General features: G+C 42.1%; 1 pseudogene; it reads right to left on the bottom strand.

Annotated features, from left to right (window-relative positions):
• Nucleotides 1-28,197: 28,197 nt before the first annotated feature.
• Nucleotides 28,198-28,577, bottom strand: LOC150013511 (ras-related protein R-Ras2 pseudogene; annotated as a pseudogene).
• Nucleotides 28,578-67,555: the final 38,978 nt, after the last annotated feature.

Below are 67,555 nucleotides of genomic sequence, written 5' to 3'. Positions count from 1 at the left end.
TAGTTTGTAGGACAGTCATAACAACTAACCATTGTAATAGCAACTATAATTCTCATGTATTGAATACCTACCATATGTCACATATACATCAGTGTTTTTCAATAATCTTTTTAAAATTAGTGCTCCCCTAAGGAGACTTTTCAGACATGTTTTTCTTAATATTCCATCTATGAAATTTTAATACACAGACATACTATGCATTTGTTTAGCTACTATATGTATGTAGGTACTGTCTGTACTTTATATATTAAAAGAGTGATATTTTGTCACCCTCTTTCCCAAGAACTAATTTTCACACCCTTGGAGGCAATATTACCGCACTGCAAAATGCATTATATGTGATATATAAGTATATTACTATAGATATTAATCATATAAATACATTAATTACATAATATATAAACTAATTAATTTTATATATATATATATATATTTCTTTCATTCCCCAAGTAAATTCTAAATTGTTAGCTCAATTCCTGAACCTATTACACAACTATCAACACCAGCAAAAGAAACCTTGATTCAAAGGTAACAGCAAACACTCCAGCTGAGGAAAGGCTACATTTTCCGCCTAGAGCCCAGCCCCCAGATCAAACCTGGACAGACCCCAGTTGGGTGAAGTCCTGTGGCCTCTTTCAATGCACACTAGGTTCTTTGTGACCTCCTCCCCCAGGACCTTGAATGGATGCTGAACATTCCTCGTGAGAAACCTGAGGAGGATGTTAAAAAGACAGCCACAGTTTGCCTACTACCTACTGCCAAGTTTCTTGAGGGTCCAGCTGTTGTAGAATTAAAAAAAAAATACATACACTGGGCTCTCTGAGGTCACAAATGCTATCTTCATTGTCTGACATGTCAGAGGGCTAAAAAATGTGGAAATGAGGGGAGGTCATGGCAGCACTGGTGAGAGAAAGGAGAGAGAGAGAAGAGAGGAGGGAAGACGAGGGTGGCGTGGGAGGAAGGAAAGAAAAGGGGAGGGAGTTAAAGTGCAATGGAAAGGGCAAGGACCTTGCAATCAGACAACTGGCTTGGTCACTTTGTGACCTTGGGAAAGTTACTAAAACACTCTGGGTCAATAATAATACTTGTTTTTCAAGGTCTCTGTTTGTATAACATCTGGCACATGAAAGATGCTCGATTGGGTAAGCATTAGTATTATCACATACACATACTGGAAATAGGAGGGATTCTAATCAAATAAATTCGCCAGTTTTTCTTAACTTAGGAAAAGCTTGTGCATACCAATACATACAGGCACCACCACAAAGCATTCTGGGACCTCAGGAGCAAAGGCTGATGGGAGAGGACCCTTTCGGAGTTTCTAGGAGGTCCAATAAATAGCCCCCTTTTCCCTCATTTAGGTTTGAACCAATTGAGAAATAAAGACAAAGATGTCAGCAGATAATCAATGCGTAGCTTCCAACTTGGAGCAAGTGGAGTTCTTAACACGGATCCCAGAATCTGACCAACTTTCCAGCCTCAGGCAACACCAGGACAGGGCAGGCTTCCCCTCTTGGAGAAAGATGCTCCCTGTGGGTAGCTCCTAAGGAAAGGAACAGAAGCAGGAATTAGGCCGTGTGTGACTTCTTTCTCCTGCTAAATACACCAGCCAGGTGAGTCAGTCCACCTCCCTGGGGGAGAAATGTGTGCGGGAGTAGAAGAAGGTAGGGTTTGGGGATGAGCTTCCAACCTCCATCTGGCCCAACGACAGTAATGGGAGGACACCAGAATGGGGAGAATTTAATGAGACTGTAGAACTGGGGCTTGGGTGGAAGGAAGGGGTAATGCAGTGTGCTGCAAGATGTTTAAAAGTTACCTCTCTGGAAAAAAAATGGTATTAGTTTATACATTTGACTGATATAAAGTGTGTGTAGCACACGATTTATAAATACTAATAAAATATACAATATTCTTTATTTTAAATTTCATATAGCCACCTGTTTCTGACTGAATTTTTTCATTGAGTTTTGCTAAACTTATATCCATAGGCAACCTATGTTTGCAATTCAACCATGATTTGACAAGTGGAGTAATTTCCACCATCCACATAACAATAGATGAAAATAACTCATGGGCGTACACAATAGTAAAATGTGGTAAGATTATTAAGAAGTGATGAGTTTTGAGTATTTATGATCTTTGCTTTTAATGTAAATCAAGTTTATGTAATTTAAATTTAGTAATGGCTGTGTTTCATGGTCTAACTTATAAAAAGCCTGAAAATGCATCAGTTGTCACACCACTGAGAGATAGTTCTCAGTCCTAATTATGCTTTTCACAGGCGTGGCAAATTGCAGTTCAGTCCCCACCTGCTGAGATACTTTGGTGCCACATGTGGCGTGAGGCTTCAAGGATCTCCAGGCAGGAAGAACAGCATCCACCAGGGGGCAGTGTGGCCACAGATGTACAGAGCCAGACCTCTGGGTACTAGATGATTAAGGGCCACATTTGGGGGCAGAGTCTCAGACTCGGGGCCTCTCTCTGGGTGTTGACCAGGGGAGTAATCAGGAAACCAAAACAGAAGTCTTGAGGTGCTATTGGTCTGGGGACAGGCCTCGGCTCCTCGCACTCATCTGGCTGCAGGAAAAGGGCAGTAAGATCCATTTTGGACCCCACTCTCTGGTGGGGCGAAGAGTCATTCTACACAGAGGAAGAACTTGGGTCCAGGAGCTAGAGTAGGACAGAACCTTACTTGAAATGGGACTCAGGCCTATAGAGGGCGAAGGAAGGGAGACCAACACTAGAAGCAAAGCAGGATTTTCTAGTCAGTTAAACAGTTTAAGCTCGGAGGGCACAAGCAGGATTAAAAAATTCAGTTTCCTAACTTTTCTCTTTCCTGCACATAAGAGCTGTCGAGGTTTTAAGCAGAAGCAGGTTACCTAGCACAACACACCCATCAACAGAGGTTCTGATATTTTAAGTACTTTATATTTAATTTATCCTAATTTCATTTTGTGTGCTTACAGGTCACTTTCTGGAAGGCTCACTTAAGGCTCAAATGCCTCTTCAGGAGTTTGAAAGTGTAATGTCTTGGTGACTTTCTTTTTCCCTATTTCGGGTAAATCCAGCTACCTTAACAGAGTAAAAGTATAACTGGTACCTGGAAAAATGACATTTTCTTACTAATTTAGTTAAAATTATATAAACTGTCCAAATCATTTATACAAAGTAAGTTTTTGTTTCTCTGCACTCACCTGTTAGGAGATTCAATTTGCTTCCTTGTTTTGTTTATGAAGGTCTAGCTTTGTACTGAAACTTGAAAGCCCAAGATTTTAAAAGATTTGTGCTTATCTTTTTGCTTGCTTCAGGCATAAATTACTCCCAGGATAAAAGTCGCTATAATTAATGTATTGGCCTTAAATTAATAGAAGATCAACAAATTTAGTTTGAGACAATGTGTGGCAATAAATACACTGCAATTAATTAATATGTCTCTTAAGTCTCAAGCTATAGGTTCTTCTGCAATCTTTTTTTTTTTACATTTTATTAAAGATAACTTTGTTTTACTTAATGTATCGCAAACATATCTTTATCATTTTTTAAGACTTCATAATATTCCGTTGGGTGGATATTCCACTGTTCATTTCCACAATCCTCTATTGTTGGGTAATTGTTTCCAATATTTTCCTAAAATTCAATCTACTGCAATAAAAACATGAATACATACATCTTTGGAGACTTGCTTGATTGTTTCTTTAAGAAAAATTTATAGATGCAGAATTGCTGGTTGAAAGAATTTCTCTACATTCCCCCCAACCCCCCACCCCCGCAGTGCTTTTTCCAATGTTTTGCTTTACTTCTAAAGTAAAGGTATGAACTTGCTTTTGGATGTGATTTAAATTTAAACTCCCCCCAAGTGAGGATTCCTGCAGAAATATTGAAATGATTTCTTACTATGTGGGTAAGGTTCAGAATTCAGTAAACAGTGCCTCTCATTACAGAGGACCAGGGGGAGATGCATGGCTAGCTGTGACAGCTATTCAGTCAAAGAGCAGGTTAAACTGGAAGGTGTCATATGTACTCAATGACTCACCCCTCTGGCTTGATGAGTCACTTTAGTTTGAACTTAAAATGCCACCTTCTTTTATATGATTGATGAAAAACCCTGAGCATGTAAGGAGAATGCCTTGAAAAATGTGTTAATTCTTCCTTTGATGGCTGTGCTCAGACTATAAGGTTACAAGAAAGTCTAGTCTCCATGGGAGAATGTGAGTAGTTGTTATCGCCACAGGGTAAGATTCCATGGCTTCCTTTGAAAGCTCTCAGGAATTCAATGTGGGAATGAATGAATGGGAAAGGAAGGGAGTAAAGATGAAACAAGATCATCCATGAATTGCTAATTATGAAGCTAGGTGATGGGTACATGGTAATTCATTTTACTGATCTCCCTAATTTTGGATGTATGTGAAAATTCATGTCCATCATAAAAATTTAGACAGTCTCTCAGGGCAATATTGGCTAATTCATGTCCATGTGCTCCCAGGTGGCTCTTCGGGGCTCCAACTACAGCCCTTGAAGAAAGCATGAATGAATAAAGATTTCATGATAAATTATTGTAATGGGGTGTTTTTAAAGTAATAACAAGTCCTTTGAGAGATTTCAAATGATATTCTATGCAAGTGTGTGCCACCATTCACTTTTATTTCATGCAGTAAATGAATCATATAGGAATATTTTGCAAGGGAAATTATTGTAACCCTTTGTCAATGACACTGGCGAATTCTGCCTTATGCCCTTTGTCAAGGAGACCATTCTTTTAAGACATTGTAGTCTTTAAGAAAAAATTAGTAATCAAGAAATTCTACCTTCTGTATAATCTGGTTTATAAAAGGTACTGAATATACCTATGTTGTATTGACTTGGGATGAGATAACACTGATATTTTTTCTTTTTAAAGTTCTTTAGAAAGTCAGGGATGCCTGAGGACCTAATAAACAGTAGGCCATCACTTTGCACAGCTCTAGGAAATCAGGTGTCTAAAATTTTAATTGTAGAATTAATCTCACATCCTGGTGGAATTAATTTTGGATATAAAGAATGCTTACATAATTATATAGATATTTGGTCTGTTAGATGCCTCCTCACAGTAGGCTAAGGACTAGGTGATGAAAATACAAAGTCAAATCACTTAACTAGCTTCAGCTGTGATCTTTTGACATCCAGAGAAGAGAAGAAATTTCTATTTATGAGTCAGCAACCACTGGCAAGCAGATGGTTTATTTTTTGTGTTCCCACACCCTGGCAATGAAACTAGAAAACTATAACCCTTAATGGACATAAATTAGATCTTGATTATAGAAGGTCTCGTTTCATAAAATAATAAAGATTTTATCCATTCAAGGGATTCCTTATTTTACACATAAGAAAAACAAGGATGGACCAGGCTTATAAACTCAAGGTTAGATTGAAATCGTGGTTCTGATTTGACTACATAAAGTGGCAAAACCTAAAATTCATTCTGGTGGCTTCCTTCCTAAAATAAGAGAATATTTTATATTCTCAGTTTAAAAAAATCATTATATTCTGTCTGCCATCAACAACTGCTTGTTTCTCATTAGTACTGAAGTACACAATATCATATCCATTTAGGGTTTGTCTAGAATAGAGTTGTAACACAGTGGTGAGCAGAAGCCAGCTTGTATTAGCCCAGGAAAGCCTATATACACCTGTCTTTCCAACTCCACATTCTGTAATATCATCTGGGCAGTTGAAATTAGACATGGTGGGAGTATTGACACCATAGAAATTGGCAAACCTTCCTATCAGGACTTTTTATTTTTAATTCAAAGAACCAGTTTGCCAGTATACCACTTGTTATACTATGGATGCTTAATAGTCAAGGCTTTAATACAATTCTTAGAGTTCCAGCCCATTTGCAAGTAACCATGAAGGCTCATTACATTCTGCTAAGGCATTAATCTATATCCTCAATATGATTCTGCATGGTTTGGCCCTTGCCCACTTTCTTTTTTTTTAAATTAAATATGGTTACTGTCCTCTCTGGGCTCACAGTTTAGGGTGGGGGACATATTAACCACTCCACAAGTAACCATAGCTCTGGACACAGAATGTTCTGAGAAATCAGCCAGAGGCAGAAAATTCTACGCCCACTTCTTAGGCTTTGTCATGGGTCACCGTTTAACTTGCTCACTGTTCCTCAGACCCACAGACAAGCTTTCATTCCTTTAAAAACTCCTTGTTTCTTCCCAACACTTAGCCTTTTTACAGCTTTCTCTGTGCCCCAACCCACCTGCTCCAGTTAACACTTCCATGTCCTTCCACTCATAGCTGAGTTTCCACCTCCATAGGGGAACAGTCCCTGACCCTCAAGTCTAGGTGAGGTGCCAGGGTTAAAAGATTTCTTTGCACTCTAAACCTCAGCTGTGTAATACGGACGGACGGCAGTTTGTAACTCTGTTCTGGTCTGTGATTGTTTGGGTTCAGGGCGGCCTCCTTCACTGGACAGTGACCTCCGTGGGAGATGGAGTTGTGTCTGTTTTCCTTCCATGTGCTTTTCCTACTAACTAGTAGGAAAAAACATGTACTTACAAAATAGTTCAAAGGTTTAGAAAAATGTAGACAATAATATAATAAACACCAGTGTACTTATCCACCAGCTTTAACACATCTCAATATTTTGCCAGAATTGCTTCACATTTTTTCAAAGAACAAAGCCACTGGTATTCAGATGAAAACCTCTTTGAGTTCCTCTCAGTCCCGCAGCCTTCCCTTTCCTTTTGGAGAAAACTGTTCTCATGAAGGTGGTGTGTATCCCTCCTCTATGAGAACAAGCCATAGTTTGCATGGGAAGGTCCATCCACATGCATACTTAGAAAAGATGTTACGCATCTTCACCAACATTATTTGTTGGCTGAAAATGAGCAAAAGACCCATACCAATGAGAATTTATGAATAGCATACTCCTTAGAAAGAGAATTGATGCCCTGTTTGGTTCAGGATTTCCCAATATGTAAATGTAGTCAGTCGTTTTATACTGTCTTTTAAAAATGTTTTTATCATCTTGGAAAAGTTGCCTAAATTCTACCATTAGCTTGATGTGTAGACACTATACGTTGCGTTAACATGACAAAGAGGTAGTGCTGAGTGGTGGTGAAGAGCCTGGCCGTCTGGGGTGAGGTCTTTATTAACTGAAGATCTAGAGCATGTGATCCCTGAGCAGCATGATGCTCATCACTGAGGAACCTGCTAGAAATGTACAATCTGGGCTTCCACTGCAGACGCACTGAATCACAAATGCAAGGGTGGGGCCCAGCAAGCTGTTTTAACAAGCCCTCCAGGTTTGAGAACAGCTGATCTAGGGCAAGGAATTTGAGCCTTTTAAACCTCAGTTTACTTCTCTGTAAAATAGAAATGATAATTTTATTTACAACAAAGTATCTTTTAAAAAAATCCTCACCCGAGGACATGTTAATTAATTTAGAGAGAGGGGAATGGAGGGAGAGAGAGAAGGAGAGAAACATCAATGTGAGAGAGAAAAATAGATAGGTTGCCTCTCACGTGGCCCCTGACCGGGTCGAACCTACAACCTAGTCACACACCCCAGCTGGGAATAGAACCCACAAACTTTTGGTTTACACAGGGTGATGCTCCAACCAACTGAGCTACACTAGCCAGGGCACAACACCAGATCTTCATGAGGATTAAATATAGGTTAACATTTATTGAACATTTCTTCCAGTTCTAGGCACTGTTCTTAGCACTTCTCGTGATTTTTCTCATTTAATCCTTAAATTAATTTTATCACAAATAAAAAGAGATTAGAAAAGTACCTGACACATGGCAAGCACAGAATAATTGTTAGTATTCTATTGTTATTACCTTTTTTAATTGTAAAGATTAAATGAGATGATATAAGTACTTAGCATGACATCTAATACATAGCATATGCTTACCGAGTATTAACTATTTGCATATAAAAGTATTTGTCTAATGAATAAACATTATTTATATGGGTCATTATGAGAAGTGAGATCTAGTCCAAAGAGATAACTGACAGGGAATGTCCCCGTGGAAACATTATAGAAAAAATTTTATAGATCACATTTCAACATTCTTTTTCTGATTTGTCATAAGTCGAGGAAGGCAAAGGGAGTTCTTTGAACTAATTGGGAAGGCCAAGAAGGTAATTAACTAGTCTCTAATTAAGCTGGTAATAGCTGCCCTCTATTGGAGAGATCAAAAGCCAGAGAAACACTGCCTGCCAGGACTTTTGAAGACAGGTTGCTTCCAATGATGACAGCCTTGAAGCTTTTGACCCTACAAAGTAGCTCAGAGAGAGAGTTGGCCCTGTCTGTTAGGGTCCAAGACAGAGAAGGAAAAGGGCTAGGTGGATGGATAACAGTCAAAGGTTTGTCAGGAAACGCGTTCACTTGTATTGGGCATTTGTATTTGTTTTATTTTATTATTTTTAAAAAATTTGAGTGTACATTTATTAAAGCTAGGGACAGTGAAACAAAGGAAGGGTTTAGGGTAGAAGAAGCAACAGAAAGGAGCCTAGATGGTGCTGTGCTTTGACTCTCTAGAAATGTTATAGGAAAGGAGTGAGCCAAGGCAGGGCTGCTGTCAGCTCCCTGGAAAGTCAGAGGAAAGGGGCCCTTGGTGACAGGCTCAGGGGGTAAGGCTGGGATGAGCTGCTGCTGCCCACTACCCTCCTGGTTGCAAGTGTTGTGGGGACCCCTTAGAATTTGGGAGAAAAGGTAACATGCCTGGGGGGGAAAGGCATGGGTATGCTCCATAGAAAGTTGCTGTTTTAAAATCTTACTCTGGATTGCATCTTCTAAAATAAAAAGTCAGTGCTAATTGCTTTGCAGTTTTATATAAAGGATTCCTACCTATTGGAAAAGGACTGATGTATGGGCAAGTGTATTCTACCTTGTTTGCTACGAATTGGAAACCAAACAGTTCAAGACTTTCCTATTTTCACTGTCTTCCTCAGCTAAACTGACTGCTCTATCTTTGTGTACCCAAATGAGATTGACTTCTCCTCTTATGGCGCCTGGTACACTGGAAGCACTTGTCTTTTTCTTGGTCTGGACCAGTACTCTCCAATAGTGTGAGCTACGTTTGTGCTGTTAATTTTTCTTAAATAGACACTTACAAAAAGTAAAAAGGACCAGGTAGAATTCACTTTAATGACATATTTTATTGAAACCAGTATATCCTGAATATTATCACTTTGATATATAATTCATATATAAGTATTAATAAGATATTTTACTGTTTTTTTTTGGTGGGGGGAGATACTAATTCTTTGAAATCCAGTATGCAGCTTATAACACATCACAACTTGGATTAGATACATTTTGAGTGCTCAATAGCCATATATGGCTAGGGGCTCCTGTATTGGACAGTATGAGGCTAGAGGATGAGCAACTTGAAGGCATGTAATCTATCTTTGTACCCACTGTACTTTGTGCAATGCCTGAAACATAAATGTTGTTTCATTAGGTAACTATGGTGCGCAGAATCGTAAGATCATCTCCAATGATCCTGGCCTTTGTATAATCCCTCCCCCTGTGAGTGTGGGTGGAACATATGAAGATGATGAGAGGTCAGTCTATGGATTATGATATGTTATATGGCAAAAAGGAGATTATCGTGGGTGGGCCTGCTCTAATCAGGTGATTCCTTTACGAGTAGCGAGTTTTCTCCAACTGGTAGCAAAGGAAGAAATCAGAGAAAATCATTCCTTCTGGGCTGGAAGAAAGCCCAAAGATGGGCAGTTGAAGGTGAAAAATAAAATTGTTTTCTCTTTGCCCCTTAGGAGTCCAGCTTGCTCAATGAGATCATTTAATTAGAAACACTGAAATGCTCTCAGTCCACAACTAGGTCTCAGCCTTCAAGCCATGGCAATGCAACATTGTTCTGGTGGATGCAGCCTCCTATTCTGTGCAAAGCTATCTTCAGCCTCTCTCCCGTCCTTGATCCTTGAACTTGACAATGATCCCTTACTCTCAGATGATCTTGCCTCAGTCTTTGCAGAATCCATAAGATGTGAGGAAACTCTCTTCATTTCTTCTGCATCACCAAATGTACCTTAGAACAAAAAGTATTTTTAATTAACACATATATTGTAACTATGTAAAGGATGGCTCCTCTATTTGATAGTAGTATATGCTCTTAGGCAGGTGCACTAGTTCCTCCATAATTTTATTTTCAGTCTTGGTTTATCTCATTCTCATTTAATGTAAAAATAAACTTTTAGTTCAGTTTGAAATTTGGAAACCTTTTCTGTTTATATTAAAATTAATAAGAGGATCTAAAGTCAAAATGTAATTTATATGTATTGCACTCTGCAAAATATGTCAACAAGATTACCATTTGTATGGTATTTCATAATATTTGAAATAGGGCATTTTATGCCTCTGCCATTACCCTCAGAGAGCTCTTCTAGTCTCATTTCTCTTATTTTGTCTAATTACAATTTCATTTTAAAAGCAGTTGAGAGAACATATACCCTGAGCATTTAAAAAAGTTACATTTAATGTAGCTGATGAGTTTTTAATTCCAATATAACTAACAAAAATAATTGAAAAACTGAATTACCAATGGAAGCATACTTCTCTATAAAAGTAATCTACATTAAAAGAATTCTAAGTTCATTATAGAAAATTTGAAAATCACAGGAAACTATAAAGAATAAAATAAAATAAAATAATAGCCTTAAGCACACCACTTCTCCCATACTCAATCTTGAGATCTTTCAGTCTTTAATATTTTGCAAAAATGGTATAATAATGCAGACATGTTTTAAAATCCTGCTGTTTTCCCACTGACTATTGTATTAAGGCTATCTTTTTTTCCTGTGCTATTTAATACTCTCCAACAATCTAGTTTTAATGACTGAATTGGATTTCATCAAGTTATAATATAATTTATTATAACATTGTAATTCATATTGTATATAACACCCTAATATAAAATCTGCTACTATTATAATTTATTTAACAATATTCAGCCTGTTTATTTTAAGAAATAAAAAAATCAAATATATACTTGGCTTCTGGCATATATGCATATATTTACTTTTGGTATTTTCATCCCACCATCAATAACCTTAACTTAAATTTTTGCCAAATTGTAGACTTTATAGTCTGTAAACAATTGCAGGCCTGTTTTCAATTTAACAGAAATAAAAAGGCCACCAAACTTTTAGGTTTCTGAAATTGCAGCCTTTGCTTAGGGTCTCCCTTTCCCCTCTTTCCTTTACTTCCTAATCTCTTGTTACCCAGCTTTTCCCCGCTATTCTTTTTACTCCTTCCTCTCCTTTCAACATGGAGTTCGTTTTCACTGCAGTTTTTTTTTCTAAATGCTCATTGTAGAAAAAAAATCAGGTATTATACATAAGGCTCATGGGCTTATGCGTGTCTATACGTAGTTTACATATACCTGCATATCCAGGGTGGAAAATTCTAGCTGAGAGATCGCTGTACACCATGTTCATTGCACTGATGATCAGAATATCAGTTTTTAAATTTACCCAATGAGCAATGGCGTGGTCATGTGGTCTGAAATGTTCTCCTGTGACTAATACATTCTCTTAATGAAGATAGGCCTTCAAGGAAAACCAAACCAGAAGCTAAAGTTTGCTTAGTAAGGATGAAGTCAGAGCAAGAGTGTTTGGTAGCAACAGGCTAAGGCAGCCTTATGTTGCTTTCTTATACTTAAGGTCAGATGTGAGGTTACGATTAGGCTGAAGGAGAGAAATTGTGACTGAGAAATTCATCAAGCAAATGAGTGCCATCTGGCAGCGCCTCCTGTGTGACAGCCGGCTTGCTGTGTTCAATACCCCTGTCTAACTGTGCACGGTGCATCATTCCGTTAGAAACTTCGGCACTAGTTACTTGATTCTTCCTCCACTCTCTCCCCTTCCTCCTGGTCAGCTGTCCCTGACTCCTGCTTTCTTGGTCCTCCTCCTCTGTCTGTTATTTCTCTGTATTCTTTCCATGGTGACTCTTAGTTCTTGCACCTCTGGTGTAACATGTTTACACAAATTCCATCATTAATGTGGCTCCTTAGCCAGCATTCCTCTCTTTCCTGATGGCGTGGTTGGACAACATGTCCTGCTGTCCTTGTGCTTGTGGGTGGGTTCAGCTAAGTGATGAGTTCTGGCCTTTGACTTATGAGCAGGAGCAATGTCTGTCACTTCTGGAGTAGCGTATTTAATTGCCAGTGGGTGGGCAGTTGCTCAATGGTCAAAATCCCAGAGTGAGAGACACTGAACAGAATTCCTAGTCAACTCCAGACATAAACTGGATAAGAAACCTTTGATGTATTGAGTCACTGATATTTGGGGGTTGTTTGTGTTGCCATGTAATCTGGCCTTCTTTAAAAAAAAAAAAAAAATTCTTCTCTTTATCTCCTGATGGGTTATCCAAGATTATGGCTTTAACTTTATCCTCTAATCCAGCGGTTTTCAACTGTTTACACCTCATGGCACACAGAAACTGATGAATAAAATTCTGCAGCATGCCAAAAAAGAAAAATAGGTGTAATTTGGATTCATTCAAACCAGATGGCTATTGTGTTTGGCTGTTGTCAATTTTTTATTTGACAATCTAAAAGAAAAGAGGTCAGTGCCCCTGACTAAACAATCAGGCGTTGCATGTTTTAAAAATGCTTGCAACACATTAGTGTGCCTCTTGTGGCAGACTAGTTGAAAATGGCTGCTCTAATCAAAGGACTTCCAAATACTGAAGTAAACTTAATTGATCTCCTGAGCTCAGGTCTCAGTTTTCTACTTACATCGTGACACTTCCAGTATTTACAAGACCCTCCACCTGAGTATTCTGCATGAATCTCAAATTCACCATGCCCCCAAATAAACGTATCATCTTATTCCCCTCAGTTGCACATTGCTCCTTCTCCTCTGTTACAAATTTCATTTAACAACACTCTCTTTCCCGATTCACTCAGCATTTGAACCTTGGAAATGTGCATATTTCCTCCTCATGGGTTAAGGGGGTGCAGCCTTCTCAGTGGAAGGTTCCAATTGCAGAGAGACCCAGTTAAAACACAAAACCTAGGAACCAGAGACACAATACGGTTGTATCCATTCACGTTCCCAGAAATTGTTTCTCTTAAATTCTTCCAAGTATAAAAATGAGGTTCTCGCTTTCATTTTTCAGACTAGGAGGATTGACTTTCTCCTCCACTGGTTTGCTGAAAGCAAAAGTGGTCATCTTCTCCATCAGCCACTTCGTCGGCAGCCGTCCGTCTCGAGAGACGATGGTGTAGCTTCTTAAGAGTCTATCTGCACCGCCGAGAATGGTTGTGCAGTCCAACTCGGGAGTGACACGGTATCTGTCTCCTCCCGTGTTGAATCGACTTCTTGCGATGACGCTGGAGTGTCCTCTCCAGTGAAGCCGAAGCTACAGAGCCTGGGCAGGGTGATATGGAGGGTCTGCTGTTGCCCATGCAGCAGACCCCCCCTCTCTTCACAGCTGAAGGGTCCAAGGGAAAGACGGAGTCAATACAGCTTGGCTTCAGGTGCGCCGCAGGAGTTGCCGGTGTTGACTACAACGTCAAACCGCCTTAGGGACTCCGGCTCCGGATTTTCTGTCGGGGTTTACTCCCTTAGCCTTTCCCCTGAAGAGGTATGCCGCAAGGCAGCGGAGGTTTTTTTGGAGTCAGAGTTTTCCTTCTCTGATGTGCCCTGACTGGAAGATCGAACCAACGACACTTAGCTCGCAGGCCGACGCTCAATCCACTGAGCCAAACCAGCCAGGACTCCATCAGCCACTTAAAAAGATGAGATTTATCCTTTTTATTCCTTATTTTTCTTTCCTTTTTTACATTAAAAGAATGCTTATAACAACAGGACAACAGTGTGTTTTGAGCATACTGGCTGCTGCAGGCTCCTTAAACTGGTGGATTTTCTGAGCCTTACCTTCTTGTCTGCATTACATAGACTCCGAGGAGCTGGCACGTGGCCCCTGAATGCAGCCAAGAAAGGGAAATCAAGGCTGATGTTCGGGTGGTGAGGTAATATCAGATCTATGGTCCTTGAACCCAATATCCCACCCCAGCTTCAGTATTTGTGTCTGCAGTTTTGTGGCAATTGCGGATCTGGAAGGCTGCCACTCCAGATGTCACCACGGCACTTATTTATTCATCCAAGCTAGCCCACGATCCAATTGTTTCTTCCATCGTCAGCAGAAAAGGACAGTGTGATGAAATCAGTCTTTGGCTACATTGCAGGAGTCAGAAATGTATTTGGAATTGGCTGCTGTAGTTACATTTTAGGTTATAATCACAAGAGGAGAATAGGGAATTGAGAATACAGTACTCTCCAAAGAACACAGGGTCCCAGGAACGACCTCTGCTGGTCTTTGTAAGGCAGTTCCTCATGCAGGCTTTCTTTTTCTGTCTTCTTCCTTCCCTCCTTCCTTCCTTCCTTCCTTCCTTCCTTCCTTCCTTCCTTCCTTTCTCTCTTTCTTTTAGAAGGGGCTGAGTGGATACACTATACCAAACACTTACAGAGGCAAGCCAGTATTTTGTGGGAGCCTATGTATGAAGTCAAAGCTATAGAACCAAGCATTTGGAGAGTAAAATCAAGATCAAGCTGCTAGTGTTGCTGTTGAGAAGAGGATACCATTCTTATCCCTGATTCTTTGTGACTAGTTTTCTCTCTCCTGTCTGCAGTTTTAAAAGATTTTATTTATTTATTTCTGGAGAGAAGGGAAGGGAGGGAGAAAAGAAAGGAGAGAAACATCAATGTGAGGTTGCATCTTCTGCGCTCCCAGCTGGGGATCTGGCCTGCAACCCAGGCATGTACCCTGACTGGGAATCGAACCAGTGACTCTTTGGTTTGCAGGCCGGCACTCAATCCACTGAGCTACACCAGCCAGGGTTCTCCTGTCTGCAGTTTTAAACTTGAATGGCAATATTTCTGAGAAGTAATGTGAAGAAGGGAGTGGAGTTGGATTGGACTTGCTGTTTATTATGTGATTTTTCACTCAGTTTCCCCGTTTGATGGCAGTGACTCACTCCATTTGTGGCTGTGGCTGTTGTTCCCAAGTCCAGGACACTTCTGATATTCCCCTGGGGTAGGGATCGTGGCTGTCTGATCACAAAGAGCAGGTGAAGGGATCTGGGAGATTGCTCACTCCTAAAAAGACTTATAATCAGTTGTCCTGTTTTCAAACCCACTCAGCATTTTGCCTGTCGGGGCACCTGGCATGCATTCCTGAGACTTTCTGTGGGTTCTGAGGTATGAACTGGTTTGCTTCTGGTTGACTCCTCCCATACCCCCTTTCTTTCCTATCCTTGGGTTTCCATTTCCAAAATATTGTGGCTGTCATTTCCTTTTCTTTTGTCTTTGTTTCTGTAGGTGCATGTTTTATCTTTTTTTTTTTTTAATGTTTATTGTCATTTTAGAGGGAAAGGCAAATTTGTGTTTATAGTTTTTGATTTCTGGAAGCCCACGTATTCTTTCTCTCAGTTTTTATTATGTTTCTCAGAGCACTGCTGAATCTGTCTTGAACCCAGTAAGTACTCAATACAAATCAAAACAGTTCTATATAGCTGTCATATCAGCATGCATTTAAACAAAAACCACAATTGGTGAATTTTTGCACAGCCATTTTAATACTGAAGATGGAGGAAAATATGCAACATTTTCAGCATATTTTGCTTTATTATTTCAAGAAAGGTAAAAATACAAGTGAAATGCAAAAACAGATTCATAGAGTATATAGAGAAGGTGCTGTGACTGATAGAACATGTCAAAAGTGGTTTGTGGAGTTTCTTGGCACTATTGACATTTTGGCCAAATAATTCTTTGCTGTGGAGCTCTCTGATGCATTGGAAGATGTTTAGCAGCACCCCTGGCCTTAACCCACTAGAAGCCAATAGTGGGATACAGCCGACATACTCAAAATACCCAATCAATAAAGTTATTGGTGAAAATGAAAAGTGTGTCTTTTATTTTATGGGAAAAAAAGCACAACAGACTTTTTGGCCAACCCAATAGTGATATGATAAAGTGGCTTCCCTGACCCAAGTGGAAGAAGAGCAGGGATTAAAATTACCCTGCAGGAAGATTTCTGAAAACAGTAGATAATGCAGCCTTTATTCACATTTCTTGTCCTGCATTCACTCAAAATTGAGAGAATACCCCCCTCAGATTTCAGTGCTGGCACATGGATTAAATGATTGGAAATCTTACAGCCTCTGCTGGTGAATTTGCATTTCTTCACATGACACATGGTGGTTCCATCACTAGTGTAAACTGACCTTTTGCTATAATCCGGAGTGACAGAGAGGAGTGACTGTCTTTTTGTAGTGAGAAAACAGCTGTGCCATCCTTGCACTTGCCAGGAGAGAGAGGAATGTTGTCAGGGGTTTCTCTTTGTCACTGGCAGGAACTGTGAGATGCCAGGCAACACAAATTATTACAGAGGTACAGACTCTTCGGTCAGTTTCCAAGAACTGGCTTAGCTTTACCCACAAAGACTCTGATGGAGGGTCCGAAATTCTTCTTCTGACAAGTCACAGCACAGCCTTCACACAGAGTATTTCATGATGCCAACAGATGGTTTCCAGAGAGGAACTGGGAATTAAGTTGAGCTCTGGTTGCGGATGGTTCATTTTCATGCCTAGCTACCCCCAAAAGGGGGTGAGCCAGGAGCCAGATCTGTAAGTGCAGGACATGGTGGAGTTGGTGCATGGGGCCCTTCAGGGCTGCTCCCAACTGGACTGCTTCCACAGCACGGGGTGGGGAAGGGGGGCACTTTCTCTGTGCCTCCCTGGCTTGTATTTTGGAAGCTCTCTCTTCCTCACACCCATGGTTCCCTTCCCCAAGTCCTCAGATCCATTCGTACTGTAGTCTGGAAGGAGCCCAACTCACACAGATTACGAGTGCTGGAATTGGTTTTTTACTAACCTCCACCTTTTTTCTCTCTGCGTTTGATCATTCTGATAATGACAGTTTATCTTCTCTCCCATTGCCATCTGAAAACAAAAAGAAACTCTTAAAAGAGTTGTGAGTTATATTTGCATTTTCTGATGTCCTGCTATGGGAAATAAAATTCTTATTTAAAAATATTTTCCCACTTCCCTTTCCCTCTTCCTCCCTCCTCATCCAGTCAACGCAGAATGGAAACATTCATGCTGAGAATTGTTTATCCCCTCAGAAGGCTGTTGTGACTTAAGGTGGCAACATCCTTGAGAGCTGGCACATCATAATGTTGATGTTCTCATTCAAGACCTTCCTCATTGTCATCATAATTGGTGCCCCCATTTGCTAGACTCTGTCTATTTATATGCATTTTATTTTAAGTGTTATTTCTGGGGATAATATGCACAAGGTTTGGGGCCTTCTGGAATGAAAAGTGTTATGTAAACTGAAATGCTTAGCCCCTGGCAAAAGGTAATCTCCATTTTGCACACACCACCTGGTTATAGCAGCTCACATTTGCTCAGTGTTTTGTAGTTCAGAAAGCATTTTCATGTATATTGTTTCATGTAATCCCCCTGATAACACAGTGAGAAAACACGTCAGGGATGCTCTGGCTCCAGGAATCATTCCACCCCGCCATGCCACCAAGCATGTGTGCTTCTGTACCTGGTGTGCTGCTAACTTTTCACAGCTGCTCTTGTGCAGCTCAGGAGAAACCAGTCCCAGGTGGTTCAATCTCAGAGAAGAGTCAGAATTATAGAGGCACAAATAAGTCCCAAATAATTAGAGGACTTTTTTTAGGTTTTTGAATCTCTTTAGAAGGAAAACTGGGAAGGTAATTAATCACAGGATCTCTTTGGCAGACAGGGTGTGGGAGAGGGGAAATCTGTGGATACTGAAAAATTAATAAAATTGATGCTATCACACTATATAAACATTTTAGTTAAGGATACATATAATTAAAGCAGTAGCTTAGGATGCGATTAACTAAACCCTGGCTGGTTTGGCTCAGTGCATTGAGCGTCGGCCTGCGAGCTAAGTGTCGCTGGTTCGATCTTCCAGTCAGGGCACATCAGAGAAGGAAAACTCTGACTCCAAAAAACCTCCGCTGCCTTGCGGCATACCTCTTCAGGGGAAAGGCTAAGGGAGTAAACCCTGACAGAAAATCCGGAGCCGGAGTCCCTAAGGCGGTTTGATGTTGTAGTCAACACCAGCAACTCCTGCGGCGCACCTGAAGCCAAGCTGTATTGACTCCGTCTTTCCCTTGGACCCTTCAGCTGCGAAGAGAGGGGGGGTCTGCTGCATGGGCAACAGCAGACCCTCCATATCACCCTGCCCAGGCTCTGTAGCTTCAGCTTCACTGGAGAGGACACTCCAGCGTCATCGCAAGATGTCGATTCAACACGGGAGGAGACAGATACCGTGTCACTCCCGAGTCGGACTGCACAGCCATTCTCGGCGGTGCAGATAGACTCTTAAGAAGCTACACCATCGTCTCTCCTCTCGAGATGGACGGCTGCCGACGAGGATGCGATTTCTTTTGAGTGGTAGCCATGCATTGTCAAGCCAGTGACAAAGAATAAAAAAAGAAAGAAAAAAAAAAACGATGATTACTGGGACATATGCAACCTTTGAACTGAGATTTTATAAGAAAGTATTTCAAGGCAGTAAACAGTTTCTCTAGAAGAGAAGACCAAACGCTACCATAAGAATTGTGGGTGTGATTTGATTTCTTCAGAGGTCTGGCCTAGAAGTCTAGTTCTTGAAAGAATGCCTTAAATGAAAAACTGTTAATTACCCCGGCTGCTGATTGCCACATAGTACTGTGGAATGAAACACAGGCTTTTGAGGAGAGCACAGGCCTTTGACAAGCTGGAGCTGGGCTTGACTCCTAGCTCGCCCGTGGACCAGTTGTACAACCTGGGAAAACCTTGATTTTTGCGAGCCTCCGTTTTCCAATGTGAATATCCATGAATTAAAAATGCCTCCCTTGCAAAACAGTTGTCAGGATTAAGTGGGATAAAATGTGCAGGTCTGCAGGTGGGGACCGTCCTTCCTGGGACTTGATGTTATTCCCTTTCTCCACAGAACCCAGGGTTAGAGACTCAGCTCAGCTCCTTTTTCTGTCCCCCTGGAACCCAAAGTTACAAAGGCTCTCAGAAAGGCTTTCATTTGGCTGCAGTTAGTATTTATTCATCACAACCTTGCTTCCCACTCACATCCGGATTGATAAATTGGCTCTACTGGACGAGTTTTAGAAAGGACTGTTTAAAAAGCACTGTTTTGGCCGATCAGGTGACAGCCGATAACGTGGTCCAGAATCTGCCTTGTGGGAAGGATTGTAAATAGGAATCAACTTTTCATTTCTCATGCAACAAAGGAAAAAGGATGGTGGCTTTATCTATTACACATTGTAAATCACTGAAATGTCTGTTACCTAAGAGTTCTGGGGTCATATATAAGAAATGTGGGGAACATGAATGCACTTCCCAGAATCTAAAGTGAGAATCACACTTGCCCTGCATTTTAAAAAAATTTCTATTCCACTCACCACGGGATCTCCTGTGAGAAGGGGCCAATCTCTAGAGGTATCCAACTGCCCATCTCCTGAGCACAAGGCATCTCACAGAAATAGACTCAGAAAAATGAATTAAAACAGACTTGAGTGTCAGCTGGTATGATGGTGAAACACTTCTTGTTGGAAAACAGAACTCTGAACACATCAGCTCAGGCAAAATAGGAAATTGATTGGCTCACATGACTTGGAAATTCCGGGATGCCACTGGATATCAGCCCCAAGGGAAAAGAGGTATTTTGATTACTCTGGCGGAAAAGTCCTAGGGGAAGATTCTGCTTAGCTGTGCATTGCCGGACTGGCAAAGGAAAATTGCACTATTGCATGTCCTATTCTATTATTTCCTATAAAAATCACTTGGTCACTGATATTACTTCCTTTTTGTTTTCTGCTTTTCCTTTCTCTCTTTTGTAGTCTGGGTGTTTATCCTTCTGTTTCTACTTCACTAATCATGGCTCTGCTTCTGTCACATGCCTATCTTTGAACTGTTCACCATGATCAGAGAGATGAGTATATTGATTGGTCAGCCTGGGTCACATGACCACTCTGGCATTGGGAGGAGGCAGGCATCATTATTCATAGATCCATCAGGACCACATGAACTGGGGAGGATACAGGGTAGACAGACAACATATGTCTCCTACACCCATCCCTGTGTTTTACCTTCTCTGTTGAGAAATGTAATTGCTGTGACTAAGCGGATTCCTTCTGGCTCCAATTCATTCCCTTTCCTCTTCTGCCAGCTGGTCAGAATCTTTTCATAGTTCTTTCTTAATAAAAGGCAACAGTTAAACCCCTAAAGATTCCTGAGAAGTTACAATATTTCATAGCCTTTACAAATTTAGCAATGAGAAAAACAATTCCCTATTCCATTAAGTTTTCCCAGGAAGAATTCCTAAGTCTTTTGCCATCTTCATAGATCTGATGGACAGTATTTCCTTTTATATTTCTTGCCTTTTTCCAGTTCAGGATTCCAAATGGAGCTGATGTGATATAGTGTAGTGTATTGGTAAGACAATATGAATTTCTGTGTCAATTGACTTGTGTTCAGATCCCACTTCAACCACTAGACCAGCAGTGGTTAGGGAAATGAAAATGAAATTACAATTTTTTTCATTTGTCATAGAGGCAAAATTTTAAAATATTGATGTAACATATCCCTGTTCTTTTTTCCTGCCTTGCATCAGTTTTTTTTTTCAGTTCCTGTGCAATAGCAGCACATGTTTTACATCAAGCCTTATCTGAGTCCACGTCTATTCCTGGACTGCTCGGTTAACATGAGCCAATAGATTCCCTTTTTAGTTTAAACCACTTTGGGTCAGCTATCAATTACTTGAAACTGAATTGCAACTCACATCATTGATAATTTCCCTTTCGTGTGTGGGTATGGGGAAGGTGTCAGCAAGGCACCTGGCAGCAGGCTAATTATATTGAACCCCTTTCTGCAACACCAGTTGCAGCAGTGGGAACTGTAGCCTTTTCCAGGAAGCCTCCTGTATCGAGTCTTTTGTAGAGATGGTGGAAAGCTACCACATGGAAGGCTGTCTGATGAATGGTACTTAATATAGGGCAAGAGTAGATCTGAGCAGCACAAGAAATGTACGGTATCAGATGCTTGTGTGTGTTGCTGCACATTCTTTTTTTTTTTTTTTTTAAGTACATTTTATTGATTATGTTGTTATGGTAGTCCAATTTTTTTTCCTTTGCTCCCCTCCACCGAGTATCCCCCTTCCCTCCAGCATTCCCACCTGCCTTAGTTCATGTCCATGGGTCATGCATTTAAACTTTTTGGCTTCACCCTTTCCTATATTATTCTTAATTTCTTCCTGTCTATTTTATACCTAGCAATTATGCTTCTTAATCCCTGCACCATTTCCCCATTTCTCTCTCCTTCCCCCTCCCAGCTGATAACCTTCCAAATGATTCCTGTGCCTAGATTCTGTTCCTATTCTGGTTTGCTTAGTTGGATTTTGTTTTTATTTTTCAGATTCAGTTGTTGATAGTCGTGAGTTTGTTGTCATTTTAATGTTCACAATTTTGATCTTCTTTTTCTTAAATAAGTCTCTTTGACATTTCATACAATAAAGGCTTGGTGATGATGAACTCCTTTAGCTTTACCTTGTCTGGGAAGCACTTTATCTGCCCTTCCATTCTAAATGATAGCTTTGCTAGATAGAGTAATCTAGGTTGTAGGTCTTTGCTTTTCATCACTTTTAATATTTCTTGTCAATTCCTTCTAGCCTAGAAAGTTTTTTTTTTTTTTTTGAGAAATCAGCTGACGGTCTTATGAGCACTCCCTTGTAGGTAACTAACTGCTTTTCTCTTGCTGCTTTTAAGATTCTCTTTTTGTATTTAACCCTTGGCATTTTAATTATGATGTGTTTTTGAGTGGGTCTCTTTGCATCCATCTTGTTTGTGACTCTCTGTGCTTCCTGGACTTGTATATCTAGTTCCTTCACCAAGTGAGGGAAGTTTTCTTTGATTATTTTTTGAAATAGATTTCCAATTTCTTGCTCTTTCTCTCCTCCCAGCACCCCTATGATGTGAATGTCAGTATACTTGAAATTGTCCCTGAGGCTCCTTTTAGTATCCTCATTTTTTGGATTTTTTTTTCTTGCTGTTCTGATTGGCTGTTTTTCAGTTCCTTATATTCAAAATTGCTGATTTGATTCTCAGCTCCATCAACTCTACTGTTGATTTTCTGTAAATTATTTTTATTTCAACTAGTATATCCTTTGTTTCTGATTGGATCTTTTTTATGCTGTTGAGGTCTTCACTAAGTTCCTTGAGCATCCTTATAACCAGTGTTTTGAACTCTGCATCTGATAGATTGCTTTTTTCCATTTTATTTAGTTCTTTTCATGGAATTTTGTACTCTTTCATTTGTCTCCTCATTTTGGTAGCCTCCTTGTCTTTGTTTTTACATATTAGGTGGAGCTACTATGTCCACCAGGCTTGACAGAGTGGCTTAATGTAGTAGGTATCCTATAGGGTCCAATGGCACAGCCTTCCCTATTACCCAAACTGGGTACTCAAGATGCATCCACTGTATGGGTTGTGCACATCCTCCTTTCGTAGTTGAGCCCTGATTGCTATTGGCATGTCCAAGGTCAGCAACCATCTGTGTTCTGGCTGGGTTCATACAACATTAGCTACAAAGCCATCTGCAGATGGCTACTACTTGTGCTGAGTTTGGAGGTGCCCAAGAGAGGTCAAACTGTGAACCAAGGCAGGCTGCTGCTAGGGCCAGGCCTAGGGCAACTTAGCAAGAGGTATGAGGCTCACTGAAGCTAGATGTTGTGTGTTTGAGAGAATTTAGGAAAATCTGAAGTATGGGCCAAAAGAAGCCATTCATATGGAAAAGCCACTGGAAACAGCTTAGGTGGGCCCAAATGTTGGGTAGGGCCTCAGGGAATCACCAGGGAAATAGTGTGAGCCAGGTTTATGGAGTCTCAGATATAGCACTTACCTGCTGGCTCTGTGGTTCTTGGCTCTGAGAGGGAGAGAGCTCAGAAAAGGAGGAATGGCCTCTGCCTGTACTACTGTCTGAGAGAAAGCTGCTCCCTCAACCCCTCAGGCTCTTGCCCTGATGCCATACATTCATTTACTCCCCGTATGTCTCTGATGCCTTTCAATCTGCTGCCCCAGCATTGAACCTCAGTGGGAGTGAGTCTGAATAAGTCTATGTGGGGGCCCTTTAAGAGGAACTACCTGGGATTCCAGCATCTTCTGTCTTACACAGCCTCCATCCCTGCTGGTTTTTATAGCCAGAAGTTAGGGGGGCTTATCTTTCTGGCACTGGCACCCTGGACTGTGGTCCTGGTATGGGGCTGGGACTCTTTTCTCCTTAGATATCCCTTCTGATATTTATCTACCACACATGGGTGTGGAACCAGCCAGTTCTGCATCTCCTTCCCTCTTACCGGTTAAATCCATAGTTGTAAAGACTTCCATTCAGTTCGATTTCTGATGAGTTTGAATGATGCTTGTCCTATAGTTTAGTTGTAGTTTTGGTGTGGTTGTGTGAGCAGATGAGCTGTGTTTACCTGTGCCATGATCTTGACCAGAAGTTTTGATATTGTGCTCTTGTATTGCTATTCTCTTGTGCCCTTCTTTTCCTCTTTCTTAAATGAACTTCTTGTAGCCAGGCACTTGTTTCAGGCTCTATTTTCTTAAATTATGTTTTATTGATTATGCTATTCAAGCTCTATTTGTATGTGTGTGCATGTGTGTGTGTGTGGAAAAGGTCAATTTTAATTCTATCACCTGAAGCAATACAAGAGTATGCTTGGGACTATTGTACATGTTCAATATAGTGACAACTGTTCAATACCACTTAGTATCTCAAAATCAGGGACATACTTTTGAATTGTTTAAACATAATCCACAGAATTAAAAACAAAATCAGAAGCCATCCACAGTTATAATAATTATCGATTTTAAGTCTTACATGTATTACTTGGTGTAACAGTCAGTATCTAGTGGGGATGTTGAAAGTGATTTCAGATCCTCATCCTGTTGTATTCTCTTGGGAAGTTTTCTTGAGTAGCTATGTGATTGGCCAAAGATGGGTACAACAAGGACTAGAATAGCAAGTAGAGTTCTATCACAGTTTCTGTAGTTTTCACTTTTTAATTTGTCAGTTAAAAGTGAACGATAGCAAACAACAAGTGTTGGTGAGGATGTGAAGAAAAAAGAACCCTAGTGCACTGTTGGTGGGAATGCAGACTGGCACAGTGGAAAACAGTAAGGAATTACCTTAAAATATTAAAAATGGAACTGTCTTATGATCCAGTGATTCCACTTATGGGAATATTTATAAGGAAACTTGAGACACTAATCTGAATGAATATATGCACCCCTATGTTCATTGCAACATTATTTACAATAACAAAGATATGGAAGCAGACCATGTGTCTATCAGTAGATGAATGGATTAAAAAGCTGCAGTACATTTATACAATGTAATTCTACTCAGCCATAAAAAAGAAGGAAATCTCACCCTTTGCAACAACATGGATGGACCTAGAGAGCATTATGCTAAGTGAAATAAGCCAGTCAGAGAAAGACAAGTACCATATGATTTCACTCATATGTGGAATCTAATGAACAAAATGAACAAACAAGCAAAATAGAAACAGACTCATAGATAGAGAACAGACTGACAGCAGTCAGAGTGGAGGGGTGTTGTGGGGCTGGGTAAAAAGGGTGAAGGGATTAAGCAGAAAAAAAGGAAGAAAGAAGAGAGAAAAGAAAGGAAAGAAATGAGGGAGGAAAAGGAGGGAAGAAAGAAAGAAAGCAAGGAAGGAAGAAAAAAAGGAAGAAAGGAGGGAAGGAAGGAAGGAAGGAAGGAAGAAAGAAAGAAAGGAAGGAAGGAAGGAAGGAAGGAAGGAAGAAAGAAAGAAAGAAAGAAAGAAAGAAAGAAAGAAAGAAAGAAAGAAAGAAAGAAAGAAAGAAAGAAAGAAAGAAAGAAAGAAAGAAAGAAAGGGGAAAAACCTCATAGACCCAGATAACAGTAAGATGATTACAAGCGGGAAAGGAGGATGCAGGGAGGTAGAAACAGTGGTAGAAGGAGACTTGGCTTGGGATGGTGAACACACAATACAATATACAGATGATGTATTATAAAACTGTACACCTGAAACCTATATAATTTTATTAACCAATGTCGTCCTGATAAATTCAATAAAAATGTAAAAAAGTAAACAGTGAGAATTCAATACTTATTTTTACATATATAGAAGTTATATTGTGAACACATAGTTGCTTATAAACATATAAAAATACTTGTTAACCAGTTTGATAAGAAAATAATATATAAAAGTATATGGCAGGACTTCTGGCCAAGATGGAGGCATAGACAGACATGCTGCATCTCCCTCCACAACTAAGAAGGAATACAACTACTTCAAAACCAGAAACAACCAGAAGTTCCAGAAAATCAAACTACATGGAAGCCCAGCAAACAAACATATAAAGAAGAAATACTCATCCAGACAGGTAGGAGGGCCGGAGCCCAGGGCAGAGAGGACGCCGCGTGGTAGTGGCAGTGGCAGGCCAGCAGAAAGCACAGTCACATGTTTTAAAAAGTTGGGAGGGACACCTGGGAGCGCTCCCAGCTCCTCACCAGACATTGCAGTTCACAGTCCCAGCACCGGGGAAATCAAGCCTCATTGCTTCTGACTGTGCAGACCAGTGGGGGTTGAGGTGGAGGCAGAAACTGCTGGTCTCTCAGCAGAGTCCACTTGTTTAAAGGGCCCCCATGGTCGTAGAATGTCTGCAGACCCACACTCTCTGGGAATGACGGCCAGGGAAGCAGCTAGAGGGGAAGCAGTCCAGTGCGGAAGTGGGAGAGGTGCCTAGAAAAGGGGCGAGTGCTGAGCAGGCGGCATTGTTTCCTCTCAGACCCCTCCCCCACATACAGCGCCACAATGTGGTGAAACAGGTCGCCCTAAGGCTCCACCCCTTACAATATAACAGGAGTGACAGCTCTACCTGGGACGGAGGCAAACAAACACAGGAGACTGTCAGAATGAGGAAACAGAAGTATGGCCCAAAAGGGGGAATGGATCAAGGTTCTAGTGGGATAACTAAGTGACAAGGAGATAGCCAACCTCACAGATGAGGAGATTGACAACCTAACAGACACAGAATTCAAAACACTGGTGATAAAGATGCTCACAGGTTTGACAGATGTGCTTGAGTATAGCAAATTCATAAGAGAAGAAGTGAAGGCTATGCTAAGTGAAACAAAGGAAAATCCACACAAAACCAATGGTGAAGGGAAGGAAACCGGGGTTCAAATTAATGATTTGGAACATGAGGAAATAAAAAATCAGTCAACCAGTGCAGCATGAGAAAGCAAGAATAGAAAAAAATGAGGAAAACTTCCCAAATTTTGTGAAGGAGATGGACATACATGTCCGGGAAGCACAGAGGGTCCCGGGTGAGATGGACCCAGAGGGGACCACACCAGGACACATCATGATTGAGATGCCAAAGGTGAAAGATAAAGCGAGAGTCCTGGGGGCAGCAAGAGAGAGGCGGAGAGTTGCCTACAGGGGGGTGCCTTTAGGACTATCAGCTGATTCCTCAGAGGACACTTTGCAGGCAGGAAGGGACTGGCAAGCAGTATTCAATAGGATATAAGGCAACCTGCAACCAGGATTACTCTATCCAGCCAGGCTATCATTTGGAATGGAAGGGCAGATGAAGTGCTTCCCAGACAAGGTAAAGCTAAAGGAGCTCATCATCACCAGGCCATTATTATATGAAATGTCAAAGGGACTGACTTAAGAAAAAGAAAATCAAAACTATGAACACTAAAATGACAACAAACTCATAACTATCAACAACTGAATCTGAAAAATAAAAACAAAATCCAACTAAGCAAACCAGAATAGGAACAGAATCATAGGTATGGGGATCATTCAGAGGGTTGTCAGCTGAGAGAGGGGAGGGAGGGAAATGAGGAAATGTTGCAGGGATTAAGAAGCATAACTGGTTGATACAAAATAGACAGGGGGAAGTTAAGAATAATATAGGAAAGGGTGAAGCCAAAGAACTTATATGCACGACCCATGGACATGAACTAAGGACGGCGGGATTGCTGGAGGTCAAGGGGTACTGGGCAGAGGGAATCAAAGGGAAAAGAAATTGGGACAACTGTAACAACATAATCAATAAAATATACTTAAAAAACAAACAGATCTAGACATACAAAAAAAATCAAATGCACACAAAAGTTTGATACGTTATTTAAAAATTTTATTTAGGTAAACATAAATGCAACAATCAATTATATATATGATGGGATCCTCTTCCATGGTTTCATAAATCTCCATAAAGGATTGAGATAATAATAAAAAAAAGTATATGGCAAAAAAAATAATTATCTCTGACCCTGGAAAAATCAATTCCTTATTTTATATTACAAACAAAAACAGTTTTAGGTTTTTTGAATCCCTTATCCAGAAATACTTAGAAAGGAAGACAGACATAAATTCTTATTTTTACTCTCAAGATGGTTGTTAAAGGAGTTAAATTAGAAAACCAAGAACACTGAAATTTCTAAGTCCAGAATGAGTGCAAATATTTGGCCACCTAGTATATTATTATCTTTAAGAGTAGGAGTAATAAGGAAGGCTTTTAAAGCAGTTTTTAATTTTTAAATACAATAGGCATTATTCTGGCCACTGGAAAACAAAAGCTGTAGCATCAGTAAAGGTCTGAGATGTCTCACTTTTGAGAATTCAAGGCAGCATATTGAAGGTAACTGAAGGAGACAGCAAAGGTTTTAGAGATAGGCAAAAATTCCCTTAAAAAAAAAAAAAAATCTCCCTGTGTTTCTCTTTAGAAGTTAAAAGTTATTTCAAAACCTGACTTCAGCTTTGCAAACAGCTTGGGTTCCAAATCTGATTAATCCCTATTAAAACGTAAGCCCTTAAAAAAGAATGGGTCTGTGTATACATATATATGTTTTTTAAAAATCAGATAATCTTTGAAGCAGCCTTAGTGTTTCCTTTAAATCTGTCTTGAAATGACCATAGGATTAGATTAGTTTCATGGGAAGGATTAGCCAGCTTTTTGGTATGACGGTGCTCATTTGTCTAAGACTAGAAAAGTACCAGCCTGCTGTAAACTGTAAGGAGAGAAGATGAGGGCTTTTCCTGGCAGTTGGTAACTAAAACCCAAGGGATTCTTAGAAAATGACACAATGGCAGCCTTTCTTGTCTTTTTCTTTCCGCATTGGTTCTGGTGAAAGGGGACATTCTTGCTCTTGAAATTTCCTTATAACCCTAGACAAGCTCATGGAAAGATTGATCTACATTTGTCCTAATATTACCTGATACCTCCCTGTAACTCATCTTCAGTTGTTATGCTAACTGCTGTCCTTCTTCCCATGTTACCTGTCTTTGATGGCCCAGACTTGCTTTGTTACCAGTTAAAATCGTTGGAAACTCATCATGATCCTTTACTCTGAGGATCTGTCTTTGAAACTCATAGATTTCTTCAAACTGCCTCTGTGTTGGAAAAGACCAACAGGAAACCCTCGCCGGTTCTCACATACTGTTCTCTCATAGCTTCCAAGTCTTCTTGTCCTGCTGTACCTAGAATACCCAGCTGGGCTGCCCTGTCATCTACCTTGCACCGCTTTGTGTAGTCTTCCACGGTAGGATCATAATCCGTTACAAAATAGGACTAGATGAACTGGATGGTGTGTACTGACTTGTCCACGGGGGCCACCAGCAGCTGGTTCTTCTGGCCAGAGCCACCCCACCAGGCAGCTGTGGCCATCAGGACACCATGCCCAGACCCAGCGTGCGGACCAGCTGCCCACCTTAGGCCCAGCTTTGGGGATGTGTGTGGCCGGTCGCCTGTGCACAGGCAGCCGGGCGGGGCTCATGGGGGCCTGGAGCTGCCGGGAAGGCCGGTATGTGCTGCAGCGTGGCACCCCAGCTGGCTGAGTCCCACTGCAGGTGTGGAGAAGGGGGGTGACCACAGGGGGCAGGGGCAGCAACCACTCACATGTCTCTGCAGCACCTTACAAGCTCTATTTTTGAAGGAGAATCCAAAATCACCATAATTCGCAGGGGCGGATTTAATGGCGGGCGCACTGTGCAGGAGCCCTGGGCCCCGACTTCTGAAGGGCCCTGCGAAACCCCAAGTTTGCACATTTTTCTGATGACACCAAGTTTGGTTTCATATGTGCAATTTTTTGTTTATTTAAAAATGTGGTTAACATGTATTTTTATTTTCCCTGTCTCTCTCTTTTTTTTTAAAGGGCCCAATATTTTTTTCTGTGCCCAGGGCCTCAACTGACCTTAATCTGTCCCTGATAATTCTAATGAGATTCCAAAATTTAATCTAAATTTCCTTAACTCTTACCTCCATAAATAGGTACAATGGATCTCAGCGTGGGTAGTGACCAAAAGTTTTTGGCTTTTGCCCCAAACTGTATGAGTCTACAAACACTGATCTCAAGTTTTGTTTCTCTGGCTTACATGGTCAATCTCCACCACTGAAAAACTCCTCAGTGGTCCTGTCTTACTCCTGTCACTGATGCCAGGGCCTGAGGTGATAACACTGATGTCTGTGCTCTCCAAGTGATACCCAAGATGTCAACCCTGATTCTCTGCACTCCCTTGAGTCTTCTCTGTGTTGGATCCATACAGCACTGAAGAGGAGAGACCTCTCCCAGTCTGGGTTATACTCAATTCCCCAGGTCCAATGCACTGGGAGCAATATCCTCATGTTTCTTTTCTATTTTGCCTGCAGCCCAGAGAGATTGGACCTAGTTCATGGACTGGGAGTGATACACAAGGCAGATCCCAAACACATCATCTCCATCTCTCAGACACTTTCCAAACCGTCTCTGTTACCTTCCTTCCAAATAGCCCCATAATTTAGAAAGCCCCTTCCTTGTAGTTATTTATTTATGGCTCATTCCTTTGTCTGACTCATCAGGAAGGTCTGAAACTCAGCAGTGGATATATCTTAGACTGAAATGGAGTCTGAGTACTGATTCAGCCTCAAGGTGCTGAGCAGAGCCAAGGAGAAAGCCTTCTACCTAGAGAGCCACGCTAGCAGCTAACCGCAGAGCCCAGACTACCCAGTGTGGACAAGTGGTCCATGGATCTTCTGGAGGAGTTTGTATTCCTGATGGCCAAGGAGCTCAGTTCACAGCCCAAGGTGCCACCTGTCTGTGTTGAAAAGGGGGAGCAGGAAGGTTGAGCTCCTCCTGGTGGCCTTCTCACATATTTGGGATTTCTTCCTGTTTGTAATTGATGAGTCCTTTTAATGGTAACTGCTCTAATGCTGTGACTGCTCATAGAGTCACATTAATATTTTGAAATACTAGATATAAAAAAGTTCAATTAGATTTGAAAAACATTTGCATTATCCCCAAAATTTAAACATTAAGTTGGCCAATAAAAGAAAAGGATGAGATCACTTTCAGGAAAGGGCACGTGGGTAAGTGACCACGGTCCACAGTTCACGGTTGGCCTCCCTTATAGGCGGTGGCCCGTCCCACTCCTCCCCACACCCCACACCCCTCTCCCCTGCCCCCAGGAATTCATCTGGAAAGTTGGGCCTCCAGGCGCAGCTAACCCCTCCCCTGGGGAGATGGAAACCCCAAGGGACCCACCCTGTGCGCTGGAGCCGGGTCCCCATCTACCGTAAGTTACTGTCCTCCGGGATCCTCAACCCCCTTTATTGATTTGATCCCCTGATAGGCAGGCCTCCAGAGATCTCTGCCTCTAACCGCTTTTTGTAGCGGAGAAAACTGAGGCCCACTGACAGGAAGGACTTGCCCAAGGTCGTCAGTTTGGACCACTGCTCTTCAAAGCAGGATGAAAATCTTCTGAGGCAGAGCCTGGACAGTAAAGCAGACTTCAAATGCTGCTCATGTTTTTCCTGACAGATTTAAACCCTGACCTTCAGGCATCACAACTCCAGGAAATTTGCTGACTTTCAACCATGGAACCAGGATGACTAAACCAGGGTGATGAACACTGGACCATCTCTTGTCTTACCGAATGGACTGTGTTAGTCTGCACTAGAGAACTTATTAATTCCCTCCCTTGATCTCTTTATCTGTTCCCCTCTCCCTCCTTATAAAAACCTCTGCCTCCACTGAGATGGAGATGGGCCTTGTGGCATGAGTCCGCCATCTTCCTTTACATAAGAAGGGAAGAAAGAAAGAAAGAAAGAAAGAAAAGAATGAGCTCCTATAGTTTCAAAATATAACAGCTAGTATGAATTTTGGAATAGTTGTAAAACGATGGTTTAAATATGGGTGTATGACCTTCTCATGCAAAGGTACTCATTGGTGATGAATGTCCAAAACTTGAAGAGATTATAATTAAAACTTTTTGATTAGGATTGAATACAGCCATTTCAAGCATCAAGCTTGATTTTTTAAAAGTTACACTTTCAGAAGCAAACTCATTTTCTCATTTAAAAATTGACTTTATTTGGGTTTTTCATGCCAACCTAATATCTAGTATCTTTTTCAATTTTTAATTTTTCTTATATTTACATGATGTAAAAAAATGATTTATCTTCACTCTGTCACATATATACTCCAGAACCCCTTCAACCTACCTACAATGTGCTATAAGAATATCACCTTTTTCTGTATCAGTCATGATGCACAGTGGTAATCCCCTGCATCTGAGTACGTGGTGTAATAATCAGCTTAGGTAAGGGCTCCTTCCAGCACTATCTTGAGTTGGATGAGGAAGCTTAGGGGGGAATTTTTCTGGGAGGGAATTACTTCAAAGGACACGTTTTTAAATTTGCCTCCTCTATCAAGAACATCTCCATTGTGTACACTGTGTCAAGGATGTTTCCTAAAAGATTTGATCCTCAACTATTGATCTCATTCCCCAGATCCTTACAAGAATCCCATTTGGGGGGCAATGTGTGTGGCGGCTACCTCATTCCTCAGAATTTGCGCTCCAGTGGGGAGACAGAACAATTTGGGCCCTGCACTCCCAGGTATTTGATATGATCAAGCCACGTTTTCTTATTTGGTCATTTGGTCACTTCAAAACAAAACAAAACAAAACAAAACCATTTTAATCTAGATAAGGCAGATGCTTCTCCCCAGAGCACACTTGGGAGAAAATGTGCACGTGATCCTAGTCAGGCCCCTCTGAGTACACTGGCATCCAGGAAACTGCCCAGAGAGAGCTATGGAGGTATCATTTATGCTCATTTTGCCTGCTTTCGCTGACTGGCTTTTGATCAGGGTTCCTATAGGTGGCTAGCAAGAGGTAATTACAATCCCAACTAATACATGGTGTCAGTTGTTACTCATTAACAAATTATGTTCCTGACAAACTGCTCTAGTGTGGTACCCTAAGTACTGTAATTAAAATCTTAGAAAGTTGCATGTGGGCCTAATTGAGTTCCTTAATGTATTACTCAGACTAAACATTCCATTATTTGCGTCTTGATGGTTATGAAGGGGCAAACTGCTGCTGCCACCCAGGCAGCAGAGGGGCAGTCTCTGGGTTAACGGGGGAGCTTGCCAGCTCTGGGGGCCTGCCCACTTCCCCAGCAGTGCCCCACAAACATTCCAATGACCGTGCTCTCCACCAGAAATGTTCACGCAGAAAGGGATGGAGGGTAATTTGATTTGTGTTTATAATTTATGTGTCCTTGGAGTTCCAAATGTTGGGAATATTATGATGACTCCCTAGTGTACCGATGGAGAAAAGGAGAGATGCATCCTGAGGCTGTCATGGCTTCATTCCCCAGAGGCTCTCCTCTCTAGCACTGAGCACCACAGGGCAGAAAGGGAGCGGGAGCTGGGGATAATGTCTATTTTTTATCTAAAATCATGTGTGATGCAGACAAGTCCAAGTGTATTTGGCAAATCTAGAATCATATGGGCGGCCAATATCTATACTAAAAGCCATTGAGTTAGACTATATCTAGTCATTCCTTCATGTGTTTGACAGCCTCTTAATGAGTACGTAGTATGAGTAAGGCCCAGAGCTTGACCTTAAAAAGAAAAACATGCAAAATAAGCACAATCACAATAGTGGCAAACACATATTATATGCTAGGTACTATTCTAGGAAACTTAAACATATTAAGTCATTTAATTCTTGCTCAGTTTCCATAAAGTAGGTACTCTTATCATCCCTGTTTTACAAATGAGAAAACTGAGGCAACAGAGAAAGTAGGAGACTTGCCTAAGGTCACACAGCCAGGGTTTAGATCCAAGCAGTCTGGCTCTGACGTATTACTTGAACCCTTGTGCTATACTGCTTCTCTTAAGTATAATAATAATAGCTAATTTGGGATTAGCGTGTCCTTATGAGTAATTTTATACTCACAAAACCCTAATGATGTAGGTACTATCATGATCCCCATTTCACAATTGAAGAAACTGAGGCACAGAGAGGTTGCTTAACTGACCCAGGGTCTCACGGCTTGTAAGTGGCAGAGTCAGGATTTGACCCTAGGCCCTGAGCCTGCATTTTTAATCTTCATGCATTTTAGATAGAATTAGCAGAGGTCTGAGAAATCATATCGGGATCTGGGGCCTACACAGGTCAACCAATGTAAATAATTAAACTCCAGGTGAGCCTGCCCTATATTTCTAACAGATGGATAGTAAAGTCCAGGTAAAAAATGCCGAGCTGGGCTGTTGAGGCAGTTGGTCTGAGGCCCAAGGCTGCCTTGACCTCTGTATTATCATGCCTCTTGTACACCTGCAGTTCTCTGACACTGTCTCCCTGCCCTCTGCCCTACTCACCCTCAGTCAGCATCCAACAGAACAGGGATGGACTACAGTGTCTGATGATAAACTTAACAGGTTAGTAATATGTTCCATTATTTGCTACACACTAAAAAAACAAAAATGTGTTTAAAATGTGGAACTTCACTTTCATTTTTTTTATGAGGATACACATCAAATAAAATGCAAATTATAAAAGACATTTCTCACATTTTTCTGATTCTGAAAAAAAAAGACTCAGTTGGGAGCTCTTTTGGGAGAATTGGTCTATTTTGTTTGCTGGAATAGAAGACTGGACTTTTTTTTCAAAAGGTTATATTATCTCTCTCATTGTACTGAATACACTAAATGAGAACTCCCATTACCCACTGGTTGCCCTGCACCTGACTGGCTTCATTGGTGCTTTCAAGCTCTCTCCCTGGTTCTGGAACTGGCTCTTGACATGACTCATTCCACAACCTTCTGAGTCACTTCCTGTGTTTCTGGTTCACAGGCTCCCTCATCATGAATTGCATTATTTCTGCTTCTCTCAGACCAGTGCCTTTGCATATACCCCAATGCAGGCCTCCAGATCATTTTACCCCAAGATGCCTGCCCCAGGCACCACAAATTCCTTTCCTTTCAGTTTCTGGGATGATTTGACTATGTACCATCCTTGGTGAGCTCATTCTTGGAGCTGTTTCCACTCATGATTAAGCACATTTTCTTCTCGGGTGGACCAACTATGTATCCATCCTTCTATCAGAATGTCCTACTAGGAGAATGAACTGACTTTTCATTCATTACTTTTTACATATTATATTCTTTAACTATTTTTAATGCACATATACACATATATTTATATTTTAATATTAGCAGCCGATACTAGAAATTTTTTTTATCATATTACTAAGCAAAAACTGAGTTTAAGTTCAAAGAATCATGTAGACCATCCATTCCTGCAAACTACACTGTCAATTCTTATGCAGAATCTTGAAGCATTGATGAGTTGGCTGATAAAAATGCTGTCTGAAGTTAATAATCACTGCAGGGTAGTGCTACCTTTAAATCAGAGAGTTCTTCAAAACACTTGACAGAACTCGGTTGCCTATGACAGATTTTTCCCTCTGCACGTCACCATTTTCAAGCAGAGATGGAAGCAATACAATTGTCAGAAAAGCTTCAACCCATTCCTTTCAACTTATTTGGTATATAGGAAAACATCTGGTTTAGGGTGTGTTCTGAATAGACTTCGTGAGGCAGACATGATGCTGGTACCTAAAAAAGATAGAATTTCTTCTTCTTTTCTTCTTCTAACTCGCTGTCTCTCTCTCTCTCTCTTTTTTTTTTTTTGTGGAACTTCCAGTGGGAGGTTGCTGGCAGTTTTTAATTTTGGGAGGTAGAGAGAGCTCTCAGAATCTTTGGAACAGATAGATTCCTTTGTTTTTTGGAAAATTACCAGGATTGGCCATATAGTTATATAATACAGGGTGGGGTAAAAGTAGATTTCCAGTTATTCATATTGAATATAATATAATAATTAATAATAATACAAGAGTAAACTCTGTGTTTCACATACTCACAGCTGTAAACCTACTTTTGCCCATCCTGTATAAGGTAAGTACCCACCCATTGTCTTTGGTGATTGCAATGAAGTCACCAGAAATCTGAATGATGTTGCAGATTAAGATGCTAACTATCCTGCCCAATGATGTACATGGGATACCTTCAGCCAGAAATATGCCCAGAAGCAAATGTTTAAATGGGAATCTAGAGTAGGACTACTGGTATTTAAGTGGTATTTAAAGAGTGAATAACACCAGCTTTTGAAATGTATTTTCAACTATTGGAGTTCATTCACAACTTTCTTAATACACATTAAATATATATATGTATATTTTAAAGAATATTTTATATTTTACATAGTATTCCAGTAAACACATGCCAGAAATATCCAACATAAACAAGTTTCATGAAACAATATTTATTCTTAATACATATATTGCTAATATTTCTATGTATTCTGTGTCAGTGTTCTTAATGTTGGTCATGTCCTATTGAATTCATATTATGACTTCTTAACTAGTCATAATTTGAAGTCTGAAAAATATCCAGCTATTGCGATTGCTTTATCTGGATCCAGGAGCCAATCTGTGGAATCCAAGAGACTTGGGGCCTTCAACTTTGAAGTTCAGGGACCTATAGTGATGACAGCAGTTGACTTTAAAACTTCCAAAATAGACTGTAAGACGTTACAGATGTTTCAGTTAGTTTCTAATTTAACTCTGGGGGCACCTGGGGTGGTCAGCGGGCATTGTCATCTGAAGTCCATCCACTGCTGGGTCTGCCATCTGTATCTCAGTCAATAGTGAAAGCTTTGCTAATTGACACTCAGAATGTCAAAAACTGGATGTTTATGGTGGAAAATGATGTCCTGTTGATCAGCAAAAAATGTCAGAAATGGCTCTTATTAGTGAAATTAAAAGCATACTTTGTCAAATATATTTTAATTAAAAAAATTTTTTAAAGAGCACTTGTGATAAAGATCTTTCTAAGAACACTTTAAAAAAGTATTTTTAATATGTGGACTGGCTAAGATACTCCTACCCTTGTACAATTAGGGTGTCAGAATACAGAGAGCACGCACCCAACAACCCTGTTGCTTCAAGGCTCTATGTGCACCACCAGTGTGTGGCCATTAATGTGAAATATCCTTGTCTGATAGTGACTTGAAAGGGTGACACAGTCCTGCCTCTGTAGTCTTGGCTTTTGTTTCCAGTGAACAGAAGTTCATTGGACCAACCAAAAGGCCAGACAGAGGCTGTGACTTTATTAGGCTTCCAGAATAGGTTGCATGAACTGTTTTGTGCCTGTTTGCTAATAAGTATGTGTTTAGCACATGTCTATTGGTGTGGAAGAATTCGGTCTGAGACTTGCTTTCATTATAACATGGTAGTGAGGTTATGTGGGAGTGTCAAACTATCATCTACCTCGAACTTCTTTGGAGTGACTAGTGTTATGTTACAAAAAAACCCCAACCAACCAAACAAACAATAAGAGCTGTGATTACCAAATTGATTAAATCCAGTTCACAGGCCCCTTCTGCACTTTCAAGTCTATGTGAAGAACAAGGAATGATGGAGAAGCAGGTCACTTTGGGGGTGAATAGCTGACAAACACAACCAGGAGAAGAGACATGTACAGCAAGTCAGTGTTTTCTTGACTCTCAGAATTCCTTGGTGAGGAAAACCCAGCAGAGGATGGGTCTTCAGAGGATGGGGACTTCGTGTCATTGGTCATTTTCCTTTAGATCATAAAAGGAAATATGACTTTATTTGGTATTCAGAGGCTGATGAGTCCTGGAAATCCATGTCACCTTTGGAATCACAGTATATTAACAAGAAGGATTCTGTTGACGTTTCATTCTATTTATAGGTTGGTGTTTTAGTTACAAAGTTCACTTTCTCAGTCCTGCCTGCAGGGACTGTGGGATGTACAGACAGATCTCACTCATCTTGGGCAACCCTCTGCAGAGCCCCAAATAAGGATGCTTATGGCCAGAGGTAACCAGTCCAGGGCGGAAGCAGCCTCAAAGGTTTGGAGGATTAATGTCTTGTGGCACACCTGTAGTGCATTCATGACACGCAACTTGGTCACTTGGGAAGCTTTGAATTACTCACTGGCGGGAACAAAGCCGTCCTCTTTCTTTTTCACTTCTTGAATCTATGCCTAGTGGTATCTCTTACCCCTTCCTCTTTTATTCCTGTTTCAAAGGTTGGTTGAAAGACTGGGGTCTTTTTCTCCTGTGCCAGAGGAGACTTGGCCATCTCCAGCCGGCTTTCGTTTCTCCTGGATGACAACCTGACCTTGTCTACTGTTCTCATCCCATAGTAAGATGCCTGGAATACTCAGCACCAGGTTTGGGATCAAATGCAATCTTTTAGTGGTTTGATTTGCTTCACTTCCCCTGGTTGTTGTAGGGTGACGCTTCACCTTGGACTTCCTTTGCACTGCCGTGGTAACATCCCTCCCTTGAATCTGGGGAATGGAAGAGGCGGAGATTCAATGAGTGGGAAACAAGAGGCTTCAGGCCTCATCTGCATTTTTTATTCTCTTACAAAGGCTTTGCATTGGAGCATTAAGCACTTACGTAGCTATTAATAAATTCTCTAATTTTTTTTCCCATTTGGCCACTTAAACAGGATGCTATATTGGAGGTTTCAACTGATGCAACAACAGACATTCCAAAGGAGACTCTAGGCCATATGCAGAAGTTAAGTTGAAAAGCACAGCTCACCAAACCCCCAACCATATCAGGGATATAATAAGGTTGAGAGAGTGGAGATTTAGGAAAAGGTGTGAGAATGTCTTTGGAGAGAGTGTGGCTGTGCTGTGAGTCCTCCTTCTCTGTCTAAGCAAGAGAGTTCAGGGGACTTTCCCCTTCACCTTGTCGAGTGAGACGAGTGTCAGTGGAAACACACAGGCCTATTGTCTGACAACACACCACTGCCCCACCCAGGATACCAGAGGATAAACCTGGGCTATCTAGCTGTTGGGGCAGCAAAAGGGGATTAGCCTTCACTCCCACTAGAGCTATTAAGGTGGAAGAAGTGGCCTCAATGAAGATAAGCCAAAGTTGTATTTCTGGATTTCTAAGGGCAGAAGAGAGAGGGGGAGAAATAAGACCAGCAGGCTTTCTCCCGTGAGAGTTGTTGGCCAACTGCACCAGAAAACATCTTCAACATCTTCCCAACCTGCTTATGATAGTCAGGTAAAACATTTTCTGCTATTCTCATCCTTCCTATCACCCATATACACTGGTCTTGTCCTACTCCAAGCCTGAGGGCATCAAAGACTGCAGCTGACAAGCCGGCACGGACAAGAACTGGCCAGTGGAAGAAGCAACCGTACTCCCCGCTTCCTATAGCCCCTGACCTCCTTGGGAAGAAAGGGAAAGTCTTAACTTCAAAGGAGTTAGAAACTTTGATTATTATTACAGGAGACTGGACTTTTTAATCACTGGATTTATACTGTTTGCAGCTTAAAGTAACCATCAGACTCTTGATCAGAAAGTGGTCAAAATACCATAAGATTGCCTGCATTTTATCTCCCTGAATACTATTTGAGAGGAAAGTGAGCAACAGAAATAAAATTGCCATCTGATTACATTCCACACATCCTAGTTGTTCATGGTGCTGCCTACCATTTCTTAATATATTCGTCCTGGGCAGGGAGCTCTGTCGGGATAGAGAGCATTGGAGCAAACCCCACATAAATCTGCAACGTAGAGTCAGAGAATGTCAGGCTTGAAAGGAAGGTTTAAGCCATCCATTCCATCTGTCTCCTGTTTTGAGCCCCTCTGCTACACCCCTACCCAATCACACCCCACTTGTGTTTGAACATTTGTGTAAATAAGAGGATACACATCTTCTGAAGACAGTTTATCCCATTTTGGAACTGCACTTTAACTTTTTCTTTCTTTTTGTTTATTTATTGATTCTAGAGGGAGAGGAAGGGGGAGAGAGAAAGAGACATTGATTTGGTTGCCACTTATCCATGCATCCATTGGTTGACTCTTGTGTGTGCACTGACCGGGGATTGAACATACAACCCTAGTGTATTGGGGACAACACTCCAACCAACTGAGCTACCCAGCCAGGGCATGGCACTTTTCTTCTTGAGGATTGTTTCCTTTTCAGTTTGATGTAGTCCCATTTGTTGGTTTTTACTTTTGTTGCCTTTGCTCTTGGAGTCAAATCCCCCCCTAAAATATTTCCAAGTCCAGTGACAAGGAGCTTTTTCCCTATATTTTCTTCTAGGAGTTTTATTGTGTCAGGTCTCATGTTTGAGTCTTTAATCCATTTCAAGTTAATTTTTGTGAGTGGTATAAAATAGGAGCCCAATTTCATTCTTCATGTGATTATACGGTTTTCCTATCATCATTTATTGAAGAGACTATTCTTTCCCCCTTGAGTACTCTTGGCTCCCTTATCAACTATTAGTTGATCGGGCATGTAAAGGTTTGTTTCTGGGCTCTAAACCTTGGTCTTTGCATCTCTTGTTATGCCAGTACCATACTGTTTTGGTCACTATACTTTTGTAACTTGAAATCAGGAAGTGTGATGTGGAAGTTTAGGAGACATTGATTTCTGAGTCCTGATGTACTTTTTGTGGGGGGATGACTATTTACTCAAGTCTCTGGGAACCTTCTCTGGTGCCCCAAACTTCTGCTATTTATATTGTTGCTCCCATCTCACTGTATGAGATTTTTTCTACATGTCCCCATGCACCTTGCAGGCAGGGATTGTCTTGTCTTGTTTATTTTTTTAATAAAGATTTTATTAATTTTTTAGAGAGGGGAATGGAAGGAGAAAAAGGGAGGGAAACATGAATCGTCTGCCTCTCCCATGCTCCCTACTGGGGACCTGGCCCTGCAACCCAAGCATGTGCCTTAACTGGGAATCAAACCAGACTGGCTCTCAACGCACTGAGCCACACCTGACAGGGCTGTCTTGTTCATTGTTAAGTCCACAACATCAAGTTCAGTATTCGAAAAGTAACAAGTGCCAATTAAGTTAGTTCCCTTCCATCACTGCATAATTTGTAGTCTTCACAGGATGAGCTTCTCGCTATTCCCCTTCAGTCTTATCAGGAGAACACTGATTCTTTGAACAGATCGATTTCCCTTTCTTTGCTGCAAGCCTCATTCCTAGGTTACTCTTTCCAATTCTAAAAACACTTCGATTTTTAAAATTGTACTGAAAGAGGAAGAAAATGACTTTTCAAGGTCAGGTAGTTGGGTTGATGGGTCAACTGGGAGAGAAATAGATGAATTCTAATCTATTGTTTGAAACTCTGTCCATAAAAATCAAACTGTCCTATTTCTGATATTTTCCCCTCATTCAATGACATTGTTTTTTTTTTGAAGAATAGGGTATTTATTATTCAGACTCTGAGCAGAGGAATGAAATAGCCTGGATCTAGTGATAAGGGGCAGTTTACCACTGGCCAGCTGCTGTCCTTGCCATCTAACAAATATAGGTTTAAGTGAAAACACCGCAGACTTATTGCTGTTTCTGAACTATTTATTTTGAGCCATAGTTTTGCCTGTTTTTAATGCTGTTTTTGAAAAATATTGTGTACTTTCATCTCACTGTGTGCTTCTCCCATCCCTCCCAGCCCAGCCTCTGCCTTAGAAGAGCCTTATAATCACTCACTAGGTCATTTCAATAGCCTTGACTTTGGTTTTTCCTCCATTCTTTTCAATTTAACCCTCACACCACACACTTTCTAAAGTTCAGCTCTGGCCTCCCTGTCAAAAGCCCCTGTGGCTCACTGAACAAGGGCCCAGTAGATGAGCATTGTGAACGTGGCCTTGAAGGCCCCCTGCCTTTTCTTTCCCATTGCGTTCTTTCTGCTCCAGCCAGTTGCACCAACAGTGGCTTTGTGAACATTTCCTCCCTTTTCCTGGAGTACTGTTTCTTCCCTTAGAACGCGCCTTCACTCAAGTCCTGCATGCTCTACTCTCCTTGTCTTATCTACTCTCTTTAGCTCTCCCCAGTAGCCTTCTTTCTATATATTTCCCTCCCCTTACGACTGTGGCAGCTGCAGTTCTGTCTTGAATGCTAGATCTTTGCATGCCTATCTCCTCCTTCAGGGCCCAAGTCAAAGTCAAACGTCACCCTCCTCCATTTGTTATAAGATCTGATTTATGCAAGGCCTCTTATTTATATACTCACACTTTATTGAGTTTTATTATGATGAACTTGGCACTCTGCTGGGTACCAAAGATGCCCAAATGAATAAGACCAAGTTGTTCTCCTCAAGGGCCTCAGTTGAGTAAGAGAGCCAGAAAAGTAATTTCAAAGGCCTCAGGGTATTTATGGTACAATGCTGAAAAGAGCTGTAGTGGAAGTCCTGTGGGAGCACAAAGAAGGACGTAACTATTAATAACTATGCCTGGGGGAATCAATGAAGGTTTTAGAGAGTAACTGACTTTACCTGGATAATTACAGTGGAGAATCCTTATTTTAGAATGAATGAAATTGAACTAAATTATACTGTTCTATTTAAGACCTAGGATTTATCTGTGTTTGGTAAATATTTAAACATGAGGTATTCTTGATTTTCATATACAGTTTTAATGGGCATTAAATATATTCAGAGTAGGTTTCTTTACTTTTTTATTTATAAGAGTTTCAGCACTTTTTGTTTAGCTGACTTTAAAGCAGAGATTGATGGGGCAAGTAATATCAGGAGGTAGAGACTGAGTTGGTGGGGCTCTAGCTTTTCTAGTTGAAATGATGTGAGTGGAATCTGGTCATTGGCACACAGCTGACTCCCCCTCCACCCCTTGAAATAAACTTGGTTAAGTAGATTTCTTATCCCTCAGACAAGTAGGCACATTTCCAATTGTCCTCTGCATGTCCCAGGAAGGCAGGTATCTCTTCCTCTTTTTTTCCAGCTTTCTTAAGATATAATTGACACATAACATTGTGTAAGGTATACAGTGTGATGACTTGATACATATATGTTTTGCAAAATGATTATCACAATAAGGTTGCTTAACATATCCATCACCTCATATAATTACATTTTGTGTGAGTGATGAGAATATTTAAGATCTCTCTTAGCAACTTTCAATCATATAATGCAATATTGTTAACTATCATTACTATGATATACATTACATTCCCAGAATGTATTCATCTTATAACTAGAAGTTTGTAAACTTTGACCAACATCTTCCATTTCAACTACCACTCAGCCTCTGGCAACCCCCATTTTACTCTGTTTCTTTGAGTATGATGTTTTTAGATTCCACATGTAAGCATATCGTACAGTATTTGTCTTTGTCTGACTTACTTCACTTAGCACAAGGTCCATCCATGTTTTGCAAATGACAGGATTTTCTTTTTTATAGCTGAATAACATTTTTGTGTGTGTATCACATTTTCTTTATCCATTCATCTGTTGATGGAGACTTAAGTTGTTCCCAATCTTTGTAGAGTTGGAAGAAAATAGAAAATGTCCAAATGCACAATCCCCACTTTGTAATGATCACAACCACTGTTTTTTTTTTTTTTCTTATACTTTTCCTTCCTATTAGTCATCACAATTTGCAATTATATATTAATTTGGGATTATTTGTTGACTATCTGTGTCTCTGCTGTATTGAAAACCCCACAAAGGAGGACACTTCTACAGTCCACTGTTGTCTTTGCGCATAGAGCACCTGGCATACAATTGGTGTTCAAAACAGATTTATTCAACAAGTGAATGAGTGAATGATCCTGATATTCTGAATAAAAGCCAGATAGAAGATAATGGGAAGATTCACATAAATTAAAGGATAATTGGGGTTGTAAAGACACCTCCTGAGGGTGCATATCAATCTGTTGTAGATCATAGAGATATTTCAATTGGGTGTGAATTCCAGGTTCCTAATTATTCTGATATTTTCTTCCAAAGGGATAATTTCAACTGGACTCCTGGGGCAGGAGGTGCTCAAAATTATAGGTAATGGGAATACCTTTCATTTGCTCACTTAGCAAGTAGTCTTTACTTCTAGTAGCAGGGAGGAAATGCTAGTAGTTTCTCTATAGGACAGAATATATTAATATTTTAATATACTCAAGCAGAATATTCTTTAGGATAAATTTTAATAAATGAGTAAAGTTGGTGTAATTTGGGAACAGGTCATTTAACAAGTAGTTCAAATTTGATGAACAGATCGGTGAATTAATGGGCGTTATACTCTTCTGAGTATCAAGCTCCACCTGCCTTTTGGTGGGAGAGGCTTATGAATGTCTTTGTCACTCAAAAAGAGGACTGATTCACCCATATGGTTTGGAGGGAGCTCAAAAGTCTTCTGGCAAATGTGCCCTTGTGGTTTCCCATCCTAGTGTTATGAACTGACTTAATGTAGCCTAATTACGCACAAGTCTTAGGCTCCTTTTGGTAGAAAATGATTCCTGAAAAGTATTGGTGCCTTTTAGGCAAAGATCACCATGAACATACCCGTACTCCAGTTCCTTGGTGTTACAGGCAGATGCCTCCGAAGGTTTCTGCCTCCTGCTGGACACACCTCATGTTAATTCTCCTCTGCCCTGAATCTAAGTGGGACCTGTGAATATATTACAATGTCGCTCCTATATTAGTTTAATAAGATCATGTCTTGATCCTTTTAAAATCTCCCCAGGTGATTCTAATGTGCAGCCAGGTTTGAGAACCAGAGCAATGGTTCTCAAAGCATATATCCAGGACCAGGAGCATCAGCTGCACCTGGGAGCTCATTAAAAATGCAGATTATTAGGCCCCGCCCCAGCCCTCCTGAATTGGAACCTCTGGCGGTGGGGCCCAGTGAGCTGTGTGGCCCAGTGAGCTGTGTTTTAAGGACCCTCCAGGGGATCTCATGCTGTGGGTATCTGCCCTCTACCACACCAGCCTCTGTGCTGGCTTTTTGGTGGTGGGATGGGGGAAGGGAGGAGGGAAGAAAAAGGAGGAGATGACTCTTTGCGGGAATTTCTTTCCCACCAACAGTGGCATTGCTTCTGAGTTTCAGCCTGCATATTCGAGGATGGAATTTAAAGCTGGTCTATCAGTGAAACAAAATGAATATGTGTGTAACTGGATTAACCAAAGAGAATGCACGTATACACACTCTCACATTAACAGGGGTATTTTTCAGCAAACAGTAACATCAGACAATTTTGTCTTATGCATTGTATTAAATAAGCAGGGGAGCTTACTAGTCTCATTTTCACTGCATTTCATTGTTCTTGGTGTGTCACAGCACTGGAAAGGATATTTACATGATAAAGCAAACTTTAAAGATACTCATTGTTGTGGCCTCACGCAAGCTGATTTGCCTGTTCACAGGATCAGCTTCTTTTTTGTTGCAGTCATGGGTTCCAATGATTAAAGGTGGGTGAGGGCAGTAGGTCTCCTTTCCCAAAACCTCACTTCTGGGTGATGTGTTACAGTGCAAGCAAGTCTTGAACCAAATTCAGCTGCATCTAACAACAACAACATAATAAACAAACAAAACCCAACACAATGATCGACACAAAGATGGTGGATCTGTTTTGTAAGCCCACTGAAATGTGGACCCTTTATTCTTGGGGTTCTCCAACCTAGAATGTTCCCTTTAAGGCAAAAATGCCACAAGGTTCTGAGCCCTGGCTAAACTTCTCTGGCATCCTGATGTTTTGGGCGCTAGACTTTCCCAGGCATCATAGGGAATTTATCAACCCTGGACCCAGGCCCTGAGTTCTGCCATCATCTATCCCCTACTCGTGATAACCCAAACACACACACCCATTTCCAGACCCCTGATACATGTAAGGCCGATGGAATTAAATAGAATACTTGACCTAAAGTATTAATATAAAAAAAAAAAATCTGGTTTTGATACCAGATTTTTCAAAATATTCTGTTAATTCAAGTGAGAATGGTTCTGGAACAGCTCACATTTCACCAGTGAATCATTATTTCTACTATCTCTTATGTTAATTAACAAGATCAATATGCAGCTTCAGTTAGTGATATTTAAAGCAAGCACTTGTCATGGTGCTTGTAGCAGGCACTGGAGTTCGAGTGGGGGCTCCTGATTAGGATCTTTCAAATGCTAACCAGCCACCTCTGGAATGAGGATTCCTGATTAGGATACTTCACATATTAATTAACTGTTTCTAGGGAATATTTCAATTTACACCTCATATTTCTCACTATGCAAAAGCATGTTAATGTAAATTACAGATAAGGCACTATAACTAGAAGGGAAACCTGGTATGGTGGGTGTGGAAATTAGCATGGCTGGTGAGCTATTGATCCAGCAGTATGTGTAAGAAGGCTCTGGGATGCCCACTGCCTTTGACCCAAGGTTGTTGTGACCAACTGTCCTGGTTTGCTGGGATGGAGGGGTTTCCAGGGATGTGGGGCTTTCAGTGCGAAAACCAGGACAGTTCAGGGCAAACTGGGATAGTCAGTTACCCCGCTCATGATGCTGCCTCTAGAAATCTAGCCTGAGGTAGTGAGCCAGGAGAGGTTACTTTTAGTGTTACTTGTGACAGTGCAAATTTGGATGCACTCTGAAGAATTCTCAATAGGGAATTTCTTGAATACATGTTGGTATAGCCATCAGATGGAATAGTTCTAAAAAACTCATGTTCTCTGTATTAAGTCAGCTTAGGCTGCCATGACAAAATACCACAGACTGAGTGCTTAAGCAACAGAAATTTGTTTCGTGACAGTTCTGAAGGCTAAAGTCCCAGATCAAGATCTAACAGGGTTGACTTCTAGTGAGGTTTCTCTTCCTGGTTTGCAGATAGCTGGCTGCCTTCTTGTTGTGTCCTCAGGAGGTGGAGTGAGCAGTGAACCAGCTCTCTGGTGTCTCTTCTTATAAAGGCACTAATGCCATTGACACTTGATGACCCCACTTAACCTTAATTACTTCCTTACTGCGCCCTGGCTGGTTTGGCTCAGTGGATTGAGCGTCGGCCTGCAAGCTAAGTGTCGCTGGTTCGATCTTCCAGTCAGGGCACATCAGAGAAGGAAAACTCTGACTCCAAAAAAACCTCCGCTGCCTTGCGGCATACCTCTTCAGGGGAAAGGCTAAGGGAGTAAACCCCGACAGAAAATCCGGAGCCGGAGTCCCTAAGGCGGTTTGACGTTGTAGTCAACACCGGCAACTCCTGCGGCGCACCTGAAACCAAGCTGTATTGACTCCGTCTTTCCCTTGGACCCTTCAGCTGCGAAGAGAGGGGGTGTCTGCTGCATGGGCAACAGCAGACCCTCCATATCACCCTGCCCAGGCTCTGTAGCTTCGGCTTCACTGGAGAGGACACCCCAGCGTCATCGCAAGATGTCGATTCAACACGGGAGGAGACAGATACCGTGTCACTCCCGAGTCGGACTGCACAACCATTCTCGGCGGTGCAGATAGACTCTTAAGAAGCTACACCATCGTCTCTCGAGACGGATGGCTGCCAACTTCCTTACTCCAAATACAGTCACAACAGGGGTTAGGATTTCAACATATGAGTGTTGGGGAGACAAAATCGAGTCCATAGTATTTTTAAAGTCCACTTGTGGAAAGGAAGAAATGTTAATCATATCTTGCATTTTAAATATATTTATTGATTTCAGAGAGAAGAAGGTAGGGGAGAGAATGGGGCGGGGTGGGGGGAGACATCGATGTGAGAGAGAAACGTTGATCAGTTGCCTCCCATACACGCCCAGACCGGGGATCCAACCTGCAACCTGGATATGGGCTGTTACCAGGAATCAAACCTGCAGCCTTTTGGTGTGCGGCACAATGCTTCAACCAACTGAGCCACCTGGCCAGGGCCGTGACATACTGTTAATTGAAGTCACAAAACTGTGTGCATGGTATGATTGAGACAGTGTCCTAAAAAACATATATATGTGTCTATAGGAAGACTGTTAAAGTAGAAATAAGGTGATTTTAAGTTTATCCTTTCTGTAGTTTTCTGTATTCTTATTTGTATTCCAGAGTTTAAAAGGTTAGCATGCCCTGGTTAGACTGCTGCCAGAGCAGGGGAAATGGGTATGGCACCTGTTAAGGAGAAAAATGGGGCCTACGTCGGTGGTTACTGGAACAGAACAGATGAAGAGGGAATCGATAACATTTGTGCAAACCCAAGTTGAATATTCCCTGCGTAACTGGGCTGATTAAGCCTTACTGTTTATGAGAATGGGTTATCAGGAACTGACCACCATGGCTGGAATCCCAGCCTCTCAGCTTGCTGGCTGTCTGTCCTTGGGTATTGCCCAGTAACGCCTACCCCACTGGCTTATTGTGAGGTTGGAGTAAGTTATTATATAAAAGGCCTTAGGAAAGTTCCTGCCAAGTAGAAAGTACTCAATGAATCACTTATTGTTGTTATTATTGTCTTTCTTATCAGAATGCCTGGCTTTGCATCTTAGGCAATGCTTAGAAATTCTTCCTGTACCATGGCCTTGGACAAAATTCCTTGTTTCTTTGTTTCTTTGAGATTTGCTAATTATTATCAGAACTTGCTCTATTTGATGAATACAAACACAGGACACTCAGGGAAATCTGAATTTCAGATAAACAACAAATAGTTTTTTAAGTCTAAGTATGTTTAAATATTGCCTAGGGCATATTTATACTACATAAGTATTATGTTTATTTTTATCTGAAATTCAAATTTAACCTAGTGCCCTGCATTCTGTTTGGCAATCCTAATTATTAGAGCTATGCTAACGGCATTGAAAAGAAACCCAATGATGTTTCCCTCTTAATCAGGTCCATCTAAGCCAAGCCTGCCCCTGCTGAACTCCTTCCTAGTGCTCACATTGCCTGTACAGTAAGGAGTGTGTGGAATGACTTCTGTGTAAGTCCTAACGTGGCAAGAGGCACATGGTACATGCACCATAAATCAGGCAGGAGAGCCTGCCCATTCGTTGCCATGTGATTTGGGGAAAATTACGTAATTGCTTTAAGCTTCCCTGTCCTCAAATGCAAAATGGGGCTAATAATAGACCTGCTTCATTGTGAGAATTAAAGAAAATGAGGTAATTCCCAGGCCTTAGAAGGCCTGGTCTCCAGGGTGAATGTGAGGGTGGATTTGAGCAGACCGTATAGCAGGGAGGTGGGCCAATTCCAGTCCTTGCAATGAAGTGGGAGGTGCATCCGATCACTGCCACAGTCCTCTGGCCCCGTGATCTTTCTTGTCTGGACAAACAGTAAAGACAGCAGGAAAATGCTCCCCTCTTCACTTTCCCCCTCAAATCGGGCATGAGGACATCCATTAGTGGAACCTAATTTGGATGGCAAACCCTGCTGCAAGTGAGCCTTCGAGTTGTAATTTCAATTTCCAGCCACTCTGAGTGGGAATGGATGCTGAGTGGGGTGGATGCTGCTCGACCCAACAAAATACCATGAAGATGAAGGTTGCTGTAAAGGTAGCTGTCTCAATCAAGAGGGACTTACCCAACTCCCGTGTTCTAGGACACAGGATTACCCTCTTGCTACTTGGGTACTCTTTGTGTTTGAGACCCAGCCTTGATTCTTCTCTTCCTCTTCCTTCGACATTCTTCCTCCTTAGGGACCAGTCTCTATCCTGATGCCCATTCTAGCATCTGAGACTTGGCTGTGGGTTGTCAGAATTCTCACGGTTGCCAGCCTGAATTTCTAAGCATTGTCTCTCCTGGTGTTACCAGCATAGGGGTTCTTGGGCTCCTTAAGGTAGAAATTGAGAGGAAGCCCCAGAGAAATTTCCAGATAGATTTTATTAAGCTTATGTTTGAGCATAAGGGGAGGCAGCAGAGGGAAAGAAAGGTCCTCTCAACTCGCTCGGGGGCTGGCTCTGCTTGACTGCTTTTATAAGTTGGGGACAAAGCAGGCTTGCATGAAAAGGTGGAAAGGTGGGCTTTTTTTTTTTTTTTTTTTTTAAGTGGCCTGTGGAATTTTCCATGTTAGGGTATGAGAAGCAGGCGGTTGGAAGGGAGATGAGGCATTTTTCAGGGAGTGGAGGGGTGGTTGCATTCTTGTGGTGGGCTTACTTGGTGTTTTTTTCTGGCCATCTGGCAACCTCAGGATCCCAGGGAGGGGCAGAGGGGTGGCAGCAGTTCTGTGTTTTTTCTTACTTGGTGTCCTTGGGATCCCAGGCCCAGGTTTCTATGCCTCCTCACTGGGTCCCTTGTCTTTGTGCCCTATTGCCAAATAAGTTTCCTCTGCTCTTTGAAGCCTGTTCTTTACCTATAGATTGCACTTTTTCTTATCACCTGGAGCACATCCACTTTGGTCTCCCTGCCTCTCATATACCGGAGAGCCCTGTTCCATTTGCCACCCCCATGGCTTTTTCCATCTTGCTATGGTTAAGGGTTATGAGAGAGAAAAAGTCCTCATGGACCAAACCCAGGCCTCAGAAATTTAAAGCCACAAAGCATGAGCTCAGATATGCCCTGAGTACTCTGGGGATGGGAGCAGAACAGGCATCTCAGCTCCCAGATCCACACTGTCAGTCAGTCACTTTGCATGCTAAACTGATCCTGAACTCTTAAAGGCCAACAGCCACACTATTTGTTAAAATCATAATGTGTCCCTTCTGCTGCCAGGGACAGAACTGTAATTCCCCCCTTTCCTTAAAATAAATACTTTGCATGTTTCTGAAAAAATTTAAGACTTAGTTGTACCATCACCTCTCATTAGCCCCTGACAAACACAATTGAGATAATAAAGCTTACCATGAATAAGCACCAGATTCTAAATCTACTAGGGAAGTGACCCTGATGAATCATTTCATAGTCAATGTAATGTAATTTTGCATGTTCCTTGTACACACACTACAGAGAACATATTAAGTGGGTCTGAGCCATAAGAAACTCTTAATGATTAATTTGCCATATGCTTCTGAAAATATCATTTTTGACAAACAATATACATTGACTCTTTTTCTTATTAATAAAACCATCAAGGAAATCCACTTTTCTTTCCATCTCACTAATGATTCCTTCTAACTTTCATAGATATCCAGGGATTGGTCTGTTTTCAAAATTATATCTAAATCCCCATGGAAGTTAGAACACAGCTATTGACTCTATGATGTATTTTATTTCAATTGTTAGCAATTGCTTTTTAATCATCTTATTCCACAGTGACATCATGGGGAAGATAATTGCTACTCCTTTTATTTATGGAGTAAATGCTGCTGTGGGGTTAAGGGGCATGCCCCAGGCCTCTGCAAGGGGAGTCTCAATCAGACCCAGCCTTCAGATTCTCAGCATGTCCTGCACAGAAAGGCAGGAAGTGGAAAACCACTACTCTGAATGGCAAAACCTGACCAGGAGAAGGGACCCCTGCCTTTGAGCAATACCATCGCCTCTCTAAAACTCAGTTTCCAGATCTGTAAAATGGGCTTGCCATGGGACAGTATTGTGAGGATCCAATAAAACAGTGGCTACAGAAAGGTTTGGGGGTTGCATACCCCTAAAGGACTGCAGCAAGGAGAAGCTCCCTTTTCCCGGTCCTGTTCTCCTGCAGGACGGGTGCCTGGTTGGTCTCTGAGCAGGTTAAGTAGAGGAGATGGGTTTTACTCTTTTTTCAGGTGGGCCATGGCCTATGGACATCTGCTGCCGGCCACACAGCCGGCCACAGTGAGTGTGCTGCTTCTCTTCTGCGTCTGGCTCAGACACCATGGCCGTCAGCTTTTTACCAAGCAAAGGTATATTGGCACCCAGTGAACATTGAAGCCAGTATATACTGCAGAGGCCTCTGGTGACCACCTTCAAATCTTACAGAGCACAGGGCAGGGGTAGGTGGGTTCGGGGAATGGGGCTCAGCCTAGCTACGTCGCCCCCTCCTATTACAGAGGGGCTGAGGCCTCCCTGCTTAGGAGGCAGTGGGGTGAGGACAGAGGGTGTGTTAACGTGAGGGCTGTCCAGGTCCCTCCCTCCCTCCTGCCCTCCGTCTGCTTCTAGCGATCCTCTTGCTCTAACTCCCTTCCTGGTGCAATGCTCCCCTTGCTTTCCTCTTCATGCCACTGCTTCCTAAAAAAATACATTGGTCCCTTCTCACCCTGTCTTGCTGTTTGGCAGATTTTGCATGGTCCTGAAACATTTTAGTGATTAGCTTATGCCACCACCTCTAACTGGCCACTGCAAACACAGCTGACGTAATGAATGCCAGTGACTCTGTCTGAGCAGGCACGCTGCTTGGGACATGGGAAGTCCCTTTTATGGGAAGAAAAATGGTGCGCGCTTCTCTCAGTGGGTGCAGGGATGACAAGACACATGGTTTGATATGCAGAGAGCAGGCTATCTATCTCAATACCCTTCTCCAATTACCCCTTAGCCAGGGGCTTATGTGCCATGTGCAAACTGGACCACCACCCATGAGGGCCTTATCAATGGCTTTATGCTCATGTACAGTTGGGACTGAGAGAGGGTGGGCTCTTTGTCAGGGCCAATGGGCACCCCTTGCCCCTTGGCCCTTGCATCACACAAGAAGGGAAAGTGAGCTTAGATGATGTTAATGAAGGTGTAGTGCGGTGAATCATGACCCCCTCTCCCCAAAAGATATGCTGAATTCCTAATCCCTGGAACCAGTAAAGGTGACCTCATTTGGAAAAGTGTCTTTGAGATGTAATTATAGTTTAAGGATCTGGGGATGAGATCATCCTGGATTACCTGGGTGAACCCTAAATCCAATGACAGCTGTCATTATAAGAGAAGACAGAGGAAGATCAGACAGACAGAAGGGGACATATGAAGATACACAGGAAGAAGGCCACGTGAGGGTGGAGGCAGAGATTGGGTCATGCAGCTTCAAGTCAAGGAGCACCAAACGATACCCCCAGCCACCAGAAGCTACAGTGGGCGAGGGACAGAATCATCCCTGTAACCTCCAGAAGTGCAGTTCTGCTACTAACATCTGATTTCGAACTTCCTGCCCCTAGAACTGGGAGAAAATGAGTTTCTATTGGGTTAAGCCACCTTGATTGTGGTCACTTGTCACAACAGCCCTAGGAAACCAGTACAGGGGTAAGGGTGGGAACTGAAGGGGAGACGAGACAGGCCTTTCCCTCTCCCAGTTATAACTGGTTTTCTCTGTGCTATCTAAAACCAAGCACATTTTATCCTTCTGGGATTTCTTCCTTTCCTCCTGACCCCAGTGGTCCTTAGCTTAATAAGAGAAGTTATTTCTCTTCTTAACATAATTACTTTGAAAACTGACACAGGAGATACTCTCTATGGACTCACACCACAGCTTTGTTCTGCGAAGGGTCTTTTTGCATCCCTGGCCTAAGTCGTATTCAAGCCACCTTCCTTTAACTTGCCTTTGGCAGTGAGAGAGGAAGCTCAACCTGTCCTTCGATAGTTTTAAGCACCTGTAACCCATTATCATCCTTCCAGGCATTATTATTCTCTGTACCATCCAACACAGGATGTGGCACATGGCAGATGTTCAGGAAACGTTTGTTAACTAGGGTGAGCTACCATCACACTTTTCCTGGGACAGCAGGATTTCTTGGGGTGTCAGGCTCTCAATGTTAAAACTGGGGCTGTCCTGGACAAACCAGAACGAACAATTTATCACTCTAGTTAACCGAACAGAAGAATCGCCCTGATCTCATTGTTTTTGGAGCAAGTCACCCTGCATGAAGTTACTGAGTCCCAGTCCCCTCCCTACCTCATTCCAGGGTTTCCAAGCCTCCCAGAGTCCTTTCTTCCTGGGGAGCCTCCTCCTCAGGCTCACCCCATTATTTGAGCACCAGCTTTGACCGGGTCCCGGGAACCCTCTGCTTAATGCTCTCCAGGTGTATTTCCAGCTCTCCTGTCTTGACTTTTGTTCTCTGAATTCTTTTCTAGCTGGTTTTCTCCTCTTGCTCCAGAAATGTTGAAGTTCTCCAGGATTCTGTCCTTGGTCCATTCCCAAATAGGTCATATATGATCTTAAGAAATAAAATTAAAACAGAACAAAACAACCAACCAACCAGACAAACAGAAAACAAAGTGAACCATCTTGAATGCTATTACCAACTCCTTTTTTAAATCCACCATTCCATTTCTCAACAAGCTCTGCTGATTCCTTCTTCTGCATAAGTATTAAGTCAACTCCCTTCTCTCCAGCCCCATGGTTGCTGCCATATGCCAGGACCTTATCATTTCTTGTCTGTTACTGAGATTTCCCATTTCCAACCTTAACCTTTCCAGTTTATCCTTTTTACTGCTTTAGAGTAATTGTTCTAACATGCAAATATTACTGCATTTCCTTCCTTGCTTAATCCCTGGGCTCCACAGGATTAGGTTACAAATTTCTTAAACTTGCACATGACCTGCCCTTGTCCAGCACTTTGGTTTCATCTGTGACCATTTGCCCATCTCAGACCCCATATTTCTGTCTCAGTGAACCAGTGCTGCTCCGTGTATGACCAGACCCTTGGACCTACGCATGCCTCCCTCTGTGCTGCCATCTGAGCCTCCTCTAGCTGGCCGCCTGCCCCCAAGATGCCACGACCCTGCTAAGCTGGGTGAGATGCCTCCTCTGCGCCGCATCCGCAGTGCGTGTTCACTGTTCTCAGAGCACGCGCCTACCTGCTGGTCTCCGTCTCTGGGGGGTAAGAATCCTAAGGGCAGAGCAATGTTCGTTCACCTTTGTCTTCTCTCTCCTCAGCACTTGGCACAGTTTAGGTGCCTGTACTGCTTTGTAGAGTGTCCCTGTGAATTCATGTCCACCTGGAACATAAGTACATGACCTTATTTGAAAGTAAGGTCTTTGCAGATGTCATTTGTTAAGTTGAGGTCATACTGCATTAGAGTGGGTCTCTAAAGAGTTATGACTGGTGTCCTTATGAGAAGAAAGGACAGACAGCAACATACATGGACATGCACGGAGAAGGCGGCCATGTAACAGCAGAGATAGAGATTGGAGTGATGCAGCTACAAGCCGAGAAATATTGCTGACAACCACCAGGTGCTAGGAGAGAGACAAGGACGGATCCTTCCCTAGAGCCTTCAAAGGGAGCATGGTCCTGCTGACTCCCTGATTTTGGACTCCTGAGCTCCAGAACCATGAAGGAATAAATTTCTGTTGGTTTAAGCTACCTGGTCTGTGGTACTTGTGCCTAGGAAACTACTACAGTGTTTCACATATTTGGTTGGCTCAATGAATGGCCTAACCCCTCTCCTTCCCCACAGCCATTGGGAGAGACCTCTGTAAACTCCAGGCTGGAATGTTCTGGTAGCCTTATGATTGGTCTCACTGTGTTAACTGAATGGAGCAGCACCATGAACTTTTGACCCCAAATGAATCCTGTATCTGTTAGACTGATTATTAGAAAATTTTTTCTCATGACCTGATGACAAGGTTACCTGAATCCTGGTGCTAAAATATGTCACCTCTGCCCTGAGCAAAGCTTTCATGTGAGGCTCTGCTGGACACCTAAAGGGACAACAATTCTGGATACCATGGAGTTCACGGAGCAAGCCACATGCCTGTTTTTGCACCTGCTTGTTAATAAATGAGAGTCTGTGTGGCAGAATTCTGACACTTGCTTTCATTATCACACACAGAAGCCTGTGGCCCGCAGACCTCATGCATGTACGAGGTGAATGACAAAATTGACTCAGGTTAGTTCTAACCAGGAAGGTCATAGAAAGAACTCCCGTTTTGGAACAAGACACATTTGGAGTGAAATCCCAGCTCCATCACTGGCTGCCTGAATCACCTGTGAGGTTGCTCCTGAGGGTGGTGACAGAGGTCTGAGCCCACCTCACCAGGTTCTTGCTGTAATTAAGAAAGATCAAGTGTGTGAAAGGCTACGGGTGATACAGATGGCCCCTGCTTTCTAGTAAATTGCATGCAGTTACGCAGCTGAAGGGCGAGGCGCTGTCTGGGGTTTCAGCCCTGAGGACAAAACTCTTTCCCCCGAACTAGAGACAGTGGCTTCTAACGAGGGCCTTCAGCATTAATTAAGAATCTGGAATGTCCCACCTTATGAACTTTCATATACATTTTCTACTCTTACTCTCACAAAAGTCTTTTATGTTTAAACTTCTTATTCTCATTAAAAATATAGCTTAGCTTTGGCGATGATAGTCAAAGAAGGGGTATAGCTCCCCACAGCACTCGAGGGCAATGGTTTTCAACCTTGGTACCAGGTGAGTGCTTTGAAGAATCCCCATGCCCTCCTGCCAACAATCAAACCAGAATGTCCTATACTGGAGCCCAGGCATCTGAACTTCAAAAAATGCCTTAGGTAGCTCCAAAGTGCAGTCAAGCTTAAAGATCTGTGTGCTCTAAAGTTTATAAGTCACTATCCTCCAAGTGAAGTGATTTGAACTTTTGCTCTCCTGGGAGGACAGCAGGGTAGATTGCATTGTTTCAACGCTAAAGATGGGAAAACCAAGGCTCAGAGAAAATTCTAGAAGGGCTTGGACTGGGAACCAAATTTCCTGGTTCTGCTCCATGACTGTGTCCCTTTTGTGGGGGAGGGGTGCACCACATCGCCGACCTTGCAGGCTCCCTTTCAACTGGGCTGGAGAAGGCTGCCCTGGGCCCATGGAACAGTTGAATGCTAACTAATCAGAACAAAGTTCCAATGGCCCTGACCCCGGTGCCCACCGCCAGGTCTCCCCTGCCCTCCCCTGCAGTTCCTGGGTTCCATGCAGCCCGGAGCAGAGGCCCAGATGTTTTACATATGGGTCTGTCAGATCATTTCATTCCCACTTCTGTTTTTCCATCTGCCTTGTCATAGGGTGTGTGGTACAGGCTTTGTCTCTGCCAGACACTTTAGAGGCTCTGGAAAGGAGAAAGCAGCAGGAGCCCAGAGTGTTTATTTCATGAAAAAAATTTGGGCTTTTCCATGGATCATTCTTCCCCCCTGCTCCTGGGTTCTCATGCACCCCCCCCCAAAAAAAAATTTCCAGGGGATCACCAGCAATTAAGACACAGTTCTGGAAAGCAGAAGGCTCCGACAGCCCCACAAATCAGCCTCCATATCCTCACTCCCAACACACACACCCCCAATCCCTCTCAGGACAATGCTATCAAGTCATCTTGAGTAAAGGAACCAGAAAACTCCAATGTAGTGAAAGAGAATAGAGAGGCCGCTCTTTCTCACTGCTGCTGGGAATTCAATAGAAAGCCCTTCTTGAGCAGGAAGAAGCAATTCTTCTGGTGTGTCCCTCACAAAACCTGACCTCTTGCTCGGTGGCATTTGGTAGGCCCAGAATCAAGCTGGGGTTATTTCCCCACCATCGCCATAGTCATAGCAACAGCTTTGATTAAGGCAGTGGCCCATTAGAGGGATAATGTCAGCCCTAATCAGAACCGCCTCAAGTATCTCTCTTTGCATTTCGGTAAATGGCGTAATCACATTACAGTTTGATGTGTCTAGGAGCTGATTGCTGTCACAAAAAGTCTGCCTGATTTTCCAGGTTAAGGGGCGTCCGTGGGCCCAGGACGCAGCTAATCATCATGCATTGTTGGGAGTGTTTGGAGAGAACACGGAGGGCACAGAGACTGCCTGGTATGTGCCGCCCCTCACTTCCCTCTGGGTTGACAGGACTACTCTGGGCTGGTGGTCTGTTTGTCAGGGAGAGGGGGCATTTACTGTTGTGGTTAAGCACCAAGAGAAGCAGAGGCATTGCTGGAAAGAACAGGCAGGCAGCTGAGTTGGGCTTGGCTGTTCCTGTCCCTTGTCCATCAAGCCTGTGATGGACTGTCAGCCTCAGGTCATGCCACTGGGCTGGAAAACTGGCAGGAGAGCCCTATGCTGGCCTGAAGATAGGAAACGGCAGGAGTGACATGCACTGCAAAGGCGCATAATGAGTGTGGACTTGACTTTCATAATAGCACTTGGCTGCTGGCAGGCCCTGCTTTGCTGAAGAATCTGTGGAAGCTTCCCACTCAAGGGTAGATTTTTGTGCGCCCTGGGGAGAGGAACGATTCCCCACCTCTCATCTCTGCATTTATATAGTGATTTGAGGCTAGGTTCCACCTCCCAGGGGACCCTGCTTTGGTCTCTGCAAGTCTGTGGGTGACAACAACAGTAAATCGTCACCACCAATGTTGAAAGATTAAGAGAAGGACCTGAGGAAATATGCATTGAGGTCCCAGATGCTATTTTTAGATACTTCATGGAGGTTTTTAAAAAGGACTCATACAGTTAACTATTTATGACTTTTGAATGCAGAACAGAAATAGAAGGCGGCCCTTAGCTTCTCCAGAGCTCGGGAAGTAAAATCCTCTCCGAGGCCTGAAACCACTTTGGGGCCATTAAATTTACTGTCTCTTGGATGACATTTAACATCTAGCATAATGTTTTCATTTTTGACCATGACACTAGTTTTTCTTCTCAGTGTTGAAAATTATCTCAAGAGTAGCTGAGGAAACTGAGTCAGTGAGGGAGAACTAGCACAGAGTCACAGCATTAGTTTGTGACCAAGCCCTGGTGGGAGCAAATCTACTACTACTTGAGCCAGAGTTCACTTCAGAGGGTCCAGCTAAATGTCTCAGGGCATATTTTGGTGTGAGAAGTTCCTTGGGGGGACCCTATCCAACAAACAGACAAGACATCATGAAACCACAAGTCAACCAACTTCTGTCTTCCATGTTTCTTAGCTCCAGGCCAACTTTCCACCTGGAAGAGTCAATATTCTTTGCAAGGTGATGTTGGATTAGACATGTTAAAGGACACAGGTTCCCTGTGTGCCCCAAACCTCACAGACTGGTATTGTATTATGAGCAGGACAGAATGAATTTCCCAGGCTAAGATGCACCCCAGCTTTGGAGGGAACTAGCAGCGTTTCCCTTCCATTATGGTGTCTTCCCAGTAGCCAGATCCTTGATCATCTCTTCCTTTAGACTCAGCTGACCAAGGAACTGGAAATTAAAGCAAATCAAGGATGTAGGACCTTGGCCCCACACAGCCAATAGCTTTAAGCTAAACCCACAAGAGACCAAAATTTGTCTGAAGAGAAAACCATAGAGGAATGAATGAACATTACGATGAGAGTTTCCATCTGGCCCTTGATGCCACCCTCACCACAGAAGCCACCTGACCTGGCTGCCCCCTGATGCTAGCCTCTGGGCCAGTCCTGGCAGAGGTAAAATGGGTATTAATATCTTCCCTCCCTGAGCCCCATCAACAGGCTTCCCAGACCTAGTACTCAGGGGTCTAGCCTCTGTTACTGCCTCCCTCTGCCCTTCCTTCTGTCTCTGCTAATGACCACATCCAGCACTTGGCCATCCAGAGGTGGGCTCTGCACAGCCCAGTCAGCATAATGGACCATATAGATTTTCATCTCGGTGCCCACTCTCACCTGACTCTTCAGTTTGGGCAATGTTGCCTTTTTGCAATTCCTATTGGTTATTCTGGCACCGACCACGTGTGGAATTTGGCTCCTCAGACACTGCTGACTCTCCAGGACAGGAGACCATAGCTGATTCTGTTTCTGTTGACAGCTACCTCCTCCAGCCCTAACTTGCTCCTCTTCTCCCACCACCTGTGCAGCATCCTCATTACCAACTGGCATGGTACTTGCATGTTAACTTGTCAGTCTTCCTCCTCCAGACTGTGAGCTCATTTATTTTCTCCTCATTGTATCCCCAGCACCTAGCACAACATAGCAATGTTGAATACCTATTTGGTGAACAAAAAGCATACATGAAAAAATGACATCCCATTTCCGTAGAGGAAATTGACTACTCACTTGGTTTTGCTGATGCACATCTATCTCTGTTTATTTAAATTGAAAGAGCAAGTTCAGGATTCAACCCTGGTAGTCACTTCCGAAAAGACAGCCTCTTTACAAAGACCTGTGCTGATTACAAAAGAGGTGTCATAATAGAAATTTGTTCCCTTTGTTTGCTTTATAATTGTATTTAGTTGCTCACCATTCTGCCAATTAATCGAGTCTTTGGTGGTTTCAAATAAAGAAATGGTTAGTTTTTTAGAGTTAGATTGGAGGGGAAATGACACTTGATTGGAGATGACAAGATGGCTCTGGTTATCTATTGCCTATACATTTTTGAGTGAGTCACAAAGTATCTCGAAGCCTTAGTTTTCTCATCTGGAAATTGTGGTGGTTAGACTCAGCAATCACTAAGTTTTCCTCCAGGTTTATTGCCGCTATTAACCTATAATTCTGTTTCACTAATACAAGTCTGGAGCATGCCCTTCTGTCTTTGTTTTGGCCAAGTCAGAACTTCAGGGTGAAAGCCTTTCCACAACTTTCAACATATTGCCACCAGGTGGCAGGAGCGTGCCACAGTCCTTTTGTCCCAAGCACAAAGCGGGAGCATTCTACCAGAAGCTGAATGAAGACAGTAGCTTTCTAAATTGGCGGCCAGAGTCTTAGAGTTTTTGAAATAGCAAACATTTAGTCTTATGCAAAACAGAAGTTTCATGGTTAGCAGTGACCGAATCTAGGAATGAATGCCCAGGAACCCAGATTTATGTGGTTCAGAATTGGGAGGGCTCCTGGTGGCCTTCCCCTGTCTCTTTATATCTGAGTCAATGGAAACCCATCATCCCAGCAGTGGAGCCAGAGTTGATGGATTTTATCCTGTTCTTTTTGTTCTTTCCTGTTTCCTTCCAGGAAAGAGATAAGGGCTGAACTCAGCCAAAGTTGGTACAGCTCCCTAAGTCCTTTTTTATTTTTAAACTATTTGTCTAATTACAATAAATTGTTCCTTTAATACAAACTCAGCAAGAGAAATTCCATCTCCCTTCTTCCCCTATCCATGGTTAATTTTATGTATCAACCAAACTGGACCACAGAGCACCAAGATAATTTTGGTTAAATATTATTCTGGGTGTTTCTATGAGGGTATTTTTGGATGAGATTAACATTTAAATCTCAGTAAAGCAACTTGCCCTCCCTAATGTGGTGGGCCTCATCCAATCAGTTGCAGCCTTGAGTAGAACAAAAAAGGGTTATTCTCTCTCACATAAGAGAGAATTCTTCTTGCCTAACTGCTTTTGAACTGGGACGTTGGCTTTGACTTGAATTGAAACATTGGGTCTTCCTGGGTCTTGAGCCTGCTGGATGTCAGACTGGTTCTGCACAATAGACTCTCCTGGGCCTCCAACTTGGGAACTCACCCTGCAGACTTTGGGGCTTGTCGGCCTCCATCATCATGTCAGCCAAGTCCTTATAATAAATCTCTTTATGTGTAAATATAAACTCATGTATGTGAGTTATATATACACATATGTGTGTGTGTGTGTATCTATATACCTTCTATTGGTTCTGTTCCTCAGAGGATGCTGATGAATGCACCTCCGAACTGACTTTTCATCACTTGGTTGTGCACATACATACACTGAGCACTTCCTTTGTGCCTGGCCCTGTACTAGGCTTCTGAAATAGGGACATGAACAAGTTGAGCATGTTTCCTGCCTCAGGAAGCTTCCAATCTATTGAGAGGGGTAAACAAGCAAACACTCACACAAGTGTTGAAACAAAGCTATATAGCCAGTGCCACTGAAGTTGGAATTGCTATCAGAGTCTAGGAGTAGGGAGGGTAGACTTAAGTTGCACTGTAGCCAGGAGCCACACTTATTTAAATTTAAATTAGTTAAAATTAAATACAAATTTAAAAAATTTAGTCCAGTAGCTAGCCATATTTCAAGTACACAGTTTCCACATGTGTTTAGTGGTTACCCAGTCCCTCTACAGTGAGGTAACTCTTTTATTTTATTTTATTTTTATTCATTTATTCACTTATTTATTGTTGTTCTATTACAGTTGTCCCATTTCCCCCCCATTGCTCTCCCCTGTACAGTAAGGTAACTCTTTTTTTTTTTTTTTTTTTTTTTAGTAAGGTAACTCTTGATAATCCTTTTGACTTTATTGACAGCTGGAACTGACCTATGGGAATTTTAGGTCAACATCCTGAAGTAGGAATATAAATAGCTTAACTCATCTTTGAACAAGGCCACACAAATCATGGGCTCCTAGTCTGTAGGACAGGCACCATTGGAGGCTGGGGTTCACCCTTATTTGTGCCTCTTGGTACAGAGTCTGACTATGTCTGTTCAACAAGGACCTGCATTAGAAGGTGTGACTTGTCCAATGTCTAATACTCTGACTTTGTTCCTATTTCTCTTTTTTTTTCTTGTCATCAGTAGCTCTGGAATTGATTCAGCATCTTTTATTTTCTTATCTGCCATCAACTCTTTACCTCTTTTCATCACCTAGTACAGTGCCTAGCACATAGTAGATATTCAACAAATATTTGTTATTTTGATGTCTCCAGTCAAAGACCTCCAGGAATGTACCTAAAGAAATGTAGGTTTATTTAGCTTGCTCCAGTAAGAGAGAGTACATAGTGCCTTGGTATGATAGTGTCGGAGGGGTTTGTTAAAGGATTTGGGCTTTGACTAGGTGATTCTAAGAAAGGGCTAGAGAAACAGGAACTAGTTTTGTATTACATACTCTTAGGGAGTGGGAGTAATTCAGCAACTTTGTATTTCAGAAATCCTGTTCAGGAATTAGAAAGAACAAAATGGGGCCGAGGATTTCTTTGGTAAGAGAGCAACAATCACTCAGAAGTAATTTTTTTTGGCTCCAGTATGTCCTTGCCTTTGTTTAGAAACACTATCACAGTCTAACTGACAGCAAGATTGATTTCCACTTTTTTCAGTTAAATTTAAAGAAAAAAAAAAGCTGAATAAATATTTCTTTATCCAAATGTAGAGGCAATTGCAGTGGGTTACAGGCAAGACTGAATTACCATTTTTAAACCAACAAAGTGACCCTTCACATTATTTGTCTTTTAGGTGATTGCTTTTTACTGACTTTGAACAAAATTGGCCTTCAGTGTAATGATACTACATGGATTCAGCTGAGGCTTGATTTACCATTTTGGAACTGAACAGTGATATCTGTTTTTCATTGTAGGTATTTTAACCATGATTGCTCCTTCAAGGATACTCTGCAGTTGGTCAGTGTTCCTCTTCAAATGTGGTCCCACACATTCCATATGTCATCTGCATGGAGCTACAAACAAAGAGTCATTTACTTCCTGAGTTTGCAGCACCAAGCTCATGTGACTCATCTTTTCCTCCAGGTGTCAACTTACCCCATAGTTCACATGAGATGTTTTCAAGCAAGTGCACCCTGGCCTGGCATGCAAGCAATTGATTTTTAGAATCTGAATGAAAAACTCATTTATCCTTACAACATCTTATTCATTTTCATCCAACATCACAAAAGCTTGGAAAAAAATGCCTATCACACTTGCTATCACTCTGACTTTTTGTCATTTGCAATGTGATTAGCATCTCTTCTCTTCAATTCGCTCATAACATTGACCAAAAGTTGAATAGACACGTGGAAGAACAGAATTCCTTCAGCCTCAGAGAGCCATCGACAACACTCTTTTGATATGGTTGTTGGTCTGTTTTTATTATGATTAACCAGTCCACAGTTCTCCCCTGTATGTGCATGGATAAGATGAGAGCTTTGAGCAACTGTGCATTTTGAGAAGGTTAGTGTAGCACAGGGAGGCTTACAGAGGGTGGGGTGTTGGTGGTGGAGGAGAATGGGAGCAGGGAGACCAGTGGGGTTAGTAAGAACTGATCCAAACTTGAGGTCATCACTTCTTAAACTAGGGTGGGGTAACTATGGAAATGGACAGGGAGGTGTTGTTGCTACAAACATTGTGAGAGGAAAATTCAGCAGGTCTTTATGAACAAATGAACCTGGGGAGATATGGGAAAAAGAGAAATTTAGCACCTGAGTGACTTGGATGGTGTTGTCATAACTGGAAGTATACAGTCCCTGGGGAGAAGCTGTTTGAGGCGCAGTTAGATGGTGAAGGGAATTCTTACTGGAATGTGATGGGCACAAGCAGGTGTGCAGTGGCTAGAAAGAACCATAAAGGGATTTTATGGTTCTGTTGCTTGAAAGATAGATTAAAAATATTTTTAAATTCCAGAGGTTTATTTACTGTTGAGAGCAGACAATAGAGAGGGAGAGGTAGAATATAGAGAAGTGGTTGGGCATGACAGATAGAATAAGGTCCACAAGTGGCCACGGGCATGCGGATCAGCCTTTAAATGCACAGGAAGGAGGCAGAGAGGGAGGGCTGTGGATGAGAGCACCTTTTAGGTCTTTGAACTTGCCAAATTCATCTCCTCTAAGGACCTCTGCAACTGCTGTTCCCTCTGCTCAAAGTTCTTTTCCCCACATATCCTCATGGCTTTTCCAGTAGATCTTCACATGACTGTCTTCTTCTTATTCATGCCTCAGTCGGAAGGTCACCTGCTCATCCACCTGACCATCCACCTGTCATCAGACCAGTTCCCTACCAAGGACTGACCCTGCCCCAACATGATCTGGGACCTCCAGGCTCTTGACTCACAGAAAGAATTCAAGAACGAGTCACAGTGAGAGTGCAAGCAAGTTTTATTCGGGTAGAGAAAAGAGGTTAGGATGTGAGTTCCCGGAGACAGGATCAGGGGCTGAGCTGCCCACTGCCTCCCTGGTTGCAAGTCTCATGGGGTGTTGCTGCAAAAGGGGTGAAAGTACATGTCTAAGTGGGTGTGGGCAAACGTGTGAGTGAGTTGTGCCCCAGGTCAGTCAGTTCTTGGGATTCAATGTGTTTCCAAGGGTGGGTTGTTTCTGAACTTCGTGGTGCCAAATTCTGGTTGGGAAGGGGGGGGGGGTCTTCTTCTTAACATGGTCCATTCTGGAAGTGTCATAGCTTTTGTCCTTCTCAGGCTCCCTTCTACTTATGGTGACAGTTTTCATTATAATGATGGTATAATGAGCTTTGAGATCAGTCTTGGATCAATTTTTCCTCCTTCTTAGACTGATCAGGTTTTAGCCAGTCCTTGTTGCTGTTGTTGACTTCGGTGACCACCACTGGAGTTTCCTGCCATAAAGTGTTTTCACTGAGCTTGCGTGGAGGTGGGGACTCTGGTGAGTGGACCTAGTGGTTTATTGACCTGTGATGTTTGCTCCTGCTTCATCACTACACTTGTCAGGAGTTTTTCCTAACTTCTTTCTATCCTGCCTCGCACTTTGAAGTAGTCCTCAACCCTCATCTGAAATTACCTTATTTGCTCATCTGCTTTTTTTTTTTTTTTTCTGTGAGCTCCATGAAAGCTAGGACTTTTGTGTGTTTGTTCATGGATGCACTTTCAGGTCTGGTACATGTTTGTTGAACAAATGAATAGCATGCAGAAAGCCTGAAGGGAATTCACTTGGGGGAAGGGAGGAGCCACATCTTAGTCCTCATTTCCCTCTGATGCTTGGTAGAGAATAGGTACTCAATATTGAATGAAAAATGGGCAGTCATTGCACTCCCAGGTATATACCCAAGAGACTCGTACAAAAATGTCTGTAACAGCATTATTCCTAATAGGTAAGAGGTGGAAACAACATAAATGTGCATCAGCTGATAAGTGGATAAATAAAATGTGGTACAGCCATATAATGGGGTATTATTCAGCCAGGAAAACAATGAAGTACTGATACCCATCACAACATGGCTGAACCTTGAAAACATTATGTATAAAAGAAGCCAGATACAAAAAGCCACATATCACATGATGTCATTTATATGAAATGTCCAGAGTACATGCATTCATAGGGACAGAAAGCAGATTAATGCTCACCAGGAGCTGAAGGAAGGGGGCATGGGGAGTGATTGCTTAGTGGGTACAGATTTGGGGTGAGGAAGATGTTCTGGGATTAGGTAGTGGCGATGGGTTGTGTCATATCATGAATGTGCTGGAAGCCACTAAATTATACACTTTAAAATGGTTAAAATGGTGAATTTTATGTTATGCATATTTTACCTTAATTAAAAAAAAAAGAATGGATCAGCATATAAAGTATAACTTAACTCTAAAACACACAAGGCTAATACTTCAAACTTGCCTACAGACAAATTGAAGAACCATGTAAAGCAACCCTGAGGCATGAATCTACAAAACAGACAAATTGTTCAGAGTTATCAATTCACTGCTCATAGGATTCTTGAAGCATTCCTTCCGATTTTGAGTGTTCATATCTTTTGCATGAGAACCACTTGACTCCTAGGCAGACCTTTGGGAGAAATATTTATTGCATGAAAGAAGACCTGATTTGGGTAATTGCAAATGTTACTACAGAGTATAGAAATGTTTATTTAGTGGACAGGAACCACCTCCTCATTCCTCCACCCTCAAATCACAGTTCAGGACAGCCCGCACTTTCAAGAGGTTGTCCTCCCATGGTTTTGAGGAGACGGAGCCCAACAGGGGGTCCCTGGGGGATAAAAAGGTCACAGCAGAAGGACTGGCAGCTGTGATGAGAGCTCAGCATCCTCTGGGGGGCAGACCCTGGGGCAGGTGTCTCCACAGGAGCCCTGAGCTGCGGGAGTGATGCCTCTTATTTCTAGCTGTGAATAGACCTCTAGTGGCAGCTACTGAAATTAACCTGCACTCTCCAGAGCCAAGAGAGTGTCCCCTCTGTCAATGAGCATGATTCCTTTCTTTCAAGGCACTACAGGCTGCAGCCATTCCAACAGAACAGAGCATCCCCAGCAACATTAAACCTCCTACAGATCTGGTTTGGTCAAATGTGCTCTGTAAAATCTCCAAGCAATTTTTCTTTATTGATCGTCTTTTATGTGGGCCGAACCATGGACACTATAGTTGCCCTGTGGTGACAGCCATAAGCCTCCATTTCTGTCGGGCACTGGGAAGCAGCCCTAAAGGCACGATCTCGTTTACCTGAAAGGAGTTTGGATGTGAGGCTCACTTGACTCTTGCCAAAGAAAAGACGGCCTGTGAATGGTGGTATTTGAACTGGAATTAAGTTCCGGCTTCCACAGACATAATTTCTACTTTGTTATTGGAGAGTGTGTTTCTCAACCTTGCGCCAAACAACTCAGTGTCAGATCGTCTCATCCAAGGAGGCTGCTCCTACTGCCGATGCGCTCTTATCAAGACAGACTATCATGCCCTGCTCTGTGTTCACACTTCTATTTTGGTACTTCTTATAATGAGGTCATTCATTCATTCAACGAGTATTTATTGACCTGCTTTGGGTTGGGCTCTGTTCTAGGCACTAGGGATAAAGTAGTGAATATGAAAGACAAAGTGTTGGCAGTCACAGGGAGATGCCAAATAAATACATATGGTAAATAAATATAAAACATGTATGAAGAAAAAGTTGGGTAAAGGATATAGGGAGTGCAGTGGATAGATGGAGATTAATAATTTTAATGGGGTGGTTAGGGAAGGGCTCTCTGATTACATGACATCTTAATAGAGATCTGAGGGACTGATGGAGCAAACCTTATAGCGGATATTGGGCTAAGAAAGTAAATGATATGAACACATTTTGACAGGATCAGTCTGGCTGCTGGGGGAGAACAGAATGAAGAAGAACATGGGGAAGCAGATCAGTTAGGAGCCTATTGCAGGAATCTAAGTGGAGATAATAGTGGCTCTGGCCAGGGTGGATGCAGGGGGCATGGCAAAAAAGATGGCCAGATGCAGGACACATTTTGAAGGTAGAACTCACAGTATTGGCTGATGGGTTGTATGTGGGAGAAAGAGGAGCCAAGGATGATCCCAAGTTTGGATGCCTGGAAGAACAGAGTTGTCTTTTTTCCAAAATGGGCAAAAATGTGGGAGGGAAGTTTTAAACAGGGAAACCAGGAGTTTGGTCTTGGACTTGTTAGGTCTAAGATGTCATTTAGACATCCAAGAGGAGATGTCAAGAAGGCAGTTGTAGATAAAAGTCTGGATTTCAGGGAGCGATCCAGATTGAAACTATAAAATTAAGAGTTGTCAGAGTACAGATGGCATTGCATTTAAAGTGCAGAGTAGAATGAGATCACCATCCAGGGAGCAAAAATAGATAAGAAAGAGAAGTATCTCAAGAACCAATCTCTGGGACACAAGAAGCAGCAGAAGAAGGGCACCGAGAATATATGATAGATGAGACTGGTAGAGAACCTCAAGAGAGTGATGTTCTAGAAACAGAGGGAAAAAGTGTTTCGAGAGAGAGAGAGTAAAATCAGCTAAGAGTCTCAGGAAGAGGAGAACGGACTATTGGAGTTTGCAATGGGGAGGTTATTGCTGACCCATTCAGAGCACTTTCAGCAGAATGGTGGGGACTAAAACCTGATTAGTGTGACTTCAGAAGAGAAAGGAGAGGAAGAGGTGATAGTAGCCTCAACAGCTCTTTTTGAGTTTTTCTATAAAGAGGACCTGAGAAATGGGCATTGGATGGAGAGAAGTCTTTGAGTAGGTGGAAAGGTATGGGATCCATTGTACAGTTGGAAGAGTTAGGCTTAGAAAGGAATGTGGGCATGTCAGTT

This window comes from Furipterus horrens, unplaced genomic scaffold (genome assembly GCF_987537825.1).
Source record: "Furipterus horrens unplaced genomic scaffold, mFurHor1.1.pri manual_scaffold_4, whole genome shotgun sequence".
Taxonomy (NCBI): Eukaryota; Metazoa; Chordata; class Mammalia; order Chiroptera; family Furipteridae; genus Furipterus; species Furipterus horrens.
The sequence above is the reverse complement of the archived record's forward strand: the minus strand, read 5'-3'. Positions and strand labels throughout refer to the sequence as shown.